The sequence below is a fragment of the Arachis hypogaea genome, chromosome 20, assembly GCF_003086295.3.
Source record: "Arachis hypogaea cultivar Tifrunner chromosome 20, arahy.Tifrunner.gnm2.J5K5, whole genome shotgun sequence".
Classification (NCBI taxonomy): Eukaryota; Viridiplantae; Streptophyta; class Magnoliopsida; order Fabales; family Fabaceae; genus Arachis; species Arachis hypogaea.
Window position 1 is genome coordinate 5,583,733 of NC_092055.1, and position 64,084 is coordinate 5,647,816.

The 64,084-nt window shown below is 32.7% G+C and overlaps 4 protein-coding genes and 1 long non-coding RNA gene across 7 annotated transcripts; 3 read left to right on the forward strand and 2 right to left on the reverse strand.

Moving 5' to 3' along the window:
- Nucleotides 1–12,998: 12,998 nt before the first annotated feature.
- Nucleotides 12,999–24,048, forward strand: LOC140182596 (uncharacterized). 2 transcript variants are annotated; one of them, XR_011878513.1, is made up of 3 exons: nt 13,016–13,166; nt 13,262–13,543; nt 23,866–24,048. It is a non-coding gene; the product is annotated as an uncharacterized lncRNA (long non-coding RNA). The 2 variants fall into 2 exon arrangements; XR_011878512.1 differs by lacking the exon at nt 23,866–24,048 and having other exon boundaries at nt 12,999–13,166; nt 13,262–13,989.
- A 3,624-nt stretch (nt 24,049–27,672) lies between these two features.
- On the forward strand, nt 27,673–29,631 carry LOC112782752 (uncharacterized). Its single transcript, XM_025825312.3, has one exon. It carries the CDS (start codon nt 27,673–27,675, stop codon nt 29,407–29,409), a length of 1,737 nt encoding a protein of 578 aa, XP_025681097.1. The 3' UTR covers nt 29,410–29,631.
- A 737-nt stretch (nt 29,632–30,368) lies between these two features.
- Nucleotides 30,369–32,824, reverse strand: LOC112782754 (vesicle-associated protein 4-2). Its single transcript, XM_025825313.3, has 8 exons — nt 32,463–32,824; nt 32,212–32,365; nt 31,619–31,689; nt 31,312–31,393; nt 31,096–31,208; nt 30,921–30,998; nt 30,679–30,798; nt 30,369–30,603 (listed from the first exon to the last, which is right to left on the reverse strand). The coding sequence occupies exons 2-8, from the start codon at nt 32,354–32,356 to the stop codon at nt 30,538–30,540; spliced, it is 675 nt and encodes a 224-aa protein (XP_025681098.1). The 5' UTR covers nt 32,357–32,365; nt 32,463–32,824; the 3' UTR covers nt 30,369–30,537.
- A 745-nt stretch (nt 32,825–33,569) lies between these two features.
- On the reverse strand, nt 33,570–34,510 carry LOC112784267 (uncharacterized). Its single transcript, XM_025827418.3, has 2 exons — nt 34,056–34,510; nt 33,570–33,964 (listed from the first exon to the last, which is right to left on the reverse strand). Exons 1-2 carry the CDS (start codon nt 34,320–34,322, stop codon nt 33,797–33,799), a joined length of 435 nt encoding a protein of 144 aa, XP_025683203.1. The 5' UTR covers nt 34,323–34,510; the 3' UTR covers nt 33,570–33,796.
- Nucleotides 34,511–53,853: 19,343 nt separating this feature from the next.
- LOC112784163 (putative 3'(2'),5'-bisphosphate nucleotidase, mitochondrial) lies at nt 53,854–56,623 on the forward strand. 2 transcript variants are annotated; one of them, XM_025827287.3, is made up of 9 exons: nt 53,854–54,019; nt 54,092–54,193; nt 54,264–54,366; nt 54,642–54,853; nt 55,069–55,128; nt 55,450–55,826; nt 55,936–56,014; nt 56,096–56,146; nt 56,338–56,623. In XM_025827287.3, exons 1-9 carry the CDS (start codon nt 53,927–53,929, stop codon nt 56,488–56,490), a joined length of 1,230 nt encoding a protein of 409 aa, XP_025683072.1. In that variant the 5' UTR covers nt 53,854–53,926; the 3' UTR covers nt 56,491–56,623. The 2 variants fall into 2 exon arrangements, with proteins under 2 accessions (XP_025683072.1, XP_025683073.1); XM_025827288.3 differs by having other exon boundaries at nt 53,862–53,999; nt 54,092–54,366.
- The last annotated feature ends 7,461 nt before the right edge of the window (nt 56,624–64,084 follow it).

Sequence of the window (64,084 nt, forward strand, 5' to 3'; positions counted from 1 at the left end):
AACCCCCAGTAGACAACAACCACGAGAAGACGACTGCCAATTCGGCGAGACCAAAGCAACCGACGGCTTGAGAGAAAAGGCGATTCAAATAATTCAAGAACTCTACCAATGGTTACAAACTTTAGAAGGCCGAGTGGCCGGAGCATGCAAGCCAAGTGACCTCTAGGAGCTTGTCGCGAAGGGAGAGATCACCCAACTGGCACGACGACAAACACCGTAATCACAGCGTTTTTCGAGAGCTCGAACGCTAGCATGACGACAACAAAAGAAGGCACCAAAGAGATTCTAAATGAAGAAAAATGAACATATGATAATGGGAGTCACCCCGTTCACCTAGAGAACCCTGAAAGCCAAGCTATAGAAAGGGTTCCACAAGCCGACCGACATGAAGTACGATGGGACGAAGGACCCACAAGAACACCTCACAACCTTCGAGACCAGGATGAACTTAGAAGGAGCTACCGACGCAGTTCAATGTCAGGCCTTTTCGATAACCCTAGTCGGCCCCGCAATTAAGTTGTTCAATGCCCTCCCGAACAGCTCGATAGCCAGTTTCAACGACGTCTCCAAAAAATTCATGGCACAATTCACCACTAGGATCACAAAGGCAAACCACCTGATGAGTCTGCTTGGAGTCAAGCAAAGACAAGACAAACCCACAAGAAAATACCTCAACAGGTTCAATGACGAGTGCTTGACGGTCGATGAGCTCACGAACTCCGTGGTCAATCTTTGCCTGACCAATGGGCTCATGAATGAAGACTTCTATAACCATCTCACCACCAAGTCGTGGCAGCCAATAAACGGTAGCACGGCAACACGGTACCTCGAGGTAACCCACCGCCCAAAGACAACCCGAAGGAGCACTTTAAATCCACTGCCCCCAACCGGCTGCCCAGGGTGGGAAGTTCACGAACTACAACCCCTACCAGCCCCAATCACGGAGATCTATCACCAGATAGTAGAGCGAGACATCCTTTTGAAAGCCCGACAATTCAAAGAACGGATGGGCTGATGCATGAGCATCTTTTAGTAGTTTTCTTAGTTAGTTATCTTAATGAAGTTAGTGATTTCTCTTTAATCTATTGTGTTTTAGTCAAGATACTTTGAGTGCTTTCCTTTCTATGTTTTGTAGAAAATTATTGAAGTTTATTGAAAATTTAGAGAGGAAGCAAACTCAGAGAAAAGGCAAAAACAAAGAGAGAAGCAAGCAGAGACATGGCGTGCCACTTTCTTACACTCCACCTACACGCCCAAGCAAGAAAGTACTCTTAGAGGTAACCAAGCTCAAAAGCGTGCCACGCCCATGCACGCCTCCATCCCCTCACCAAGGCCGTGCCATGTAACACCCTACCCTTCAAAATCTTATGCTTAAGTCATAATTTAATGAGGGTTTGGTACTAGGACTGAAGGTTGTAGAAGGCTTAGAGAATGGGGTGTTGAATCTATGACCTTCTTTTTAGATACTGAATTAGCCTTTTCAAAACAAGCTTTCAATCTGAATCTGTTTGACTCAGCAGCAAAAAATTTATGAGACAATTTATTTTTGTCTCATGAATATCAGAAAACAGAACAGAGTAGGGAAGAGAGAAGCTGACACCATCATGTATCTTGGTTCAGTTGCCTTGTGCAATGCAACCTACATCCAGTCTCCACCACAACAGTGGTGGAATTTTCACTATAGTTAAAGTATTACATACACCAATTCCACAAGATTGATACAATCCTTTTACTCTCAAATTCTAACCTAACTTGACATGGTTATGCTAATACCTAACTATTCACTCTTAGTGCTCACCCAACTAAGAAAGGGGTACCTCACAGGTACAAGATACAAGATACAGAATCAACCTAAAGAAATCTGAAATCACTCTAGGCTTTTCACTAAAGTGTTTCTCTCTGCCTCTTTTTGCTCTTAGGCTTTTTCAATGACTCTCTCATTCAGCCTTTTACCTCAAGAAATTACAGAAAAATAAATATTGAAAAGAACATTACAATCTGTAAAAAATGAAGGAGATTGATGCTTCAACAGCCTCTTTGCTATGTGATAAACCATATTTGCTTGCCTCTGATTTAGTTCCTCATTCTGGCGGAATGCTCCTTTGACTAGGAAGCACTGTCCAAGTTGATGAACTTTTTCAGAAAACTCTTCTAAGAACATGAACCTCAAAACACTGGTTATCTCTCCTTGGCTTCTGAATGATGAAAAATCTTCTTTTGTATCTCCTTGCATGTTGCTGAGTTGCTCTCTCCTAGGTCAACCCTCGAGCTGTGTGCTTCACCCATTCACCATCTCACTTTTTTCCAGTTAATCCTCAAATTAGGAACTTTGGTTCTAACCTTCTTCCTTGACCGAAAGCATCATGACAGCAAGGAAGAAAATATTTTCAATGGTAAACCCAGATCTTAGCCATTGACACACTACTTGGTCCCCAAGACACACTATTGACCATAGATTCATAGCAGTGTTAAACAGAGATCATTTTTCCCATGTAATCCAATTTGGAGTGACAGAGAGTTGAAGATGAAGAGAAGAAAATGAGATGCATGTAGAAGGAAATAAATCACATTTAGCTTCTAACTTCTCTTGATACAGTTTGATGTGGGTGATTAGACTTCAATATTTTTACTAAACCTTCTCTTTCTTACTTCTTTGGTGAATAGCTTAGGAACTAAGCTCTCTCTCACTTCTCTTATTTCTGACCAAGAGGAAAAAAGGTGAATGTTGCTTTTGGTGAAAGCAAATTGGAGGGATTTGAATAAGAGATGCAATTGGGCTTGGATCGGTTATCATTCATGCAACCCGTTTGATATCTTTGACCCATCTGAGTTTATTTGCTTTGATTCTTTTGGGCTTCTTTTGTTTGTACAATCCATTGGCATTGGTTTTATTTTCATTCTATTGGGCTGCTGCAACAATGAGTTTTGGCCTGCAACATTTAATCAGAAATAATCAACACTAATTAATTAATTTGTCCAATAAAATAATGTTTGTCATCATTAATTAATTTAGTTAATTTCTTAATTCAACAAAGACACAAGGCTGAGATATAAACACTTATGTATAAAAGAAGATATTAAACTAAAAGTTTGTAAAGGAATTTAAACCCTTTATAAAAGATAATTCGTAAATTGTTCAGGCTCGATAATGAGATCTTTTTAACAATATGTAATGGAGATTAATTTTTGCACATGTATAATTGTAATTGATTATTTTTTTGTTTCTATAAGTAAATAATAAACCATAAATTAAAGAGACTAATAAAAAAATATTCTATCAGTAAGTTACTTGAAGTCACCTATGTAAAATAAAATAATTTTTTTAAACTATTAATTTTTCTCATTGTTTTAAAAATTGTTTTCTTTAAATATTTTTTATTCCTACATTTTGCCTTTAATATATTGTAGTTGCAGGTTTGGGATCCGATCCATGTTGGTCGTGGATTGGTTTTAAAACTTTTAGTTTTCAGTTTTTTTAATTTTTGTAACTTTAATTTTTAGTTTTCATCTTACTTTAAATATTTTTTATTTCTAATTTTGTTGTTGGAAGTAAACATATTGGATTATTGGCTAATAAGGCCTATCTGTTTAAAACAGGACAATGATAAAAATATTACTTTTATTATAGGAGATTAAATAATTTAAAATTAATCAAACGGTCTTTTTCAAAATCATAAAAAACTGAACAACAAGATACTTATCCGTATCAGAAATATGAGGTGCTTCATTCTCCTTATCTTAACAGGTGTAGACTATAATTCACCGGTTTATTCATGGTGAGCATGGCAGAAGACAGAAGGAGGTTCATGGAGAGTTTGCTTTTGCAGAACTATTTGTCAGTTGGTGATTCAGTCTTGAATTGAATATCTTTATCGTTTCGTTTAATTTGCACTTTGCAGAACAAGACTGCCCACCCTTTTCATTGGTTGCATTCAATTGTCAAACTGTGAAAGTACTACCCGCTCAAAGCATGTTTAATTTTGACACCTTCTTAGTCCAATTTTTCTAAACTTCTTTTGCTGCAACCTAACACATATATTATTATTCTTTTGGGAGGGTAGCCGTCTAATTCAATGATTAACTCGCTTTGTATCCAGGAGTAGCGGAGCTTAGTTAAGATAAGGAAGTCATGGCTTTTCAAACTTTTGTTAAAAAAATTAGTAGTACTTTTTTAAAAAATAAAAAATAGTTTAGTTGGCTCAAATACTTTATTATGACTTAAAATACTAAAGTTCAATCTTCATCTTTTTTCAATAATAATACTCTCTCTTCCTTTGAGTTCAAATATAAAAAATTAGGTATTTTTTATTTATGTAATTTGATATTATTTTATATTTAATGTTTATTTAATTTAATTTTTTATATGATAAAAAACATTAGAATATTCAATAAATATTGATATTATTGTATTTGTATAAATTGATAAAAAAATTTAATAAATATTATAAATTTTAATATTTGTTTTTTTAATTTCTTGTTTACATATTTTACAGGATATATATTCAAAATTTTATATAAAATAATCGTGAAAAACTAAAGAATTGATACAATTTTTTAAGAGGAAGGCTAATATTCAAGAAGGAGAACATATAACTTTTATAATATCAACACTTGTAGATAGTTCTTTTACTTTAATAAATCATGAAGAAAGTGAGATACAACCTTTAAAAATTTAAAGAGTTGCATCTGATGAGTTTGACCTTAATTCTTTGGAACGAGACCTTAAAAAACGGCTTTAAATTTGACAATATCACCCAAATCAGATAAATGAGGTTAGATAAATTTACCTTTAATGGGATTCATATCAAAAACATCTTGACAATTATCTTCTATCTACCCTCCAAAATTTTGTTTCAAGATCCGCCGCTGGTATCACTGCAATCAATAGTATTAGCTTTTAGGATGAGCAAACTATACCTAAAGTAATTTTATAGAACATACAACACGTCTCCAATTGCAATATTAAAATTTTATTTTTCATACTTTATAATAACGTGCCAGTTTAAATATAGTGTATCATGCATGGTGAGTTCTATGGTGTTTTTATTATAGTGTCTAAATTGTCTAATTTTTTTATTAAAATAAAAAATAAAATATTTAAAATAAAAAATAAATCATATAAAATTTATTAAATATTATTTATTTATTTATTTTAATAACTTAAGTATAAAGTGATAAATATCATAGTATTCACCATCATGTATTATGCATATGCTAACCCTTAATCCCTAACTCTAACCACTATTTTAATAGTAACTCCGTTTTAGTTAATAATAAACTCATTAACTTGAAGGTAGAAGTGGTAATGAGTAAAGTAAGGTAGGATTTGGATCTAACCTTAACTCTATTTGTGAGTTGAGATTTTTATATAAACCCAACTCTATTTTATCTGTGGGTTGAGAATATTAAATAATATAAACAATGAATATATTAGATGTTCAATTCAATAGGTATGCAGATGATTATGTTCATTATTTTTAATTGGATTGTTATTTTTTTATTCGATTTACTAATGCATAATTAACAATGGCTGGATGTTCAATTCACTAGGTGTGTAGATAGTTATCCTAATGATAAAGTTTAGGAGGTAATTTAAGGGGTGAAGTATTTTTTTACTTTGTTGGGTATTCTAGAACCATTATTCATATTATTTACAAAAATTATTGTCTACCTAACAAAACTCTTTTATATAAGTATATAACATATACATATATAAGATACGAGTTGGTCGAATAGGATTCAGACTCAATCTGCATCCTACCATATTTGCTACAGATAAGATTGACAATCCTATTTCATCGAATTGGATCAGATTAAATATATGCATTTAGAATACATCTTGCCACCCCTAATTTAAAGGTGAGGTTTGTTATCTGCCACATGTTGAGTAGAATTTGATCTTGCAGCCATTAATTAATTATCCCTAAATAGTGCTATGCTCCTACCTATATATATATAGAGCAATGTATAGACTCCTAGACTATTACTATCATTATCATTCGAGAAAATAGTGGAAAGGAAAGGAGTTTTGTTGCATATAGGTAATTACCTACACTTGGCATTCAATTCATTTCATTGCTTTTCGTAGTTGAGCATCATGCTTACTTCATACATATGCCAAAAAATAAAAATAAAAAAAAGTCTTAAAATAACATAAATTGATCGTTAGATGTATTTGGACTTTGGACCTATTTCGAAAACACACAAAGTGATTAGAAATTTAGAATACAAGAATGTAACTTTGTGGGGGTAGAATGATTTCATAGCTACCTTTTTCGCTTCTTAGGTTTTTGTCAATTATTGTATAAGTCTAAAGATATGAAAGAGAATAAATTATATACAATTAAAATTTGAAAAAGTTGATGTTAATCAACCTAAGAATTGATCGCCAATGAACTGTTATTTCTTCCTTTTTAGACTTTAATAAACCCCTTTCTTTATATCACATGCATCGTGGTTGAAATTAAAATTTTTGCTAACTTTCAATTTTTGTCGTCTCTTATACTAACAATCAAATATAGATTGTTAAATAATCCATTAGGAATTGTAGTGGAATCAAAATGCAAATGTAATTAAATTTTCAATTTCTTTGTCAGGTGTTTTCATAATTATTGAAGCCACACTTGATATTGCTTCGAAACAAATTCATTGGGAAAATAAGAGGCGTATCGTTCTTATTATCCATATACATCGATCTCAAGCAATCTCCAATGGTGTCCTTTTATTAATGAACTCATCATATATATATTGTTATTTTATTTTATTTTATTTTTTGGTTTCCCACGGTATCCCCCAACCCGGCAGATTAAGGACTAATCTGTCGCGGTACTGAGCTCCATTTAAGGGTTTACCGCTGGCCAATGGGTTGCTGCATGCACAAGGCGGGATTTGAACCCCGACGACCCGACACTTGCTTAAGCGAACTAGTGAGCTAACCACTAGACTAACCCAACTTGGTTATATATTGTTATTTTATTGCATTTACATTTATCTTCAAAGCTAAGGTATTTCATAAACACTTTGTTGTGCTCTTGAATTTCACTTCTTCCCTACTCAAAGGTAGGGTTGAGAATTACGGCGTTGTTTTTGTTTGCGCATACGAAATTATGAATTGCATTTACTGTTGACAATAACTTTTAAAATATATAAAAGATATTTTAAGAATAATATAATTTTTTTACGGGTAAGTTTGACAAATTACCTTCCTCTTGATCTTAGTTGCCAAGAAAAAGATCTTTTTTTTATGGGAAACAAAAAAGCTAATAACTTTTTAAAGATTTAATTGAAACTTAATCAGCAAAATACTTGCTTCCCCCAACATTTTTTTCTCTAAATAGTAAATATTATACTCTTTCAATTTGACTTTGGAAATATTTGTATTCAAAAGGAGGGTGTATTAATTACAAATTACGAAACTCTGAATTTTCTGATTCTTCCAGTTATATTTAAGGAGTTTTCAATTTGCTTTCTTGGTAAATTCAATTCAATTTGGATTAAGAAACTTTAAAAAAAAAGATAAAATAAGAAATAAATTATATTTAGAATCTATTCAATTCTCGTTTTGTATTAGATTTATTTAGAATTAAAAAGCTTACAAAAATAATATCGAAATACGAAACAATATGCACTTAGAATTTATTTAATATTTACTCAAATAAAAATATAGAATTTTTAATGAATCTTTATCACGTCATGTATACACTAGTAGATTCATAATATAATTTATAAACGAGCAATAGTCAGACACAAGTAGAAAAATAATAAATTTTTATAATGCTTTAAAAGATAATTGTTATCTTTGTGTGGTGTGTGCCATGTATGCGTGTGAGAGAAAAATCACTGGTAGCAAATGATACTATATTTGAGGTAATTTTGGTTTTTTATGGTATTTTACAATTTGATAAGCTAATGATTAATCCGTCACAGATTAGAGCTTTATTTAAGAGTTTATGGCTGATTAATAATTTCATGCATATACAAGGAGATTCAAAAGTTTGAATCTAACACTTATTTAAGTGAAATAGTAAACTAATCACTAAACTAACACCAAGCTAACTTAATCTATTTTAAGTAATTGAGTGCTGTCTTTTCTTGTTTGGGCCCAACTTAGCGTGCTTATGAGATAAATGAAAGGCCATATATCTTGTTGCAAAAATTTAGAAGCCCAAACCCAAATATAATGATTTGGAATCTGCATGCTTGAGTGTAGAAGGTGAAAAAGCAGCGACTGTGGATGGCTTTTGGCGCTTGTTTCTTCGTTGCAGTGTGAGTATGAGAGTAAGAGACTTGGAATGTAACCCTTGTGCTTTTGGCTTTTGGCTTTTGGCGCTTATTTCTAAAAAGATTCTAACCTTTTGTGCCTTTGAGTTTTCTCTTATTTATAGAAATTTTTACCAAATCAAATTGGAATGTACATTCCATGTACATTAATTCGTGAGTAACAGTTTTCGCTTCTTTTGCTTGACACGAGTGTTGGGAATAAGATACCATTCTTCTTGAGAAAACACATTTGACTGAGAAATAAAATAAGACACCATTTCTCTTTGAGAAAACACATTTGACAGAGAAATAAAATAGACACAATCACAACACAAGAATTTAACGTGAAAACTCCAATTACCGGAGAAAAAACCACGGTCGTTGTCAAATGACAACCAGAGAATATCACTATGTGAAAATTGTTACAACACATAGACTTCTTTCTCTCTAACACCGGTACCCCAGTACACCCACACTCTCTCAAAGCAAATATCTAACTACACCTCACAACACTCTCTAATCAAAGAGTACAGAGGAAAAGAAAAATCAGATACAAGCTTAAAGTGTTTCTGACTGGTGCAAAAACAAATGGAGAACTTAGCCTCATATTTATAGCCTAGGCCACCAACTCCATTTGCTATCCTAAGCAATGTGGGACTAATTCAACCAAATCCTAACAATCTCCACCTTGATTGAAATAGTCACACATCTTCAGCTTCCATAGTCAACACCGACAATTCTTTGCTGCCATTGTCTATACCGACAATCATAGTTCAGAGAACTATCATACTCCACCATGAAAGTATATTCACTTGGAATTAGACCACTCCAAGCATTTCGCCTTGGTACAGATCGAAACCTTGCTGAAAATTCATGGTGCAACTTCCAAATTGGCTTTTCCTGGAAGTTCTTCAGCCATCGACCTAACTCCGCCACACACCTTGCATCTCAACGCCAACCAATGTCCGTGTGCAATTGTGGACCCGATTGCCACAACTTATCCTTATCCATGGCAGTGCGGCAATACCATGAGGATACTTCTTGTCTTCTAGAGAACATCATCTTCTCTCATAGAGAGAGCAACCAGAGATCTCTCCTTCAACGCCTTGTGCAAACCTGATTGTATCAACACATCCTTGACTTGTATTTGCCACAAGCCAAAATTGATTCTTCCATCAAATTTCTTTATTTCAAGCTTCACAGCACTTGAATATCCTGACATTGTTGCAACCGTATACTGGAATAGTATAACTCAACTGTGCACTAAGAAGGGTCCCCCGGAAAGAGAGGTGAGTCACAATGGACACACTTAAATACCAAGTCTTTCCTTAGCCAGAACCTTTCCAAACTGCACTCTCACAGTGTCACACTGCCTTCCAACAACAACAACAGCAACCAAAGATCAACCTCAAGCCACAGGATAAAATTCTTTTCTAATGTGGAAGGTCAGACTAGGCTACAACCACAGAGCATACTAAGAATAAATCCCACCAAACCGAAGCTCTGATATCACTTGTTGGGAATAAGACATCATTCCCCCTTGAGAAAACACCTTTGACAGAGAAATAAAATAGACACAATCACAACACAAGAATTTAACGTGGAAACTCCAATTATCGGAGAAAAAACCATGGCCGTTGTCAAATGACAACCAGAGAATATCACTATGTGAAAATTGTTACAACACATAGACTTCTTTCTCTCTAACACCGGCACCCCAGTACACCCACACTCTCTCAAAGCAAATATCTAACTACACCTCACAATGAGTAACGTCTAGAAACCACCTTCGATACTTGGATTCTCCGATTAGTTAAATCGAACAGCTTGTTGATTCTTTCTCTCGATGTCGGTTTTTTTCGAAAATACATGCTTCCTAACCCTCGGATACATCTTTTTCTCGAAATAAATTATTTTTGACCAACAAAATATTACCATTAGATAGTTTAGAAATAGCCTTCTAGAGCAAAACCAATAAGAAGGCTACTGCTAACGGTGTGCTATCTGCTAATGCAAATATGTAGGATATGAACAACACAGAAGCATCTGGGATAGGAAGTGGAAAGAAGGTAAAGAAAGAAAAAAAGGTTAGCCCTGCAGTTTTTTGGGATTTAATGTTGTAAGTAATAGGACTATGATGGGTGAGATCCAAACAGTAGAAGATTAAGAGATTAATGGAGGAGGATCCCCTAGTTTTATGCTAGATGTAAATACATTTTGTTCGAACTTTGTAATTTCATTTTCTGAGTTAGGATTCACTTTCTTTTCTTTCTTTCTAACACAAATGGTTGCAGCATTTATTTGATCTACTTTAACCAGTTTTGCCATTTTGTAAAAATTGGTTTGACTTTTGATCATGCCTAAGATGATATACTATTTAAGTATTTCTGTTCACTTTAATTCAATTAATTTTGCTTCCTTAACTTCTATAAGATATGTTGGCATGTTGCTTGCCGAATTGGGTAGTGCTGACTTGTGACCTAAGTGGGGGCATGAAGGTGATGGAACCAGTCCTACGGTTAATTGGGTTGGGTTTGACCTCCTACTCCTAACGGTGAGCCTTCTTACTTGAACCATCATATTTTTTCCATTTATTTTAAAATTGTTAGCGTTTTCCCAATTATTTTAAAATTTTCCTCTTTGCCAAGTTCGAGTTGCTCGCGGCGACCATCGTTGGCACCTCCTCGGCTTCCCTCGGCGTCGTCGTTCCGCTCGCCAAAGGTTAGTGACTATTACCTAGATTTTTTTTATAATAAAGAAAACGAATTTTACTAAAAAAATGTATTTTACTACAAAAATCTCATGCCTTAAACTGTTCAAACTGTGATGTTAATGGTTTGATGAACCAGAAGAGATTAAGAGAGGAAGAAAAATAAGTTATTCTCATTGTTGAAGAGAATAAAAAATTTCCTCTATTGAGTTATTACCCTTTATATAATGGGAGTCACTTAGATAAAGCCGCTTAAAACGTTTTTTTAAAATATTTTTAAGTAATTAAAATTCAATACATATAATTGATTAAACTAGTTTATTTTTTTAAACATTTTTATCAGAGTGTCTCCCTTATATAATATGTACTCCTTATGTACTCCCACTAAAAAAATTATAACAAATAAACTTACCTCTACTATTAATAAAAAAATAATCTAAATAACAATGATAGTTAGATTCTTTATTTTAATTTCTTGGTTTTAGTTTACTTTATTCACCTCTAGAATCTTCTCCATTGAATTCAAAACCACAAATGGCCGAAAAATGTATACTTAAAGAGTTGACCTAAATGAAGCTTTCTATGTGGTATTTTCCAATATTGTTCTGTCGCATGTGAGATTCATCATATAAGAAGCAATGGTGGCTCGGGTGCGGAATGTAGCAGGTAATCTTCTCCTAATGTATTATGCGTTGTGGGGTTGATGCTGTATTCAAGCATTAACTACATTTCTAACATCTTAACTCCCACCCCACCTGATCAGTGATGGCGGTATCTTCCCCTTTCAGTTTAATTCTGTTGGTATCCTTTCAATTTAATATTGACAATTTTTAAAAAAAATCTCATGTCTTAAACTGTTTAAGTTGTGATGTTGATAGTTTGATGAATCAAAAAAGATTAAGAGAAGGAGAAAAATAAGTTATTCTCATTGTTGAAGAGAACGAAAAATTTCTTTAAAAATATTTGAGTTATTACACTTTATATATGATGTACTCTTTATGTACTCACAAAAAAAATTATAATAAATAAATCTACATCTATTAATAATAAAAAAATAATTTAAATAACATAGACAGTCATAATTATATTTAACACACTTCTTTTCTACTAAAATTGGGAAAGATTAGATTTATATTGTAATTCTTTTTTGGTATATTATTTTAATTTAATTTAAAATCTACTTATGATTAATTGTCATGATTACTAAAATCCTCTACTAAACAAAGTCCACTCACAAGTGGAAAAAGCCATAATAAGCATCTCTAAAACTTTATGAGGAGTGGTTTTAATTATTTGAACATCATGTCGTAGTAGATCCAGATTTCAACATCAACAATATTTAAGAGAAAATAAAATAGAGATATGGATTTAAAATACAGTGAATTAAATGTTCAAAAAATATTTTTTTGAAGCTGAATTATAACTTGTAAGGTACATAGATTCTTTTAGCATGATGTAGTAAGCAACTTAAGTGCTTGGACCAAAAGCCCCGGCCCACTTAGGTTCTACATGTTAGAAATACATAAATTGTTACCATTTAGATTAAGTTTAAGGTTTTATAGCCTTTTAGACTTTTAGTTGATTTATTTAGCTTTAGAATTATGTTTAGATTTATGTTTATTATTTTGTTATTTAAATTAAGAGGAGTATTAGAGGGTCAGCAACTTTTGTGATTTGTAACCATTAAATAGTCATTAATGATGATTTTAATGGTGTGAGATTTCATCCAATGGCTCACTTTTCTTTGCTGGTTACATGCTGGTCAGAATTTAATAAAGTTGCTGTAAATTCTGTGAAATTAACGAATAATTAGTCAATAAATTAAATTTTAATATGAAAAGTTAAAAATGTAAATCTAATATTAAAATAAGATAGAGCTCGTTAAAACGAGAATTTCGACACTAATTTCAAAGAATTTGGCTCAAGATTGGGTCGAACGGACCGAGCCGGTTGAACCAGACCCAAAATAGGTCCAAGGCCCAACTGAACCCAACCCATTAAAGAGACACAGCCTCTTATTCCCTTCTTCATCATTTACGCTGGGAAACTTTCATGGAAGGAGAAGAATAAAAATAAAAACCTAACCCTCACTTCAACTTCAAATCCGCGTAACTTTTGATTCGGAGTTCCGATTGACGATCCGTTTGTGGCTACGCGACCGCGGCGTCGAACTCTACAAAGCCCATAACATTGTAAGGTAAGGAAGCCACATTTTTTTTCTCAATTTCTTCATTTCCAGTTCTGAATTTATTGGGCTTTGGTGTTAAAATTTTGTATAATTTCGGTGTTTAGGATCGAATTAACTTGGTGGACTTGCCGAGTCTTGTCCTAATTTTTCATTGGTAAGGTGAGAATCCTAAAAATCTAACTAATTCATTGATTAAGTATTTTTGGGTATTGAATTTTAGGTATATATGTATTATATATATGTGTGTGTGTGTGTATGATATGAGGTCCTTGGAGCCATTGGAAGCTTGATTGAGTTCTCGGTTGGTGATAGAGCTGATTTTTGGTGTTGAAGGTTTGCCTTTGCCTAAGTGGGTTATTTCGAAAAATACGTGAAAATCGGTCAAGGTATGGCTTAGGTTTCGCGCGTTTAACATATAAGGTTTTGTGAAAACTTAAACTAGGGAACTATAGGTTAAGTTGAAATGATTGAATGTATGAAATGATTAGTTGTGTGATGATGTTGGATAAATTTATGATTGAACTTGTATTCGAAGTCATGAGTATGAGTTGTTGGTGTTGTTGAATATGTGTACTTGTAATCATTAATGATGGGTTGATGATGATGTTGATATAAGTTGATGGAATTTGATGGTTATGGCTTGTTTAATTAGTTGAAAGTGAATTATGATTTGTTATTAATGGATGAAGGTAATGGGTTGATGAATTCTAAAATAGAAGCTTATGATTGGAAAGGGTGGACTTATGATTAATGTATGTGCTTGATGTAATGGTGTGAGTATTAATGTATTTAGTGGTTAGTATTAATGAAATGAGGCTTGAGATGTTATGAATATGCAGGTTTATGGGTAAAGAATATGAATTTGGTGAAAATGAGGTTTAGGCATTATTTGGTAAAAAGTGTGATGGTTTCAGTGGCTAAGAGAAATGGGGGTTGAATCTTAGCCCCCTTTTTGCTTGCTAACACTTGCTGGACTTAGAGGAGACTTTTTTGTTTTTAGCTCGTCCCTAGCCACAAGACTTTTTCATTTTGTCTCGTCACTTGGCACGAGACATTTTTTTGTTTTTGCTCCTGTGCAGTAGAAAACATAAATGGAGTAGGAGAGAAGGAAGATTACACCCAGATATATCCTGGTTCAGCTGCTAAGTGCATTGCAGCCTACATCCAGTCTCCATCACAACAATGATGGAATTTCACTATAATCAACCTGATTACAAACTGTAAAGTGCTAACCCAACTTACAAGGGGATTCCCACAGAATCATGAAACACAACATAGATGAACAAAGGAACTCTAAGACATCTATAGCTTTTTCTTTTAATTTTGCACTCTCTGCCTTTTTCCGCTCTATGGCTTTTTCATACAAACCTCACTGTTTGCCTTTTTTCCATGAGACTCAAGACATGACAAAATTAAACAGAAAAATACTAAACAGAATACATTGAAGGAGAAGAAAATATGTAAGCTTAGGTATCTCTGAGAATCCTGTGCCTTGCACTCTCACTGCTTACTTCTAACTCCTTGCTCCAAACAGTGGCTGTTCTCTCTTTTTATAGAAGAGATAAATCTTCACACTTGAAGCCAAAAACCCAAGCCAACTTCTTCTTCCTTCAAGAAACCGGTTCGGCCACACAGAGAGAGAAGAGATAACCATGCAATAACCAACATGCAATTACCTCTAGTCCTTCCTTGGTCATCACTCTTCATCAATCCGAGCTCTCCATCATTGGCTTGCTCTCCAAGATGGATTTCTGGCCCTTGATGCTTCATGATGATGATGACTTCATCTGCTTCAATCTCTGCCTCTACCATCACTTCGCCACTCTAGCTACTTCCTGTGGTGGTTGAGCAGAATCAAAGACAAGCCATGCCTCCAAGAATCTCACCTTGCTGGCCGAATCTTCTTCTTCCTTTTTGAGCATGAAGAGCCCAAGATTACTTCACCAAATCTATCCATATTTGGTGACAATCTCAGCCACAGCTCATTTTTATTTTAGTATGTTTTCTTGCCATCATTAGCTTGATGGTCTTGTTGCATGCAGCTCCTTCTTTCTTTTGGTAGCTAAACATAGCTTCCATTATTTCCTGGACAATGACCGAAGAAAAGAAAGAGATGATAGAGAGGAAAGAGAAATTGTGAACAATAATTAATGAAACAAAGATAGAGAATAAAGTAAATCAATTTCCCTTTCTCTTTGCTGACAAGCGTGTAGCTTTAGTGCTTGTAGTCAAATCAATGACACTTTCTCTCTCACTTATATTTCCAACGCTAGCAAATTAAATTTGGAATCCATTCAAATAAGAGAAATGGGATCCGTTGGAAAGCATGAGGCAAATGTTAACATTTGCTTTCCTGATGGATTTGAAATCAAGCATTGGATCTTAAGCATATAACACAATTAGGCTTGGAGCAACCAAAATCATTCTGGCCCAATTGGTAACATTTGCTTTCCTGATGAATTTTTGGATCATGCATAAAACACATAGGAAAGCATTTTCAGTTTGATTAAGTTGGCCCAAGTAACATAACAAAATCAATTCAGCCATATTCATCATATATCATCAAAACTAAAGGCTGAATGTGATTGGGCTTGCACTAGAATTATTTTTTGGCCCAAGTAAATCCTGCACAGCAAAATTAATTTAATTAACATATATAGATTAGATTAATAATTTTGCTGTTAATAATGTTTGATCATCATCAATTTAATTTAGAGTTTTCCAAACTCATCAATCTCTCCCTTGATGACAAACATTATTAAAATTGAAATGGAAAGAAATTTTTTAAAAGAATTGAGCATGAGTACTCCCTTTGAAGGTTGAATTTCTCCCCCTTTCTAAATGTCACATGGCTCCCCCTTGATGTATGCTTATTTTACCAAGGGAAGCACTAACCTGTAACATTTTAATCAAGCTTCAAGAACAATGTTATTTAGCATATTATATGATGCTAAATGCTTGATTTATGAGCAGTTTTAAATTGATAATCAAAACTCATTTGATATCATAAACTGATTTACTGCTCAAACTTTACACACATCAACTAATTCCAAAACAATGTAGTTCAAAAAAAATTTTCAAATATTTTCAGTCAAGATATCAGAGCAATATTATTCAAGAAAATATTTTTGAATCACTCATGATCACATCAAAAACATTGCAGCTGTTAGATATCACAGTTTAAAGGAACTGTTAAAAATAAATTTTCAAACCAACATGTTTACCAAGATGAATAAGAATATTCCTATTTCAATACAAGCATGTTCATCAAGATAAATCAACAACTAGACATTCATATGATCAACAACCAAATGCCAAATGCATTTCCAACAGCAGTAACCATAGTGAAACAAATGCAATAACAACATGCATTCTTTGAACAAGGGTGATCATGAATTTTCAATTGAAAATTTCATCCCCTGTTTCAGCAAATCCTCCCCTGTTTCATTAGTTTCAATTTCCTCCTCCTTTTGTCATCAAGGGGCACCTGCACAAAATATGAACAACACAACAAAATATCCATAATAAAGTAACAAGAGTGTATCAAAGTATCATAGAGCAGTGAGTATCAAGTCATGCTCCTACAAAAAACAGATTGAGCCTAATGGAGCCAATATCAAATAAAAATAAAGAAACAGTCATTAATCATCAGAAAGATTGAACTCTGAACCGAAATTATCTTCGTAATCTCCTGTCCCCATTTCATCATCAAAGCTCTTAATCATGAGGCCAACCCTTTCGTGACACTTCTTCCAAGCCCTTTCCTGTTCATATTCCAATTTCCGGGCAGTCTTGTGGGATTTGAACATCAACTTGGACATGTTGCGGAACTCACTGAGCACCTCCCGGATTGATGCAGTGACATTTGAGGGTTCAGGACGGCTCTCCAGATCGCTGAGAGATGGTTCAGAGTGAACAGACCGCTTGCCTTTCTTGCCCAAAACTCCTCCTCCTTTAATCATTGAAACCTTGTTCTCAACAGATTCATTAGACAAATCAACCTTAAAATACTCAAATATACATGTGAGGAACATGCCATATGGAAGATTAGCCTTTTTAGTACTTTTAACTGCTTCCCACATATGACGTATCATAATATAAGCAAATGAAATTGGAGTAGAAGTGATAAGAGCAAAGAGAATGATAGAATCAGAAACTGTTACTCTATGATGAGAGCCACTTTGTGGAGTGAGGATGTGAGTGACGATACGGTGCAATAGAGAGTTTTCAGGGCCGAGTGCTCGATGAGTTGGGATTAGTCCATCTAAACCTGAAAGATTTGCACAGATGTGTTGCAAGACTGTTTGCTGTGAAACGCCAACTTGATCATCCCACTTATCAATCATGTAAACTTTTGGTCCATCATCTTCATACCCAAGAGCAGCACCTATGGTTTGAGGGGTGAGGGTCATATAAACACGCTTGACGTAAGAATGGATCGAGCCATCAATCAAACGCATGCTTGCATAGAACTCCCGGACCAGCCCCGGGTAAACAAGTTTCTGAATCTGAACCAAGGGGGTCCATTTCAGAGCATCAAACAGAGAAGAAAAGTTGATTCATTTGTTGGCCAGATTTTCAAGGTTCACCAAGTAAGAGGGACAGAGATGACGTTTCATCAAAACATCTTTGTGAAACTCATAGAAAGCACATGAGTAGAACCGAGAAGGATCAAAATGTGAGTGATTTTTGTGATGCTTGTTCTTGAATTCAAGTGACTCCAAATTCGCAGGTTCCTTAGTATCATGTAACACAAAGCTTTTTTGCTTCTTTTGAGAGCTTCTTGCATGTGGGGTGGATCTTTTCGGTGGTGATTGAGGGGGCGAAGTATGTGACTCGTCTTCATCCTCTTCAACACTAGGTTCCTTGGTCTTTCCAGTTTTGCCTCTCCCTAAAGTTTTCTGAGCAACTACCTTACGGCGCATGGTTTCGGTCTTTTTGGAAGGAGGGGAATGAGTAGAAGAGGAGGTAGAATGGAGATGGATATGCGTATGGGTTGGAGGTGATGAAAAAGGTGGGTTTTTTGGAATGGGGGTTCGGCTAATTCTCCTAAGTGCAGTTTTCTTTTTCATGATAGGATGAATGGAGGAGTTGAATATGAAAGGGTGAATGCCGAAAGAGAGTGAGGGTGGAAGGAGGTTAGTGGTGCAATAAATGTGGATTGGAGAGAGATGATGGGGAAGTTAATGACCATAATGGCGCGGTTATTAACCAAATGAGAGTTTCAAAAAATGATAAAAAGGGAGTTTCCTTGAATCAAGGGATTAGTTGGAAGGAAACGATATGATTTGACAACATGCTTCTTCCAACAAGATATGAAAAGACAATCCAAGGGATTTTGTGATTTTATTTTTCAAAGAAAGAATAACTAACTAAACTGACATGGTGGAATCAGGAATTATTAGGTGGGGCCCATGAAAATTTAAATCTGCGTTGCCTCCCCCTTGATCATAACTCCTCCATCAAGCCTGCATTTTTATCTCGTCCTAACCAACTTTTCCAACAGCCACTATTTTTCCTTTTGCATCATCACCAAAAGTGACAAGTCCTCCATCATATTCATCAAGCTTTATGAAGAAGGTTGTCTTTCCGGTCATATGCCTAGAGCATCCGCTGTCCATATACCACATATTTTCTTTCCGTTTGGATGCTAGGCACACCTGATCTATGTGATCTGCCATGAGACATGGTTGTGACTTGGTCTCGATTTCTTCATCATCATCATCTGAGTCATTCTCCAAGTCTTCCTATGAGGCCATCAGTCCCTTCTTCTTTACTCTTTTCGGCTTCTCTTCCTTCTTTAACTTGGGACAATCAGATCTGAAATGTCCCATTTCCTTGCAATTGTAACAGGTTACTTTGCTAAGGTCTTTCTTCATCTTCCTTGAGCTGCTGCCTTTGCCTTTGAGCTTCACCATTTTCCTGAATTTTTTTGCAAACAACACAAACTCATTTTCAGAAGAGTTATCACTGGATTCATCATCCAGAGGGTTAGTCACAGAAGAAAAAGCAATTCCTTTCTTTTTTGAATCTTTTTTCAAATAGGTGTTTTCAAAAGCAAGAAGGTTTCCTCTCAAATCATCACATGTCATGGAATCTAAACTACTGCTCTCAGAAATAATTAAAGCTTTTGTTTCCCACTCTTTTGTGAGACATCTCAGCACTCTTCTCACAAGCACAGAATCAGGATATGTAATTTCCAGAGCATCTAAGCCAACAACAATGATGTTGAATCGTTCAAACAATTCATCAATGGACTCTCCTTCCTTCATTGCAAACATTTCATATTCTCTGTTCAACATATCTGTCCGAGTCTTCTTTACAATGGTGGTTCCTTCATGAGTGATTTGCAATTTGTCCCAGATTTTCTTTGCCGTTGTGCATCGTGATACCCGCCAGTATTCCTCGAAACTGATAGCACAGTTGAGCAAGTTAACAGCCTTGGCATTTAGCTCCACCTTCTTCCTATCTTCCTCGGTCCACCTTGCTTCTGGTTTAAGAGAGACTATTCCTTCGGCACTGGTGATAGTTGGAAATTGAGGACCATCCAGAATGATCTTCCAGAGTCTGTAGTCTACTGCTTGCACAAAGATCTTCATTCTCTCTTTCCAATAGGTATAGTTTTTCCCATTGAAAAGAGGCGGTCTGTCGCTTGACTGTCCTTCAGTAAGGTTGTAGGATACCAGATTAGAGTAACTGCTTTCTGCCATCTGGATCTTTTCTCCAAGCCGCAAAGCTTGATCTCTTTGAGACCAAGCTCTGATACCAATTGATGGTTTCAGTGGCTAAGAGAAGGGGGGTTGAATCTTAGCCCCCTTTTTGCTTGCTAACACTTGCTGGACTTAGAGGAGACTTTTTTGTTTTTATCTCGTCCCTAGCCACGAGACTTTTTCATTTTGTCTCGTCACTTGGCACGAGACATTTTTTGTTTTTGCTCCTGTGCAGTAGAAAACATAAATGGAGTAGGAGAGAAGGAAGATTACACCCAGATATATCCTGGTTCAGCTGCTAAGTGCATTGCAGCCTACATCCAGTCTCCATCACAACAATGATGGAATTTTACTATAATCAATCTGATTACAAACTGTAAAGTGCTAACCCAACTTACAAGGAGATTCTCACAGAATTATGAAACACAACATAGATGAACAAAGGAACTCTAAGACATCTATGGCTTTTTCTTTTAATTTTGCACTCTCTGCCTTTTTCCGCTCTATGGCTTTTTCATACAAACCTCACTGTTTGCCTTTTTTCCATGAGACTCAAGACATGACAAAATTAAACAGAAAAATACTAAACAGAATACATTGAAGGAGAAGAAAATCTGTAAGCTTAGGTAGCTCTGAGAATCCTGTGCCTTGCACTCTCACTGCTTACTTCTAACTCCTTGCTCCAAACAGTGGCTGTTCTCTCTTTTTATAGAAGAGATAAATCTTCACACTTGAAGCCAAAAACCCAAGCCAACTTCTTCTTCCTTCAAGAAACCGGTTCGGCCACACAGAGAGAGAAGAGATAACCATGCAATAACCAACATGCAATTACCTCTAGTCCTTCCTTGGTCATCACTCTTCATCAATCCGAGCTCTCCATCCTTGGCTTGCTCTCCAAGATGGATTTCTGGCCCTTGATGCTTCATGATGATGATGACTTCATCTGCTTCAATCTCTGCCTCTACCATCACTTCGCCACTCTAGCTACTTCCTGTGGTGGTTGAGCAGAATCAAAGACAAGCCATGCCTCCAAGAATCTCACCTTGCTGGCCGAATCTTCTTCTTCCTTTTTGAGCATGAAGAGCCCAAGATTACTTCACCAAATCTATCCATATTTGGTGACAATCTCAGCCATAGCTCATTTTTATTTTAGTATGTTTTCTTGCCATCATTAGCTTGATGGTCTTGTTGCATGCAGCTCCTTCTTTCTTTTGGTAGCTGAACATAGCTTCCATTATTTCCTGGACAATGACCGAAGAAAAGAAAGAGATGAGAGAGAGGAAAGAGAAATTGTGAACAATAATTAATGAAACAAAGATAGAGAATAAAGTAAATCAATTTCCCTTTCTCTTTGCTGACAAGCGTGTAGCTTTAGTGCTTGTAGTCAAATCAATGACACTTTCTCTCTCACTTATATTTCCAACGCTAGCAAATTAAATTTAGAATCCATTCAAAGAAGAGAAATGGGATCCGTTGGAAAGCATGAGGCAAATGTTAACATTTGCTTTCCTGATGGATTTGAAATCAAGCATTAGATCTTAAGCATATAACACAATTAGGCTTGGAGCAACCAAAATCATTCTGGCTCAATTGGTAACATTTGCTTTCCTGATGAATTTTTGGATCATGCATAAAACACATAGGAAAGCATTTTCAGTTTGATTAAGTTGGCCCAAGTAGCATAACAAAATCAATTCAGCCATATTCATCATATATCATCAAAACTAAAGGCTGAATGTGATTGGGCTTGCACCAGAATTATTTTTCGGCCCAAGTAAACCCTGCACAGAAAAATTAATTTAATTAACATATATAGATTAGATTAATAATTTTGCTATTAATAATATTTGATCATCATCAATTTAATTTAGAGTTTTCCAAACTCATCAAAGTGAATTTTGGTATACTTTGGAAGTCCATAACTTGCTCCTCAAATTTTGGATGGAATTGTGGTTTATTTCAAATGAAAGATGATTTTATAAGCTTTTGAATGATATCAATTTTGTGAAAAACAGAATTTTGTAGAAAAAGTTATGGACGACGGAAGTTTGGTGTATAAAACTGTGTTATACATGTGCTAAAAACTGGTTGTAGCAACTTTCTGGGCATTTTGCCAATTTTTGGAAAACGTCAATCCACGCGTACACGTGGCATGGCATTTTAACAACGCATGCGCGAGAATCCATGCGTGCGCGTGAGAAGCCAATGCGCATGATCACGCGTACACATGACTCACGCGTGACCACTGCTTGCTGTAAAACTGGATTTTGGGTGTTTTAAACCAAATTTTCACTTCTAAACCTCCATTTTCATCCTTTTAAACATAAGGTATAGTACTAAGTACAGTAGCTAGTTGAAGTTAGGATATTAAGGCAACTTGAGGGTGAAGTAAAGGTTAAAATGATGGATTATGAATAAGAAGGGTGAAAATGTTATGAAAAATGATGAACATTTGTGATAGTGATATGTTGATGGATGATTGAACTCATTTGGAATAAACGAATATATGCTTGAGATACCTGGGTAGTAGCAAGGATGGTGGTTCGTCCCGCTTGCTCTAGATTAATGTTTGAGAATTGATAATGATAATGCTTGATTTAAATCGAATAAATGTATGTTTGTAATGCCTGGATAGTAGTAGCAGTAGTGGACCTCCCACTTGCTCCAGGTTGAGCTTTTAAACACCTACCTGGGTAGTAGCTGCAGTAGTGGTTATTCCACTAGCTCTGGGTTAAGCGGGTAGTAGCAAGGGGGTTGTAGCTCAAACCCACTTGCTCTGCATGGGTATTTCAGTCCATGGTTAGCTACTAGGACATGTCGGGTTGGCTATATAACCGACAGATGATATCATCAGCCATAGGACAGGCATGCATCATGTGCATTTGTTTGTTTTGATTGCTATGCATTATCTGAGATTGTCTAATTGAAAATATATATATTCTGCTACTTGCTATACTTGCTATTTGCACTATCTGCTTCTTACTTGTGTGTGAACTTGTTTGGATGCTTGTCTCTGCATGATTTATGGGTGACGGATAGGGGTGGCAAACAGGCCTAAACCTGCCGGGCCGGCCCGCGTAACCCGCCAAAAAAAGGCGGGTCAGGCTGAAAAATTGAGACCACTAAATAGCAAAATCCCGCTTAACCCGCACCGCTTAAACCGAGGGTTTTGGCGGACTTTGGTGGGGCGGGGCAGACTTTCCCGCCGGGCTTAGTATTTTTTTAGCAAGGGATATTTTTACAATTTTTTTTACCAAAACTCAACTTCCCGCAACCCAACTTTCAAGAGAATGAAGATGAAAATTGAGTGTTTTAGATTGTGTTTGTTTTGTTTTAGAGACAATATTGTTAATTATGTTTTGGATTATGTTTATTTTGCTTTGGAAACAATATTTATAATTATGTTTTGAATGAAAACTTGATTTATAATTATGTTTATTAGATATTTATAATTACAAAGACTTTAATGTTTGTGAATACAAAAATTATAATTTGTTTATACTTTTAGAAATTATAATAGTTAAAAGTAAAAAACAAAAGAGATTTTTTTTATATCTTTATATATATTATTTAATAGTTAAAAGTAAAAAAAAAAAGAGGATATTTGGCGGGTTTAGCCCGCCAGCCCGCCGTTAGGCGGGGCGGGCTGGGATTCTGGAACCGCCTCACTAGGCGGGGCAGGGCGGACCAGCCCGCCAAATGGCGGGCTTCTGGCGGGACGGGGCGGGCTTCCCCGCTTGCCACCCCTAGTGACGGAGGAACGGAGAAAGGGTGAAAAGGGTTGGTGGTTATGTTAGGTTTGAAGTTGAATAAGCTTAGGAATGCTTAGATTACCTACCCCTAATTATGGCTTTTGCTTAGAAACTAAGTTTTATATTTGTATGACGGAGTTCTAGGATTGCTTCTGGCATTTCCAGGACCTTATTTATTATACGCGTGGCACCTTTACCATGCTGAGAACATCTAGTTCTCATCCCATACTGTGTTGTTATTTTCAGATGCAGGTCGAGAGACTCCTCGCTAGGCGTCTGGATCCTTGAAGCAGAGCAGTCCATGGGTTATTTTGGGATTTTTCTGTTTATATGTACCTATGTACTTAGCTTGCTCTCCAAGAAACTTGTTTATTTTGTTCCTCATAGAGGTTGAGGGAGAGCTAGGATATTATTTTATATTTTGAGTATTTTGGGATATATATATATATATATATATATATATATATATATATATATATATATATATATATTCTCCGGCCAGCCTTGTCTTCGCAGACTGAGTCAGGAGCTAGTTATGCTGTATTCTTGGCCTTCTTTTATTCTGTCGCTCATTCTTATCCTTATCTTCTAAGTCTCTTAGCACGCAAGTAACCACATTTTCTGAGGGTTGCGCTTTTTGATTTTTTGTGATTTTGTTTTACCTATTTTTCAAGACTCCTAGCATACTATCTCTTTTCATTATTATTATATATATATTTTTTTACTTTTAGAGGTCGTAATACATTGCCACCTCAACTTTATGACTTAAGCATAAGACTCTGTGTGGTAGGGTATTACAGTTGCTGGCCCTCTAGACTTTTCCTTAAATTAATCTATCATAGTTTAATCTTATATGATATATCGGAAATGTTTACTAACAAAAAATAATTAGTCAAAAAAATCAAAACTTGCTTTATTTAACATTTATTAAGTTCTGTTTTTTTTTTTTTTGTGTTTTTAGCATTATCATATTGATATATATTGATCATGTATAAATTTATAACGATAATACTATAGAGATAGAAAAAAAAATAAAAATTTATTTTATTTAATATTCATTAATCATTATAACAATTAATAGATGTTAAATAAGATAAATTCTGACATTTTTTTAATAATTCTTCTTTGTTACTAAACATTTTTGAATTCTTAATTGCATTTCTTCTCGTCATCTCTGCTCTGAATCCACCATAACAGATTACTCAATGATGAGTTGCCACAATCAAAACCCTTCAAGCTTCTAATTAATCTTCTTCAATGCAATATCATTCTCATAAATTCATTCAAGTACATAGACAACCCCCTTCCACCCATCTCTAGCACCATATTTATATTGTATTCATTCCGCAGGCTCCTTAAGATCTTAACAAAGCCAACATTGGAGAACAAACACTAGTCCTCTTTTTGTTATTCAAAATATATATGTACCGTTGCTAATAATAACTAAAACGAGCATTTTTAGAAGAGTATAAGTGCTAATCAATCAGAAACTTAAACTTTTTTTTTTTTTTGGTAAGATTTAAACTCTAACTATATGCTTAAGTAACTCTTGATATTTTAGTTTAGAATTTAAGTAGGAACTAATTTTTTCAACTAAAATCAGTTAATTTTTAAAATTAAAAAATAAAATTGCAATAAAAAATTAACTATTATTATTAACTAAATGTTAGTTTTACATATACATTTCCTTGAATGAGCGCCATAACTTGTTGAAAAGTTGATGCATAGTGTTATATATGTTAAGGGTGGTGGGGGAATGGGGATGAGACTGGTCAATAGGGTGATAGATGCTGCTTTTTTTGGGCAGCTTTATTAGCCTTTTGCTTTGAGCATATTGCTCTCTCTATCTATCTGGATTGTACCCTTTTGGAGCTTTCTTTTCCACTTCGTGAACCACAATTTGTCTCTTGAAAAACATGCACACTTTTTGAAGATGTATGCATCATTTTATTGAGAGATTTTGTACCAAACTTAATCGAACTTTTTTATTTTTAATATTGGAGTGGTAGTGGTATTTTTTTTTAAATGTAGATTGTTAGGGTGTTACACTCAAATGTGGAATCGTTTAACTAGAGAAGCAAGAAATTGGACCGTCCGATTTATTAGAGGTACAGAAATCGAACCGTCCGATTTCTAGAGGTACACGAATCGGACCGTCCGATTTCTGAGAGGTACACAAATCGGACGTACACAAATCGGACCGTCCGATTTGTGTTAAAAAAATAAAAAATTTTAAGTACAGAAATCGGACCTAGGGATTTGTGTACTTCCACAGTTTTAAAAACACCAAAAATTACAATGATAAAGTATATCACCACTTTTACTTCCATAACAAAAAAAAATTAGCCAACTTAATCATATACTTGTTAGAATAATATATAGTGAATAAAAGGGGATGTTTGTAGTGTATTGTATTGTATACGTTAGTTTACATTTACAACTTAATCAACAAATTAAAAAAGGGTAAGGAAAAGATTGCAACTTTTTTTTTTTTTTTTTGTGAATAGAAAAGGTGAGTGGTGGCTGAAGGCGAATAGAAAGATAATTCACATGGGTGGGGTTTGTGTCTTTCTTGCCTGAATTGAAAGCTGCATGCTGCATGCCCTTTTCTTAGCTTCTTTCTATTCTATGCAAGGTTGCATTGGTGTGGTCCATTTATCTATCTACTACTCTCTGATCATCAAGGTACGTATATTACTACTCATTCACACAGTTCTGTCTCTCTTTTTTGTTCTTACTTCGCTTTCATAGCTAAATACCACTCTCATGATCATATCCTTTATTTATTGTAACCTCTAATTCATCTCATTTCACCAGTTTTGCTTCCTTGCATTAAAAGCACAGCAAAATAACTACTTCAACGAATTAATGCAACAAGGTACTTTTAACATGCATACATATTTATTACTTGTACTATTATTACTCTGCATCCTTATTGATTATTTAATTATCATCACCCAAAATATTGTAAATTAAAAGAAAAACACCAAATCATTTAATTTGCTTACTTCCATACAAGATGAAATAAAGCTAAATGCTTTTTATTACCATTGTTTTAGAAAAATCAACAATCATAAACTCAAACAGAGCTAGCTCATTGGACAAGACAAAAATGCAACATTTTCTTTGTCATTATATACCAAAATTAAAATTGCAGGGGAAAAAAAATCATCTTGAGTTGGATCCAGTCAACTGATTTAATTTCAGATTTGACATAGTATGTAACTATGTATGGAACTTAGTAAATGGCAGCATATATATGCTGCTCATATACGGCAAAATTGTATGTATGTAAATGTAACTATGCAGCATATATATTACTGTTACTTTTCCTTGGTATTCTTTTTTACTTGTAATGAATCAACGTTGTCACCACATTATTAGGACGGCCAGATTAATTTAACCTTACACATACTTAAAAAGTTGCTGAAGTTAACAAGAGTGAGAGTAAGGTTAACTAGGTAGCTGACAGCTTGGTGTAATGTAATGGGATTAACCGCAGAGTATGACCCTGCTATTTAATATTTTAAACAAAAAGCAACCCTTAACAAATCTAATTTTCCTTTGAAATAAGTCAATAACTGTTAACTGCCATCAGTATCACATTAAAAAATTTCCATAAAGTCACATTTTGCAACAATACATGCATTGCTTGCCAGTTGCTTATTTAGCTGACTTTTCCTTTTTGTTACAAGATTCATAATTCACTTCCCCTAAATTAAGTTGTGTTTAAAATAATCACTCATATTATATAAACATAAAAATTAGTGACTAATAACTCACTATAAAAAAATCATCCTCTAAATGGGGCCGGTGTCTTCACTGAGTTGCCCTATTCATATGACAATGACCAAACTGTCCTCACCAGACGAAGTAGGAAGTCAATGCGAGTGAGGGTAAATAAGTAAATGGGGAGAGTAGAATCCAACTGCAATGTAAGGATAAGTATAGATCTGCTCTCACAAACTACGTTCTCTCTCAGATTCCACAACCACCGTCGTTTCGCCGGAAAATGGCTTTGTTGCACCACAACCACTGACAACTCCAGCTATTATGGGCTACGATGAACAACTCAAACCGTGCCGGAATAACTTGCCGGAATCCTCCAATCCCCGGCGAGTTGTCAACCTTATTTCATCCCTAATCTCCATCTCCCTCTCGATTAGGGTCTTCGCCGGAAAATGGCAACTGATTCGCAACAAGCTCGAGGAGCTCTACTCCGGTCTAGTCGGAGCCGACGACGACCCTTCACTCTCCGGCGTTCTCCCTGCGATCCTCTCCACCGCGGAGGAGTGTTCCGACCTAGCTCGCCGCTGCACCGATCTGACATACAGCGGGAAGCTTCTTATGCAGAGCGACTTAGAGGTGGTTTTCGCGAAGCTCCATTGCCATGTGAAGAAGCTGTCTGAGATGTACACGAAGGGTGTTCTCACACACAGCTACGCTCTGGTGGTCTCAAAGCCTGGACTTGGAGCTTCCAAAGAGGACATGAGGTTCTTCGTGAGGGACCTACTCACCAGAATGAAGGTTGGCGATGTTGCTATGAAGAAGCAGGCATTGATCAACCTCCACGAAGTTGCTTCCGAAGACGACAAGTACGTGAAGGTGATTGTTGAAGTCGGTGACGTTGTTCATGTTCTAGTTGATTTTCTAGGGTCCTCTGAGTTGGAGATTCAACAAGAGTCTGCAAAGGTAGTTTCTTTGATTGCGGGGTTTGATTCTTATAAAGGAGTTCTTGTTGGCGCTGGTGTTGTTGCGCCTTTGGTTAAGGTTTTGGAGTGTTCAAGTGAGACTGGCAAAGTTGCTGCTGCCTTGTGTCTGCTGAGTTTGACTGAGAATTCCGATAATGCTTGGTCGGTTTCCGCTCACGGCGGCGTCACGGCGTTGTTGAAGATTTGTGGCGGTGTAGATTGCAGAGCAGAATTGGTTTGTCCTGCTTGTGGAGTTCTGAGGAATCTGGTTGGTGTTGAAGAGATTAAGAGGTTCATGGTTGATGAAGGTGCCGTTTCAAGCTTCATTAGGCTTATGAGGTCAAGGGACGAAGCGATTCAGGTGAGTTCCATTGAGTTTCTTCAGAGTATTGCATCGGGAGATGAGTCATTGGTTAAGCAGATTGTTGTTAGAGAAGGCGGGGTTCGTGTTTTGCTGCGACTTTTGGATCCTAAATGGCCTTGTTCTTCCAAAACAAGAGAGGTAGTGATGAGGGCTATTGAGAATTTGTTCTTCTCTTGGTCTAGTTGTGTCACTATTTTGATGAGCTATGGTTTTGTGGATCAATTGATGTACTATATTCGAAACGGCGACGTTTCTGTTCAAGAATTGGCTCTCAAAGTTGCGTTTAGATTGTGTGGAACATGTGAAGATGCTAAGAAAGCTCTAGGTGATGCTGGATTCATGGCAGAGCTTGTTAAGTTTCTAAATGTGAAATCATTCGAGGTTCGAGAAATGGCGGCGGAGGCACTCTCCGGGATGGTTATGGTTGCCAAGAACAGGAAGAGGTTTGTGCAAGATGATGAAAGCATTGCTCTTCTTCTGCAGTTGTTGGATCCAGAGGAAGGGAATTCAGGTAACAACAAGTTCTTGATCTCTGTATTGATGTCATTGACGCATTGCAACAGTGGGAGGAAGAAGATTGTGAGTTCTGGGTATGCAAAGAACATAGAGAGGCTTGCATCAGAATCTCAAGTTTCTTCTGCTGACGCAAAGAGACTTGTCAGGAAGCTATCCACCAATACATTCCGCACCATGCTCAGTGGAATCTGGCACCACCACCACCACCACCACTCTTGAATGTAATTCTTTTGAATCTTTAACTGATTATTTTTTACATCATGTCATTCTAAGCTGTGCTAATTTTCTGTTTCCACTTTTTTTCAAATTTTATTTGCCTGGCACATGACAAGAGTAGTACAGGCTCTCTGTTGAGATTGTAACAAGAATTAGTGAAGAAAAAAAAGAAGTTATATTGTTAATTATATGATGATATAAAAGAATGTAATTACTATTTACTAATGGCAGTTATACATACAGATTAGTTGTGTTTTGGAAGTGTTCCAGATATATTATTTGGTTGTTTGTGTATGCATACGTGTGTGATCACATGGAGAAGACATGAATGCTTCAGGGGCATGTGAGAAGTGTCAATCTTACTTTTTCTCTATCCAACATCTAATCCAACGTTATATACAAAGAAGATAGCGATGGATGAGTTTTCCTTGTCTATATTGCTTTGTCTCTTAGCTAGGTTTGCCTAATCTTTTACAATATCAAATTTCTTTTTTGTCAATTCAATCAATAAATGTACAATACGACCAAGCAAGCATGCTTGTTGCCCGGCAAACTTCAGATAAGACAAGAAAATTGAACCAAAACAATTCAATATTGATTAAATGGTTTAAGTAATAAAAGTTGTATTTGGATTAAGATATGTTTTTTATCTAGTAATAAGCGCTTGTTCTAACAATCTGTGTGATAATGTTTGGTTGTTATGGGGCATGTATGGAACCAATGAATGGGAAACATGTGATGGAGTAAAGTAGGTTGGGAATGGGAGCTGAGTTGTTAATGGAACGAGGAGGAAGGCACAGTGAATTCGTGTCGTGCAATTTCCAACCTCTCATCTCAAATAGATGATTTCATTCATTGTGTTCATTGAAGTCATGAAGGAAGCACTTTCTTGTCCTATAGTATACTATTACTAACCATATATGCTAGCTCCAAGGGTCTTGAATTTGATGGAAAAAAATAAATACATGGAAAAGAGATGTATATATTTATTTATTAAAAAAATTCCTAACAACCCATGAATGGAGAATTGTGCATTGTGGGGTAGGTCTCAACGAACTTGAATAGTAGTAATTAGTAGATGCATTAAAATGCAACCAAGTTGAGTGTGCATGTTGAGGCTAATGTTCAATTCTAACATTCGCTATACAGAGTCCCCTGCTGCTCCTGTTTTGCCAGGTACCTTTCCCTTCTCTCTTTCTACAAAGCCAATCAGAATGAATATGAATAAATACATGTATAGCTCAGTTGAAACTTGAAAGTAAGCATACTCACCCATTCATCTATGACAAGCCCTTCACCCATAATCCTAGGACCAGCATCTTCTGGAGGCTTCCTACGCGCCTCCATAGCAGCGTCGGCCTCAGCTAGCTGCCGATTCAGTTTCGCCAGAGCCTTCTCAATGACATAATTACAACCTCAATTAGTAGACTGAGATAATAACAGTGTGTCTCAATTACATTAAGCAAGATATGCTTAAATGAACAAGTGCAGTGTAAGAGTAATGATCAGCTTACAGAACTAGGACGCTCTGGATCCAGAAAAACAACCTGCAAAATCTGCTCTACGGTCACTTTGTCTATCTGTTCATCGAACTGTGTACAGAGAGAATCAAAGCCATTGATTCAGAGTCAGAACAACACTCAGGAATTCGCAAAAATATAAGCTCGTATACAAGATTAATTAACTAACCAGCTCAGGAATGTAGTCCATTGGTCCTTTGACCTTCAAGCTCATGATTTTAAATTTGGGTGCAGGTTTTTGTGGTTTTTCATTGTTTTCTGGAGGCTCTACAAACTTGAACACTAGCAAACCAATAACAAATTGGTGTTTATGACAATGTCAAGTTCTGCACAAAAAGTGCAAAGAAATATAGATAAATGAAGACAGAAATTCATTGATTATTACCGGTTGCAATTAGACTCTCGCCTGGCGAAAGAATAGCCCCAGGTGGACGCATGAAACAACTTTTAGGTGCAGTAGTTTGAAACTAAATAAGAAGAACAAATAAATCATTGTTAAAATATAGTACATGTTTGAGGGTATAGAGCAAAAAAATCATTAATTCATATAGTAATAAATAGAGTACAACATTTTGTAGAGCTGTGACAATTTTAAGACTTTCTGAAAGTTCGTTGTAACTCAAGATTGCAAATCAGGAATACAAGATTTAAAAACCAGGTGCATAGATAAACAGACACATGTTTCATTATACCTTGAAAGCTACATGGAATTTGCTGGTGTTTTTAATTTTGATGGCACTTTTAACCTGCTTTCCCGGCGTATCTACACATAATACGAAAATTAGAAAGATGAACGGCATAACATAAATCATATGAAGCACTAGAATAGAGTTAAATCCGTGCATGAATAGGAGAATAGCGAACACAAACAAGAAATCATGCACATAGTTAAAAGTGCATACACACAGAAATTCCAAGAGAATCCAAGAAATAAGCAACTATAGAATGACTCATCACCAACACTAAGAAACCAATATATCTTTTTACAATTTTTTCACAATTCAACGCAACCCCATTTTTATCTCAGATTTATTATGGCCATCATTCAAAATTAACTACTCATCAGATGGGGATAGAAACTACCAATTGGAATTGAAAAGGGGAGGTTGTGTAGGAAAATTGAGTAAATAAAATAACCCCCTATTTCTTTGAGTGGATACGAAAACAGGGGAATTGAATTAACCGATAGAAATGGAAGAAATCCTTTCATGAAAAGTGCTTATCAAGCATCTACATAAAGCGGGTAAAGTCAGAATTAAGTGATCAGTCATGGTATGATGCATACAAAGTAAGAAGAGCTTGTTGGAAGGATCAAGCTTGAGACGACGAGGGGTTGGGAGAAGCAACTTGGCAAGTGAGGAAAGTGAACTGAACTTGGTGAAGAAGTTGCAGGTGCTGCTGCCTTGTACAGATTCTTGAGGTGTGGCCATGATGATATACTGAACCCAACACAGTCACAACATACATACATAAAATTAAAGCAGAGGAATGCTACATGGAAGCAAGAAAGCAAGGAAGAGAATATAATAAGAATACGGTGGTAAACGTCGTCGTTGACCCTTATCTGTCTTTCTCTCTCTCTCTCTCAAGTGTGAACTAGTTAAGAGAGAAAGAGGGGGTTAATGGGTTATGCTTATGGGTCCCATTTCTCATTTCCCATTTCTTAGACCCACTTAGCTTGCTGAAGGAGGGAGAAGAAGATTGCCATGCATGCATCAAAAGTAGTAATTTAGAACGAGATTTCAACTATCTATAAAAAGAGAGAGAAAATTAATAGACTCTAGTTATTAGCGAGGTTGGTAACGTGATTGGGACGACGGACATCATCCTATACTTTGTGTGGGAAACCGTGTTTTTCCTCCTCAGTCCAAGAACAGAATCAGAATGGCACAAGGTGCTATCTAACTTTGTGAATTTTATGGTAACTTTAATTTTAGTTTGTGTCTAATTTTTGCTTCACTTATTTTTTATGATAAATTTTAGCATAAAGTATATTTTTTGTTTTTGAAGTTTGACAAAAATTTTAAAAATACTCCTAAATTTTATTTTGTTTTAATTTTGTGTCAAAAGTTTTCGATTTGCATCAAATATACCTTTGATGACTAATTTTTCAAAAATTTTAAGACTAATTCAACAACAATTATATAAGAACAATCCTCAACACAAGCAAATCAAATATAATTTTTATGTATTATTGTTAAATTGGTCTTAAATTTTTTGAACATTTAACCGTTGAGGATATATTTGATGAAAATAAAAAACTTTTGAAACAAAATCGAAACAAAATAAAATTTAGGGATATTTTTGAAATTTTTACTAAATTTCAGTGACAAAAAGTATACTTTACCTTAAATTTTAAATATTTAACAATTATTTATTTTTAAATTAAATATTAATTTTAAATTTGTTAATTTTAATTTTATATATATAACATATATTAATTGAGATCAATGGATAAAATTAAAACTTGATCAATTTTCATGTCTTTTGGTAGATGAGTCAAAATTCTTATCTATGAAGTTAGAATTTAAAAGATTCCTGAGTGACGAAGGAATAATGGTGAACCAATATATTCCAATAACATGTAAAATTATACGAATCATTTCCATATGAGTTAAGCAATGATACTGCTAGCAGCAACACTTGAAAGACAAAGGAGAAGCATTCCATACCAGAAAACGTGTAATCGCGAATCCGAAAATATTGAGTAACAAAGAAGCGACACTCTTGGCACATTTTACCAGGCCACTAGAATCCAATGCCAAAAAAAAAAGAGTGACACTGTTACCACACACACACTCTCTCTCTCTAACATAATAATAATTAGGGTAATAATTATCCCTTAAAAAAGCAAAAGAAAATGAAGGGGGTTACAACATGAACTCGGAATCATCCCACTGAAGAACTGCAGAGGCAACGTTCTGCTCCCTTTTGAGTTTGTCTTTAAGGAACCAATCACACACTTTCCCAGCATTCAGCTCTTCAATTGTACACCCTTCTTGCTCTGATATCACTCTCAATAAATTTAGAGACGATATCTATCACCATATAACAACATGAAACAATAAGAGTCAAATTTAGTATATATTGATAGGTGAAATTGTGCAAGGTGTGATAGCTAATAGGTACCGTTAAACGGCATAGAAAACGCTCATGTGAGCTCAAACCAGACATCTCCACCAAACCAGCTTCCTCGAGTGTCAAGAAGGTTCTCTTGTCGGGGTTTTTGTCTCCTTGGTGTCCGCCACTACTGCTGCATTTAACTTGTCTTGTATTTGGTGTTGGTGATGATACCTTCCTTGGCCTTGCTTTGTAACTCCTAATAACCTTTGAAGGGTTTACGAGACATGTTGATTGAATTTGAACACAGGCTTTATAGGGATGTAGTGAAATCATTAGCTTTACTTCTTGAGAACAGAGACACAGTGGTATTCACCTTCTTCAGATTGTGGATGTTGCATGAGTCGTTAGGGACTTATCTTTTTCGAGGATTATCCATTTTTCTTATTTTTAGTGGAGGAGAGAGATGCAAATATTTCGCATTGGGCCACTCTTTTTGGTCCAATAATAGTGGGCCTAATGTTCAAACACTTGAAGAAAATGAGAAAGTCTACCCTTGTATTTGTGTGTTTGAAACAGAAAAAAAAAAAGCAGAAATCCATAGAAAGGGCCGGATATAATAATATGTCTAATTTTTCATCCATATAAGATTTACAAGCTTGCATAGAGAGAAAATAGAAATTAAAAATAGGTACAGATTTAATTGGGACCCCAGCAGCTCAAGTACATGACGGTACGTAGAGACTCTTCAGCCTGTTTGATCTTGTGGGAGTCGGAAGATTTGATAGCAGATGAGTTAAAAGATGAAGATGAGAATCGCCTGGCCTGCTTTGAGGAAGGAGAGCATGCAGAGTCCTTGAGAGACTTTAAGGTTGAGTAGTCACACTTGCTTCTTTGATCCTTCATTCCTTGAACCACTCTTACCCCTGCCTGGTACATCACCCTACTCATGTACCTCAAGCTCATAATAATTACAATGACCTTCGGAAGTTGAGAATGATGGGTATTCAAGATAGGATTATTGCCTTATTCGCTAAGGTTAGGTCGAGATTTATAAGAAAACAGAAAGCGGGTCAAGCAACCGGATGACAAGGTGGAAAGTGGAAACAACCGGCTCAAACAGTCAAGACGTGGCCACCCATTTTGCCCAGTTTCCTAAGAACCATGGGCTCTATTGGCCTATTCTATGGTTACCGGACACGTGTCGGTTTCAGCCATCATATAAGATTATCACACAAATCTTACCACGTAGGATGCTGGAACTTTAACGTGGCTAGTCTTAATCAAAATGTACTTATCTTCAAATTTACCAACTAGGCAACTTTTATGTACATTCTGTGGAAGATATTCTGGAAGCGCCGTGGATTGTGGACCCACAGATTCTCTTTCGTTTCCATGATCGCCGGTATGCATAGTTATCTGAATCGAACCGGTAATCAACCTAATAAGACTATTAGGTTATTAGATTATTGGTTCAATCATTGGATCACAAATTGAATCGGTTGATTCGATTATAATTAAATAATTATATAAAATTTAATTTTTTTTATAATAAAATTTTTTATACAAAATTAAGTTATTTTAATATTTTAATAATTTATTAATTAATTATATTAATCAAATATATGTTAAAAAAGAGTTAATATTAATAAATATTATATAATTATCAATAAAAAAATATGGTATGATAACTGAATATATTTTTGTTTATTTTTTTAATTTAAAGAATATTTAACAACATTTAATATTTGTAATAATTATGTAAAATTAAAAAATAATTAATTTAAGTGAGTAAATATAAAATAAAAAATTAATTAAATTAAATATAAAATTACTCATTAGATTAAAAGGACAAAAGTATAAGGAGATTTTAAATTTTACATGAGTAAAAGAGTTAATAAGATATAGTTATTAATTAGGATATATATAATAAATTATAATATATTTATAAAAAGGCATTTATAGTATCCAAAAGCATGTTAGCCTAGTGGGTTACAAACTCCTTTATTTTCCAGGAGCGCCAGGTTCGAACCCCAGCAGGTAATGCCGTGCATGTGCTGACATCATCTGGCGGGTTGACCGGTCCGGTTTGGTCTGCAATTCAGTCCGGTTTTTACCGGATTTTTCGAGTTTGACCAGTTTCTTTGCTTGTGTGGTTTAATTGTTAATCCGAACCGATTAAGAGTTCGGTTCACTGGTTTTTCAGTCGAACCGGTCGGTCCAGTCCGGATTTGATAACTATGCCTAGATGATAGATATATCATAAAAAAAAATAGATAATAATCGATTAATGATTCGGTGGTCCTCACTTGTTTTTTCACCAATTGTGGTAAAAACTTAAATCAACGGTTAGATCATTATTAATTTTGATCCAACGGTGGGTTATATTTTGTCAATTATAATCAAATTTTTTTTTGCAATTAATGGTATATGAACTACGGCCCAATAGAATTTGTTATTTCCATAAAAAAATTTGCTGAATCTTAAATTTCACCCACACACAAAATTGAATTTCATAATTTCCAACTAGTTAAACACACAATTGTCTCCCTTCGTCAACATCAACATCTTCTTCTTCACTCTAATATTAATTCTATTGATGTTCAACTATACATCTCCTAAGTTTCATATTTTACACCCTTACAAGCTTATTTGTTTATCAAATTTACGGCGTATATCTTATCTCTCAATCTCTGCGAGGAAGCAATCTGAATCCCAATGTCTAATGAGATAGGTTTTTCATCAATCTGAAACCCTAAGTCACACTCTTAGGATTAATTTTGATAGATTTTTTGCATCATGTCATCAAATACCTAGCCTAAAATTAGGTTATTTCTAGTATTATTTACTTATTTAATTAGATTATTATTCATCAACTGCAAACAATGTTAAATTATTAACGACTTTAGATAAGGAGAAAACTGTCGAAACTGTATTCTTGTTGGGTGCATAGCATCGGTGGAAGACAGTCACCTATATGGGGACGATAGTGGCAACGAATATTGTTGACTCATCGGTTGTTCTAGAAATGTTCTCTTTTGCACTACCCGTTCCCATTATCTGAATTGTCCCCTGTTCGGTTTTGGCACAAAATTTTTTAATTTTGTAGTTTTTGTTGTGGTGGACGAGAAGATAGTTTTTCTACATTGCAGTGGTGGACCAAATCTAGCAAACTCCTCTATCTCCATGACTTAGCAGTAGACCAAAAAAAGCTTCACCTTCATGAGATAACACTAACCCTGTTCTTTGTATTTTTCATTTTGTCACTTCATGTTTAACTTATGATTTTTATTGATTATTCTATTTGTAATTGTGACTTCAACTGAAACTGATTTTGATTTTAAAGTAATTACTGCAACTTAACTTCCTGCAATAATGTGTTGAAAAGGATAAAGATTGTGTGTTGCTTATTATGCTGCAAATTGAAAATTAGTTCCACTTTATCGAAAAACCTAACTAAGAATACATTATGCATTCATATATATCTTCAATTGTTTTTGCACTTATACAAATCTTGAGGAGGGGTTGGCTTCAAATCTCCTTGTGTATATAATTATCAACTTTGCTGAAGTACTTTACATTAATTAATGCATTCTTCTTTGAAGGTAAATGATTTTGAGTTTTTAGTGAGTTGATGAAGTAAATTTCGCTCATAATACTTATCATTCATTGTGTTAAAGACAAATTGAAGGGCTTTGGTATAATTCTTCTGAATTGCATAATATGTAAAGTTTAAATGAGCTTCCTTTTAATATAAATAAATCAATTTAAATAAATATTATCTTTTTCTTAATGCTATAATATAGATTATCAAAACTGAAGTTATATAACATCTGATTTGAAACTGTTACATTGTTCTTTGTGACTTAGATTTATGTTTCTAAAATATTTTTCTTTATCTTCTTTCCTAGGTTGCACAGTTTGGAATTTTGGATCACTAATGTAGATAATATCCATTTCTTCTACTAGTTATGAGTCTCAAAACAAAGGACCATTAATTAGAGCTTGATTAGTTATGTTATGCTATTTAATTTAATTTCATAATTCTGTGTAACTGACATTGTTATGCAGCCAATTAAGACTCAATAATTAGTATCTTTCACTTTATGTCCAACTTAAGGCCACAATTTCATGTTGCTAATACTCTTGGATTGTGATGTAATGTCATGTTATGTACTATTGTGCATAAATTAATACTTAATGCTTTTATAATTATATGATTGTGTCACGGAGTAACATAAATAGTTGGCAATCAATACATGTTTAGTTTTTGTAAAAGTATGTTCATGAACTCTAAAAATAAATAGTGTCATGACTTCAAATACAAGTCTTTCAGTCAGTAAATAGATATAAATTTGAAGAAATTTCATATAATAAAATTACAAAATTAAAAGCATGCATTTAATAACATTTTTATGAAAGAACTCCTAAGAATAATGAATGCTGACCAGCCAATATTTTGATTACCATAAAATAAAAGAGAAAGATAAATAAGTGATTCATCCATAATATATAACAATTAAAGTTAAAGCCTTTGTAAGTACACCCATAATATCCAAACTGGCACAACTAAAATAAAATTAGATGATAATTAAAGCTTGAAAATAAAACTAGTTTATAATTAAAGCAAACTACATAATACGGGCTACATATGCCACAAAGAAAATTCTTAGGTATTGGTCCTTCATGCTCCCACCTGGTGCTTCTCTCACTCAATTGCATCTTTAAAAATCTCATTCTTCAACTGATTGAAGGGACTAGTAACCAAGTCCACCGCTAACTTAGCACGAAGCAAGTTGTGTTTCAACTGTTTCATGAAATTTATATTTTGTTAGAGTTTGGTTATCTATTAGAAATAGAAAAAATACCTCTCTTGTATATAAATTAGCTGCAGACTTTTCCAATAACAATAAATGAGTTTGCATCATAGGTACTCCATGTGCACATTCAAAGTCTGCTAGACTATCTTTGAAATGAATGTAGGCAACACATCTATCAAAGTGCTCTACAAAATCTCTTAAATTATACCTGGACTTAACATACTTTGCAATAACTGAGTGCAACCCCTCACATCGAGAAGTGGTCCTAAACCCAGCAAAGAACTTCCCACGGATATGTGCTGTTGCCCAACTATGACGGTTATCATACATATCAATTATCCATTGCTTGTCTTGCACATCAAACTCTTCAACCATCCGATCCCACTTACTACGAAATACACCAACATCGTAATCACCCAGCATGCACTTCTTAAACTGCGATGTGAACCTAGGATTACCTACATTACTCGTGGCATTGCCAAGCACATAGGCGATGATGTGCATTAGGAAAAACTTTTTCGATTGCATTTTTCATTGAAAGGGCACCATCTGTGATAACTGAAATTGGGGCCTTCCCCTTCATTGCTTCCAGCAAACTTTTTAACAACCAAATATATGTTTGCTCCGACTCATCACACACAAGGGCGGCCGCAAAGACAACTGTGCGGTTATGGTTATTAACACCCGAAAAAACGACAAGCGGACAATGATATTTGTTCTTCTTGTAAGTAGCGTCAAAAGCCAATACATCACCAAACAATTGATAATTCATTTAGCTTATTCCATCACACCAAAATAAATTCTTTATCGAGTGAAACCTATCAACCTCATATCTTATAACCATGACAGAATCAATGGACTTCATCTTCCTCAAAAATTGAAGAGTTGCACTAGCATCACCCTTCAACCATCGACGTTGCTGTGCGACTTGATTGTACAAGTCCCTGGGCAAAAAGGGAACATTGTGGTGACCACCAGATTGGCTTGAGAGTGCTGCAAAAATATGTGCAGTGCCTAATCCACCCTTCCTCATTATATTTATTTGCTCAATGTCTGCAGCAGGTATTTTTCTGTGACCAGGAAGCTTTGCAGTAAAAATTGGAGGAAGAAGGTCGTGATTATGCAAATCAAAAAATTTTGAAATAATCCAGCGACCACTAACAACGTCAAATGACACCTGAACCTTTGCCTTACAGTCACATCTTGTTTTCTGGTATGCATATTATCTGCTGTCGGAAGCCCTTGCGACAACAAACAAAATTCTGTCGATTGATTATCCCATTGTGCTTTCGCATCTTACTTTTCCGACCACTAAATCCCCTTGACTTGGCAAATGCATTGTAGAAATCAAAAGTCACTCCTAGATCACTGAAATGATATCTTTTTATATCAACATCTACAATATTCAAGAACTCAGTCTTTCCTATGTCCTCCCACCCGTCAATCTTATAAGATTCATCCAATTGATCAAAATGGGCACCTTCATTGGGTTCAGAAGCATCAACTTCTGCATTTGCCAAGTTAGCATCCATGAAGATATCGTCGTCCAGGAGCTCATCACCGTTTCTCAAGGGATTCTCCAAATTCCCGTGAAACCCGTCAACATTATTGGTGTCATCTACATAATACTACATGAACAAATTAATTTAGACTAAGTATTTGATGGCATGATGCAAGAAATCTATCAAAATTAATCCTAAGAGTCTGACTTAGGGTTTCAGATTGATAAAAAACCTACCTCATTAGACATTGGAATTCAGATTGCTTCCTCGCAGAGATTGAGAGATAAGATATACGCCGTAAATTTGATAAAGAAATAAGCTTGTAAGGGTGTAAAATATGAAACTTAGGAGATGTATAGTTGAACATCAACAGAATTAATATTAGAGTGAAGAAGAAGATGTTGATGTTGATGTTGATGTTGACGTTGACGAAGGGAGACAATTGTGTGTTTAACTAGTTGGAAATTATGAAATTCAATTTTGTGTGTGGGTGAAATTTAGGATTCAGCAAATTTTTTTGTAGAAATAACAAATTCTATTGGCCCTAGTTCATATACCATTAATTGCAAAAAAAAAAATTGATTATAATTGACAAAATATAACCCACCGTTGGATCAAAATTAATAATGATCTAACCGTTGATTTAAGTTTTCACCACAATTGGTGAAAAAACAAGTGAGGACCACCGAATCATTAACCATGATACTTGATAGGTACATATAGTTTTTTTTAGTTAATAGTCAAAATAGTCCCTGAAAGATACCCTGATCTCCATTTTAGTCCTCGAAAGACAAAATTAATCGAAATCGTTCTCGAAAGATACACGACTTGGTCACGTTAGTCCTTCCGTCAGTTGGATGATGACGTGTCACGTTATGTGCCACGTGGCATGATGACGTGGTGGGTTAATGCCACGTGTCACAAGATGATTGGTTGATGTGTCAGATCAGTGACACTCACTTGACATGTAAAAAGGTTATTTATAATCAAAATAGTCCTTGAAAGTTCAGATGTAAGTCATTTTCATCCCTAAAATTTTAAAAATTAATCAAATTAGTCCTTATATAATTTTTTTAAATTTTTTCTTGATAATATTAAATTTAAAATATTTTTTGATACTACTAATTTTAATAGAAATGTAATTGACAAACAAAAAATTAGTAATTATATCTTTTCTTCTTAAAATTTTTTTCAATAAAATTATCTCTCTCATTTAATTCTTCTCAAAATTTCTCTTATTCTTTTCTATTCTAAAACCTTTTTCTTACAGTATTACATTTTGCTGGAATATATATATACTCAAAATTAAAATGTATGTATTTGTTAACCTAAACAAAGTTATATGCTCAAAATCAAAATTTATGTATGTTAACCTAAACAAAGTTATACCACTATTTTTTTTCTACTACATCTTTTTTTTTTCTTTTTCATTACGGTATTACTTATATATAGGATGTAATGGTAGTGATATTAAAAGTCAAAATTCAAGAAGATCCACAAATTTTGCTTCAATTTCAAATTTTACAAAATATTGAAAATTTGTTGCTTAATTATTATTATTATTATTATTAGGTGATTTCTTCGATACCCAACTAATTTGAGGGTATTACATACCCTTTTTACATGTTCCAATTAATTTGTGACAAGTGTATTCATTAATTCCAATAAGCAAATAAATTTTTAATTTTTAAAAATAAAAAATAATGAATTTAATACATGTATTAAATATTTTATATATACATATCTTAATATAATATACATACATTTAACTTTGGTTAAATCAAATCACCATATGTGGCAAACCTTGACTAAATTATTTAAAAGAAAAAAAAAAGAATTAGAATTGGGACGTTGTATATGCCGCTAGAAAAAGAGGGAAGAATATAGAACCCTAATCATTTTCATTTAATTTCGTCTTCTTCTCTCCTCTATATTCACAGAAAAAATTCGTTTTCATCTTCTTCCCTCTCCTTCAGGATATACTTCTTTTTCGTCCTTCTAATCTTCGAAAGTCGTCGATCTTGTTGCTGTAACTCAGAACAATCCATCATCTTTTTACTGTTCTTCAATTCAAAGTCGCCGATTTTGTTGTTGGAACCCATAACAATCGATTGTTATGTTTACCGTTCTTCCATTCAAAGTTGCTAACATAACAAATCTCTCTGTCTCTAAACCAGATACCGTCACACTCTCAGCGTTTGCAAATTGTTACAAGTCATTCTTTGTTATCTTTTTTTCTCTTGTTTCATTCTTTTCCTTGATTAAAATTAGTACTGTTTGCCTGCGACTAATAATTGGTACAAGTGTGTTTATTCTTTGTTACTGTTTATCATTTACATAGTCTATTTTGAAGCTTATTATCTTTGATTTTTTTCTCCTTCAATAGCAATACTATTTCATTAATTTAGAATCACCAAAACAAAGAGTACTTCAAAGAGTACTAGGAAATAAAAAAATTAATAGTAGCAATTCTTAATAATCCTACAACATAGATACAGGTTATAACTCACATAAAATTTCAGGTATTGATGATTATAATCCCTGTTTATAATTTATTAGTTTATACTTGATTATATAGATGTGATGTTCATTTTGAGCGGCTGAACAAATCAATAAAAAATTTGCTTTAAACATACGAGTTTAAATTAGTTATGTAACAGTGATCATTATTGAGTTAAAATTATTGTATATGTGGTCTTTTCTAATTACTTGTAATACAAAATTATATTTTTAAGGTTTATTGATTTTTATTTAATGATAGTTTCGTGACATGCAAGTAATGAAGAAGTTATAAATTTGATTTGTTAAAAATCAGCCACTCCTTCAATTAGTTGTATAAGAAAAGGATGCATTATTTTAATATATTTAAAAAGCCAACTTCGATTGAAATTCTCTTTGTAAATAATATAATTAGGGATTACTTTTCTATATGTATTTAAAGTGATATATACATTAAAAATTTGTAAACATACCCTTTTTTGTTGTTGATTTTTATATGGTCTTTAATCAATAGAAAATTTTTTGAATGATAAAAATTGTTGACACATTCTATAAAAAAATCTGTCATAACAAAATCCTACAAAAGAAAGAAAATTCAATATTTCAAAATATAAATATATAAGATTGTTATAGATTTTAATTTATATATAGAAAGATTCTAAACAATAAATAGCTACCACAAAAAAGTCGCATTACAAAGTATTAGCACCAAAATGACTTATTTATATCATTTATAGTTAACATAATTTATTTAGAATTTTTCGAACTGATGCATTAAGAAGTAACATATATTCTTATTTTTTAACTAAATTCTTGTTCTTTTCCTCAAATTTTACGTAGTTCTTCTTAGCAGCCTTGATAATGGTGTTTTTTTTTCAGATTGTATGACTTCATGATCAAATCTATAGCAATGCGCATCCTAGTTGCATCATCAACCTTCAAATGATAAAACCAGCAGTAAGTCACACTTATGTAATTAGAAATTTATCATGAAATGTAACTTACATAAATGTTATAATCATCAATTCAAATGCAATTTTTCATCCAAGTTGCTACACAAATACCACAATCAAAGCTATGTTAAATTTTATATGAAAAAAAAAAGTACTAGTTAGACAATGTGACAAAAAAAAAGATTGCTTGACAAACTAAATAAAGAGCTCGAAAATTACGAGTCATTTCTTTGTCTTCCTATTCCGAGAGCTTCCAAAATAGGAAACTCAGACACCTTAGGCCCCTTCAAGGTACAAGGCCTAATAAGTGGTTAAGATTAAATTAGTATTTTTCTAAATGGTAAAAATAGTATAAATGAAGATGTAAAATTGATGCTATAAATGTTTGAATACAGAAATGATATACCAGTTGTTTAATGCTGAATATTTTACGTATTTTCTTCTTAAGATCTGGGTTGGAATCCAACAAAATTACTTGACACTGATTCATGTCAAAGATAACAAGATACCAATAAAGAATATCTTCATTAACAGGTACATAAATATGTACATATATACAAGAATTAATTGTTTTTTATTTGTGATAGTTAAAAAATATAATTCTATTTATGAAGAGTATTAAAATTTCTATCACGGGAGTGACTTCAATATGAAGTCTCATATAGTCATAAGAAATTGTATCATATGATTTTACCTTTCCAAGGACTTTAACTTTGTCCATGAATGTCTCTTTATTCTTGAGCTTGACTACTTGGGATAGTTCCCGACAATACCATTTGCTATACAATGTGAAGAATATAATTTTGTCAATATTAAATTACCAAACTAATGTTACATATAAATATTGCACCCAATGAGGATGAAAATTATATATTTCTTTTGGTGCAAAAGATTTCAATTTATTTATAAGTTACACGTAACTTACCGAAAAGATTGTGGGCATATACCAATGTCTTAAAACTCCGGAAGTAGTCTTTTCCTCATCATTTAGCATATGAGCATATACGTCCAATATCTAAATGAATATTAGACATGGTTAGATAATGATAATAATCATGAGATTAGATTGGTATTCAAAATTAAATCAACTAAAATAACTTACATTTTGGTCAATCCAACCCTTTGGAATTAAGTTAAAAAAAAATCTCTGGTTGCATCGTTTTACTAATATCTCTTGCCTACAATTGATTAAATATAAAAAGAATAATCTATCATTGTTCTTCTCATACGATCGTAAGATGACAAAGTATAAAGATAATATTTTTTCAAAAATAAGTTACCTTCCAAACTCATTATCTTTATTTGTTCCAAATATGTAGGTTGCAACTATAATTTTAATGTTATCTAATTCCATGGTAGTTGACGGTGCAAACAATACTGATAGCTACTATTAAGAAAAAATAAAAGATAACAAAAATTAAGTCTCCAAATTTAAAATAACTCGAGAATTAGAAAATCTTCAAAAGTGTTTGGACGAATAAAACTTAAGCAATTGACACTTACAAATGGAGCTTCTACTCCAAGATTTTTCGGTTGGAGTTTTGTAAACCCTGGAATCCTCTGGTTTATATGATAACCAGTAGGAGATGCATTACTCAGCAATGATTTGACAATATCAGTTGATGGAGTATCTGCTATACAAAATTGTTTATCATGTATTTTTTTGGATGACTGGACTCTAGAAATTTTAGGATTAGTCTTCTTCACACTGAGAATAGATTTTTTTCTGTCAAAAGAAGCTTTTTTAACCGGGGGAGTGACCAACTTTTCATTATTGTGTCTGTCATGACTTACTCAGACGAAAGGTTTTCAAAGGGACTTGCATATAGAGACATGGTCATTGGCATTGAAAGTGATGGATAAGAAGGTGAGTTTGGGTTAAATCCTCCCAAATGATTATAAAATTGTGACGGCATGAGGTTAAAGTAAGGCATCATTGGCATCATGGATTGGTTGACAGAGGCCATGTTTTGCAAGTTAGTGACAACTTCTTGCATCTTTATGATTTGTGAGTTGAGCGCATCATATTTTTCACCTTTATTCTCCTAAAAAATATTTCGAAAATGATAAGAAAATGATTACATTACTATTCCTTCAATGCTATAGACGTTTAATCAATTATTTGTCAAATGAATTAATTGAATACTGACCAATACTTAGTAAATTCAACATAACAATTCGAGAAGAGAAAATAGATCACCTTGTTAAGAATGGTTTCAGCTGGCACATCCAATTATTAGTATACTAATTTTTATTGATTTGTTCAACCGCTTAAAATGAACATCACATATATATAATCAAGTATAAACTAATAAATCATAAATAGGATTATAATCATCAATACCCAAAATTTTATGTTATTAAGAATTGCTACTATTAATTTTTTTTTCTAGTACTCTTTGAAATACTCTTTGTTTTGGGATTCTAAATTAATGAAATAGTATTACTAAGAAAAAAAATCAAAGATAATAGGCTTCAAAATAGATTATGTAAATGATAAATAGTAACAAAGAATAAACACACTTGTACCAATTATTAGTCGCAGGCAAACAGTACTAATTTTAATCAATGGAAAGAATGAAAGAAGAGAAAAAAAAAAAAGAGAACAAACAGTGTGACTTACTTGTAACGATTTGCAAATACTGAGAGTGTGACGGTATCTGGTTTAGAGACCGAGAGATTTGTTATGTTGACGACTTTGAATGGAAGAACGGTAAACAGAACGATCGATTGTTCTGGGTTGCAACAACAAAATCGGCGACTTTAAATTGAAGAACAATAAAAAGACGATGGATTGTTCTGGGTTACAGCAACAAGATCGACGACTTTCGAAGATTAGAAGAAGGAAAAAGAAGGTATATCCTGAGAGTGAAGGAGAGGGAAGAAGACGAAACGAATTTTTCCTGTAAATATAGAAAAGAGAAGAAGACGAAATTAGATGAAAAGAATTAGGGTTCTATGTTCTTCCCTCTTTTTCCAGCAGCATATACAACGGCCCAATTCTAATTCTTTTTCTTTTTTTTTCTTTTAAATAATTTAGTTAAGGTTTTTCACATATGGTGATTTGATTTAACCAGAGTTAAATGTATATACAGTATATTAAGATATGTATATATAAAGTATTTAATACATGTATTAAATTCATTATTTTTTATTTTTAAAATTAAAAATGTATTTGCTGATTGAAATTAATGAATACACTTATCACCAATTAATTGGAACATGTAAGAAGGGTATGTAATACCCTCAAATTAGTTAGGTATCGAAGAAATCACCTTATTATTGTCATGCACGTGATAAAACTGAAATTATAATTTTAAATTATTCTATTAAAATTAATTTGAATTGTAATAATTTAATAAATAAATAAATAATATGATGTGCATTGTTCGTGTTTTTTTAAATATAGTATTAAATGTATTAACTCGAATGTAGCTATTAAGTGTATAAAAATTATGTTTGAATTATGAATTCTCTAAATGAAATTATCCGTTTAAAATATTTAAATTATGATTTCAATCATAAATTACAATTATGATTTAAAAATTTTTTTTGATATAATATTACATTTTTTCTTCATTTTACTATTAATATGTTGATATTGCAAGTCTAATTTACAGTATTTTACTTAATCTTGACTGAAAAAGAAAATAGTTACGTATTTCTATCATTTAATATATTTAATACACAATGTGCTAACACTAACGATATTTTTAAAAAAAATATATTGATAAAAATAGATATAATATAATTACAAATATAACATAAATAAATAAAATATATAAATAAATGCGAAACCAATATGTTTACCAATGTCTTTGTTAAATTTTATAAATTAGAGAATAAATTATGTATTCGGTTGCTTGATGATCACATAGATGATCAAGTAATTGAATTGTAAATTGATCTCATAGTGTACATCTTATTTTTTTCTCATTTTTGAATGAAAGCGAGAATTAAGGGAGTAAGTAGTAATATATAAAGAAAAAAAAATTTGCACCACAACATATAATTATAACCTAAAGAAATATTCATATTAAAATTTTACATACTGCAAATCATGAAGATCAATCACAATGTACTGGTCACTTCTCTCTATTTTTGACCATGATATGAGTTTTTCTTTTCTAGTCAAGAATCTAATAACATCTAATTGAACAAAAAAATTGAATTAAAAGTACCAAATTAAGGACAAATGAGTGAATAATATAAAAAATTATAACTTCGAATGTGTATAAAATAAAAAGAATTTACTGATTTATTTTATATTAAACGATAAAACTAACAATAGTATATTAATAAAAGGATATACCTTTAAGAAAAGTCACAATACAATTTCAAATATTTTCATAAATAAACTGTTAAAATTTTTGTTATCGATAAAATGATGTTATTATACAATTTTTTGGCAAAACTTAAAATCAAAAGGAAAATAATTTTATGTGGGTTAATATAAATTAATTACGTACCAAATAAGTAGAATCGTTCATTTGTTTGTTTCAATATAGCAGCATGAGCAAGCAAATTAAAATGATTATCCAGAATTTTATGATCATCGACCAAATGTACTATACCTGACTCCATCTTAAAAGATATTTTGCACGTGTGTCACTCAGAAGAAATATTCTGCTTGATTTCTCGATCTCAAAATTTGTCAAATATTTTTGTCAAATAATTCTTGATTGAACAATGAATTTTATCCTATTACAAAACAAATTAAATATAAAAGCTATTAGCATTTACAAAGCTATTAAAAAGAATTGTCTTTGACTTGATTGAACAATGAATTTTATCGTATTGCAAAATAAATTAAATATAAAAGCTATTAACATTTACAAAGCTATTAAAAAGAATTGTCTTTGACTTGTGAAATGGTAACTTATAAAATTAACTTAAAATATGAACTACAAATATTTATAAGAATTTAATTTTGATACACTGACAGTGTAAAGTAGTTTTACACGTGTATCCAATTACGTAATGACATATCAATAAAAATAAATACATTTCACATTGACCGCGTGAATGGTCATCCAAAAGAACGGATGTGATTGCACGACTATGTAAAATGCTTTACACTGTTAGTGCATCAAAATTAAACTCTATTTATAAATTGAACTTAGCATTACTTGAAAAAATTTAGTAAATGAATCAATTAATCTTATCATCTATTAGAACTATTTCTATGTAAACCGTCTCATTCTTGTCAAACTTGAATGAAACTTTTTATAGCCTTATAATTCTTGTCTTTATTTTTCATACTTTCTCTTCGTATAATCTACTATAGGTGATACTATTAATAGGATCGTAGTCAATAGTCATTAGGTATAGAAAAAAAATAGAATAAAGACTATGTAAAAATTATAAATTTTTTAAATAATAAACATGAAAGAAAATTTACTGCTTATTATATATACTAATAATATGTCAATAATTTTAAAAATTTACTAATAATACTAATATTTTAAAGATAATTTTACTATAGTTATAATAAATTTAGTTATTACTCTAAATAAATAAAATAAATAATATATTTGAAAACTAAAGAAAAAAATTAGCGATAATCATATTTAGAATGTTCCCATTTTTTTTTATTTTTGTTTGCTTATTATTCTTTCACTGCAATGTTAGATCAAAGAAACTCTAAATTTAAAATATAATAATAAATATATCATGTAATGAAAAAATAACAATATATATATAGAGAGAGAGAGAGAGAGAGAGTCAATGCTCAAAGATATGTTATCGTAATAAAATATGACACTATGAATAATTATATTTGTCAAGTAAATTTATTTATACTCTATATCTATTATATTATTTTATGTAAAATTAAAATCTACTCTTCTAATTTAATATTATATATATATTTGCTTCTTACATTGTCTAAAATTAAATTGAAATTATGTTTAAAGGCTTAACATGGTAAATAGAATATAATTAATATATAATATTTTAATAATTAAAAACCTAAAATAAATTAATAGATAATAATAATTAATACCTAAAATATCATATATATATATGTTTTTGATATTGTCCAAAATTAAATTGAAATTATGTTCAAAGTCTTAATACCGTAATTGAGGTATAATTAATACCTAAAATTTTAATAAGTAAATACCTAAAATAAGTTAATTAAATAACAACAATGAACAATTAATACCTAAATTATTGAAAAGGAATTTTTAATAAATGTGAGGAATAAAAATAAAAAAATTAATAAATAATATTAGTGTTTAAATGAAAGAGTTGATAAAGAATAATAATTATAAGTAAAAATAGTATTTTTATTTTGGAAAAAAAAAACACATGAGAAATTGTTTAATAATCTGTGCCATGTACATGATAATAAATTGTTCAATAATTCGTACTATGCACGTGATAAGTTTGAAATTATAATTTTAAATTATTTTATTAAAATTAATTTAAATTATAGTAATTGCGTTTATTTTTTCTTAATCTAGTGTTATGTGTATCAACTCTAATATAGTTATTAATCGTTTTTGTTAATCTACTTTTTTTTTCTCTAAATTTATGATTTAAAATAACAATTATAAATATTAATAATTAAACAAATTATTATATTATAATTATTTACGTTTTATTCCCAAAATTGAAAACATACTATTTCTTTTTTATTTATACTACCAGTATATATTAATCGATTAGTCAATGATTTTTTTATTCGTAAGATATATTTATTTATTTTGTTTAAATAATTTTAAATCTTTCCTTATTTAAGTACACATATATTAATTATTTTTTTATTTTTTATTATAAATAATTTTTTTAACCTACAATAATTATACTGATTTTGTTATTCCATTAATACCATCACATGCGTAATAATATTCATAAATCATACTAATTTTCGTATATATATATATATATATCAATTGTTTAGTTAATAATTTTTTTACTTTTAGAATATATTTATGGTTTTAAATAATTCTAAATATTTATATATATATATATATATATATATATATAAATTATATATAAATATATTTAAATCGTATATATTAATTAATTTTTTTATCATAATTAATTTTTTTGAATCTACAATCATTCAATAATTTTTTTATTTTTTATTATTAAGGTCATCGTTTGTGTAATTTTTATAAATTATAATAATTTCTTTATTTATCTATACATATATATTAATTTTGTTAAATAATTCTAAATATTTGTTTATATATATATATATATTAATTATACATATAAAAAATTAAGTCACATATGCTAGTTTTTTTTGTTATGATTATTTTTTTATATATATATGATTATTTTTTATTCTACAATCGAGTAATAATTTTTTATTTTTTATATTCATGTATATTCTCCGATCCCTTTTCATATGTATGATTAATAATTTTTTTTCACATATTTTTATATATTAGCAAGAAAGCAAAACCACATATTGTGACACTTTTTTCTTTTTCACACCTTAATCTTAATTAATCAAACTTGTGTCCAAAACAGATGTTAGTTAATCTTAATTAAATTTTTAATCATTCTAATTTATTGATGAATTACATTTCTCTTAATAATTGCATTACTAATCTGAAATACAAAAAAAGGTGATACATATATCAAAAAAGAAAACAAACTTAAAAAAATCATATTAAGAAGTTTAAAAATAACATATCCATAAAGAATAGTCATAATATATAAATTGAGACAACAATTTAAATTTCTCTAAAACTAATTTAATCAACTACCAATATTAGAACTAAATTATTTAAATAATATTTAATCTATTCTAATCCTTAGATACGTATAGATTAGAGTCATTATCGTAACAACCAACCGAAATAACATCATAAGATCGAATACTTAGAATCGGTATAAATTCAGACTATCTTCTTATTAAAATTGTCAAATTAAATTGACTTTTATTCTCTTCAATGGCATTGCATTAATGCACCAAAAGACCGGTAGTTTCTGAAAAAATACAATATGTTATAAAATTATTTTTAATACAAAAAGTTTAAGAGAAACAAAATTTAAATATAGTATCAATATTTGAATCGCATCTTCAAGGTTGGCACGAATTTTTCAAAATTGAACCTAAATTGAGGAAATTCGATCTCATTATATGCTCAATTGCCCAATCAAAAAAGAATAACAGATTAGAAAAAAAATGCTTTGATTCTTAGATTTAGACTTACTAACCACAAAAAAACACTATATATAGCCTTTAGTAGTTCAAAAAAAATTATAGAAATTAATTATTGCAATATCAATTTACCACTATGAACGTTAGTATCATATTTATAACAATTAGAATTATAAATTTATGTTTAACTTTTTATATAATTATAATTAAGATATTTTTTAAATCAGTATAATTATGCATTATTCATTAAATGCTAATTGTAATATAATTCTAGTAAAGATATTTTTTAAAATAAATTTAGAAGAGAGAATAGTGCCTTTATTTTCAAAAAAAAATAAATTCATGAGAAATTGACACCTTACTTTCATTAGTTTGGGGAAAATTCAATTTTAGTATATTAAGTAGATTATTTTATATAATTATTATAAAGATATTTTTCTAAATTGATATAATCATGCATTATTCATTAAATGCTAATTGTAATATAATTATAATAAAGATATTTTAAAAAAAATAATTTTAAAAGAGAGAATAATGCTTTCATTACATGAGAATAGTACTTTCTAAAAATAAAGATATTTTCTTAAATTAGTATAATCATGCATTATTCATTAAATACTAATTGTAATATAATTATAATAAAGATATTTTTCTAAAAATAATTTTAGAAGAGAGAAGAGTGCTTTAATTATATTTACTTTCTAAAAATAAAGATATGTTTCTAAATTAGTATAATTATGTATTATTTATTAAATATTAATTATAATATAATTATAATAAATATATTTTTTATAAAATAATTTAGAATAGGGAATAGGAAAGTTCATTTTGGAGGAAAACAGAGTCAGGAGAGATCGACACGTCACTTTCGTTAGTTGGGAAAAAACCCAGTTTTAATAGATAAGTAGATTATATATGCTAAACGAATTGCTTCTTAAGCGTACTACATGCAAAGATCGTAATAAATTTTTGTGTGTTTCACATGTTTGAGATAGATTATATAATTTTACTTTTAATATCACTACCCTTACATCCTATATGTAAGTAATACCGCAATCGAAAAAAAAGATGTAATAGAAAAAAAAGTGGTATAACTTTGTTTAGGTTAACAAATACATACATTTCAATTTTGAGTATAATATATATATATATATATATATATATATATATATATATGTAATAATGTAAGAAAAATGTTTTAGAACAGAAAAGGATAAGAGAGATTTTGAGAAGAATTAAAGGAGAGAGATAATTTTATAGAAAAAATTTTTAAGAAGAAAAGATACAATTATTAATTTTTTGTTTGTCAATTACATTTCTATTAAAATTAGTAGTATCAAAAAATATTTTAAATTTAATATTATCAAGAAAAAATAAAAAAAATTATATAAGGATGAATTTGATTAATTTTTAAAATTTTAAGAATGAAAATGACTTATGTCTGAATTTTCAAAGACTATTTTGATTATAAATAACTTTTTTACGATACGTCAACCAATCATCTCGTGACACATGGTATTAACTCACCACGTCATCATGCCACGTGGCATTTAACGTGACACGTCATCATCCAACTGATGAAAATGACTAATGTGACTAAGTCGTGTATCTTTTGTGGACAATTTCGATTAATTTTATCTTTCGATGACCAAAATAAAAATCGAAATATCTTTTAGGACGATTTTTACTGTTAACTTTTTTTTTTAATTATGACTATGTCATCCGAAAATTATCCTTTTACTCGTTTGGTGAGTCCATCAAAAATCGAATATATTAATATTTATTTATTTATTTATTTTTTTGGTCTGGGATATTAATATTTATTTAACTACTGAGTTGTCACCTACTCACCTGATCCATCCCCGTAATTTTTTTTATTATCATTGAATTGAGTGCCTAATGCAACCCGATTAAAGAATCAAACTTAACACATTTATAAAAAGGAATAAAGCCCAACCCAATAAAAATAGATGGGCCAAGTGGGCCCAATAGTGGCCGCCGTTTCCTCGTCAGAGAAGAGTGAGTGAGCAATAGTAATCGGGTAATGGATATGGTGCCGGTGGTGGTGCGTTCCGCCTCTCACGTCTCCGCCTACCGATACTTGGACTACCGCCGCGGTACCTCCCCACGCTTCCGAGTAAGGTCTCTTCCATATTCCACTCTTGTTCCCTGTATCTTTCACTCATTTCATTCGATTGCATTGCATTAGGTTAGGGCCAAGCTCCCATTTGAGCAGCAAGATGCCAAGTATTACCAACACCTGGAGGCTGCTGTCCACGTTGTTCAGAGGGCTTGCCGTCTCTGCCTCCATGTATTACATCAATTATATTCTTTTCCTTTCCTTCAGGCATTCCAAATATTATGTGTCATGCACTTTGCAGGTGAAATCATCTCTCTTTTCAACCGACGCCAATGTTCATCAAAAGAATGACCAGACTCCCGTCACCGTCGCAGATTTCGGAGTTCAGGCTCTCATCAGTTTCGGTATTAACATTATTCCATTTCCATGTCTATCTCGTCTCTATAATTGTGGAGAGGAACACACTGAAAAACTTTGAAGATGCGATGCGATTCATCAATAGCTTCTTGTATAGTGAGAGAGGCGAATTAGTCACTCTATATCTTAACAATAGTTATAACAATACAGTTATATTTATATAACCAACCTGGTATTTCTGAGCAGCACTTGCATTTGAAATCATTTATCAGAAATTAATCAGAAAACCTTGGTGATATATCTTGTGTTATTACAAACATAGAGTTAAACAAGCTGTTCCCTTCAATACCTCTGGTGGCTGAGGAGGACTCTGCCTACTTGCGATCAAGAAACTTAGCAGGTTCCGTGCTTGATGCAATCACTGCTATAGATAGTCCCACTTCCAAACCCTTGACACAAGATGATGTGCTGGAAGCAATTGATAGAGGTGGCGAAGATGCTTTTTTATTTGGATCAGAACCGGCCACGTATTGGGTGTGTATGTCTAACCAATTCAATCAAATACTATAGCATGAGATGGTTGTTCACATTGCATATCTATACATCAGTAAATGATGATGAGTTCCCGGTTTTCTGTATGGATTCCTAGGATCTATATATACTAAGTTTTAATGTTGGAAATTCATAAAGTTACATCTTATTGTGATGTTCCTCACAGAACTTATTCCGAGTCCATTGAATAATTATAGGTGCTTGATCCAATTGATGGCACACGTGGATTTGTAAAAGCTGGCAAAGCCTTATATGTGGTAAGTGTCAAAGAAGGTTGACTTGAGTCTCCATAGATACTGTGTGAAATTTTTTCATATGATAGCATACAATATAGACAATTCCCTGAAGCTTCCATTTGCAAGATCTCCTGTGTAAACCTTTGCTTGTGATAGTGCTTATAATGTATATTCTGCCTATGGTATAGTTCATAACACAACGGTGTATCTATATCAGAAGATAAGGTATACTTGCGTTGATTTTATTTTCTTTGTAGTATGTCATAGGTTTATCTGACTTTGCCACTATCTTCATCATAGTCTGAGGGAATTAAAAAAAAAAAAACAAAACAAAACATACAGGTTGGTTTGGCTCTTGTGGTTGAGGGAGAGATTGTAGCTGGTGTTATGGGCTGCCCCAACTGGCAGGAAGATTTTTCCAAGAAATCCCCAGCTGAACTTGAGGAGGTTGCAGACATGCTTTCTGCATCAGGAACTATAATGATTGCTCACATAGGCTGTGGAACGTGGACAAAAAGGTTGAATAGTATGCCGAAATTACCTAGTGTTTGGACCAGATGTTTTGTGGATGGGTCTAACTTAGTACAGAAGGCACACTTCTGTATTCCAGATAGCCAAACTTGGGAATCTTTGCCACTATCGTCATCATTTAATGCAACAAACAATGTCGATGATGTGGGGGACAACCAAGTTCTTCTTTTGGCAACATGTTGTGGAAGGTCCAATATATGATCTATATTTGTTTCCAACTTTAATAAATTCTAGCAAAACTTAGAGGATTCTAGCAAAGTGCTGTGAGAGTTGACATTATTGTGAACCAATGCACAGTTTATGCAAGTATTTGATGGTGGCCTCGGGTAGGGCATCTGTTTTCATTCTCCGAGCAAAAGAGAAGACCATTATAAAGGTAGCCTATCAATTTTTCGTCTATCATTTGGTTCTTAATTTATTCAGTGAAATTGTATTTATTCTGCTTGGTCTTGTGTAGGCTTGGGACCATGCTGTTGGCATGATATGCGTTCATGAAGCTGGTGGAAAGGTATCGTTTCCTATGTTGTTTGAATGTTATGATTTTAACGCAATTGGTAGCAAGATGGATGATGTGCACTGTGCACAACGGATGGAAACTCTTACTTGTACTACTTTCTTCCATCTTGGGTTTTTGAATTGCTTGATATATAATTGTACTTATGTCTAGTATATTACAGTTTAGTTTCTACGCTTTGTTAGATAACTGACTGGAGCGGGAGTGAAATAGATCTTGCTGCAGATCAAGCTGGTCGGCGGGTTATATTTCCGTTCGGGGGAGTCCTTGTCACCAACGGCTGTTTACATCATCAGATTCTGGAAATTATCTCTCACTCTACAACTTCATCACTTTGATGTTGTGGATTGATCATTTATTCATTTTTAAATATTTTAATTTGGCTATAATTCCCTCCGGTCAAACTATCCTCGCCAAATGAGGAGGTTGATAAAGTGAAAAAATAAAAATTATAAATTCAATGGTGCTAAACTCTCATTTTCTCACTCTATTAATCTTCCCATTGTAAAGAATCTTTTCCCACAACCCCCCTCCCTCTCTCTCAAGTGTCTACACAATTGCCATTTCAATTAATTACCCAACATATTCTTAACTGTAATCACATAAATGAATTGAACCCCTATTTTATCATCATGTAACTGGTTACAAAACAATTTTTTGTAGGTGCTTACTTTGATGCACATTGGAAATATACAGATATAGAGGAGAGAGTAAAAATCATGTTTTTTTTTTAGATATTTTTGTTTCTTTTTTTTCTTTTTCTTTGTACCTACTCTGTATTTCATGTATTTTTTCACTATGTGTGCGAGTGTGAACCATTTTTGTATACTATATTATTTACTTTACCAAAAATAATGTGAATTCATGGTGCATATATTATTCCTGCATGCTGCATTTTTTGATATACCACTTTTTTTTATTGAGAAATATATTATTTTTGTAATAATTTACTGGGCTTGGAGTTGAGGTTCTAATCTATCACTCTATCAGTACAGGACCAAAAAGATCAACAGTAAACATGTAGAGGCATGTGAGACTCAGAACAAAAGTAAAAAATAAATAACGTTCCAAAAAGGAGGAAACTACGCAAATTCTAAAGCACCCATATAGGCAATGGAAATCCTAGGCAATGACATAAAACAACAATGACAAAAAAATCTATAAATCAGGTCTAATAGATAATTAAAGAAAGATCTATATATATATCACACCTCTGAAAATATATCAGCTCGAACTTCTAATGACAAATACGACAATGCCTCCCTTAAATGAAACTAGGTAGACAAAAGGGGTGGGGATTAGTTGATTCTTTATGTGCACATCCAATCCAATTAATAAATGATAAATATGTATCATACTTTTTTGGTTCAACCAAGTATTGATGTCTATTAAAATTGCACCAATACAAGATGGACACGATTAGATTTCGTCTCCGGATTAATATGATTACCACTTAAGAAATCACCCTATTTTTTCTTGCATGCACTTACTTGTCCCCTATATGCGTAATTTAATTATTCATAATTCATATTCGCATATAAACATGTGGTCCATTTCTTCCCTATTTCATTATTTTTATATATAGGATAAGAAGACTCTTATAAACCCTGATTTATGCAGGAAACTGAGGAGAGTTCTCGAGCTCCATTATTTTTATTTCACAAGCAGCAAATCAGCTTTGCTCATCGTTGTTAAATTATATATATGTTTGTATTATCATCAATCCATTTTTGGACCAGACTAAGTTCTTACCAATGGAATTAACAGAAGATGATGATGGAATTAAAAAAAGTACGTGTTAACATAGTAGTGCTACCTACCTCTCTAGTGGCGTAAGCTTCGGATCTCGTATCTGTAAATAATGCTAAAAAATGTTAAGGAAAGTGTCCTCTAAACAAATTAAATAACATTAACTACTGTTCTTACTACTTATTATCAAAGTTTGTTGGAACTAAAAAAACCTATATACGGGAGAAATAAATAATTATTATTGTAGTGCTACAAAACGTTCTTTATTTGGGGGACAAAATCTAGCCAATAATCCAGGCACTAAGCTATAAAATAATTTGTTACCTGACACATGACACAGTGGCCTCTAGATTATCAAGCAAGGGGAACATTATCTAGCGTGTGATGTTTTCTTTAATTAATTAGTTTTAATTGTAGATGAGATCAAGTCTGGTTTCAATTATCTAAAAAAAAAACAAGAAAATAAAAAGAAGGTTAAGACATTTTTAGTTTAACTTTTAACATCAATAATGGTTGTATTATTATTTAATGGTGGCTATCTTCCAGGAGAAATAATGTAAATATATGAATTATTAGGGAAACAAATCCAGTATAGTCCCGAGACATGATTAAATTAATGTTTGACTTTATACCTTTTTGTATATTAGGAAAGATTGGGTTAGAACCTTTAAGACATTATTTCCACGTTAACCAATAGTAAGTTAACAGCTTATCATTTTTGTTTTCAATGAATGAATACAAAAGCAGTGATAAAAACAAAAGCATCAGCATCATCCAATTGGAATGCATTTGACCATTATAATAATGAACTAACCAATACTACCAAGGAATCAAGAGAATAATTTTGCATTATTTTTAATTAAAAAAAATTGTCTTTCTTTTCTTATGAAGTAATTCAGGTAAATATAGGTCATAGAAGCCAGCTTCACCGTAATAGGCAGTTAGGCACTAAGCAATGAGTCATACCCTTTCAAATTAAAAAGGAAAAAAAAATAAAAAATGAAAATACAAGATCCTTTCCTATATAGGAAGATCAGATATAACTTATAATCGTCATATTTGGTTCCGTGGCAGTTTGTGAAACGTATGATGAAGGATGAGATAAACTTTGATAACTCAATGACGTTCTCTCTACTTTTAGATGGAGTGGAGGAGTGATCAAACATTATAAAACGACATATGTATGTTTCTGGAATTTTCCAAGTAATCTTCTCATTAATGATCTTCAACTGAGCTTACTTTCCAGTTAGTAGAATTCCAAAACTCTTTCATCATTAAGATTCATTAAGGATTTAGTTAATATGATTCTTAAAGATATATATTAATAAACTTATCTCTTGAAGAGAAAATATAAATTTAAATTTTGAAATACTTATTTGTTATATATTTATTAAAGTAAGAAATAAAAAATTTATATTAATAGTAATTTTAGCATATATCTTTAAATTAGATATTAATTAAACCCTTTAGTTATTCTTACTTCTTGAATTGAATTGAATTGACCTCATAATTCTTCTAACTTCTGATTATATATTCACTTAGAAAAATGGGAGGGAAACTGTGAATTAGAAAAATGGATCTCAAAATTCAAGAAAGGGAAAATTTTCCCCAATGACAATATATTAGAGGAAAAAGTATAAGGTACCAATATATTATCTACTAACTTATTGTCAATAATAATTAAGTATTATATTTTAAATACGTATATAAAGAGACATATCCAGAAAATATATTTATAAAGACACTTCTATTAAACACAGCTATAAAAAAATATTTTTGTTAGACACATCTACAAAGACACTTCTATTAAATACAATTATAAATAAAAGTTGGCAAAAATTGGCAAAAATGCTATTGATAACGTAACAGGATTAATATTAGAGATAAAAGTCTCCCCACCATCCATTCATGTCAAAATGTTCGGAAATTGGATAATCTCTCCAAGTTGTAGAACTTTAGAACATAATTATATATTGGTGGAAACTCATGTGTAGTCGACTTCACGTGAAATTTATATTTGACAGTCTGTTAAATGATTTGACTAATTTGACTAAATCTTCATCTAACGACTCTCAAGTATCAACTTCACGTGAAGTCGACTTCACCTGAGTTTTTACCCCATATATTATACATAATATACTATTTCTTATAAATCAAAATACACCAACATATATAGGGGAATAATGCATTTCTAAAGTTAAGTTTTATATATATATATCTATATATATATATATATATATATATATATATATATATATATATTCTCAATTTTAAAAATCTAAAAAATCTGGTCCTAATCCGTGAGCCACAATTTCAAAAAAAAATGATGAAAGGTACAGGAGTTAGAAAGCATCCAGTAAAATTAAGATGTCGGTCTCAACGTGGACTAAAAATGAAATCATCTCTACAATGGGGGGTTCTTACGAGTTGGAACCTTAATTTAATTATTGAATCCCTTTGTTTGATCCCTTCTCTCGTGCTCAATTTTCTATGAATCAATAATAATCTCACATATTTCTTCTGCTTTCGTTTTCTAGCTATATACACTGCTTTCATTAATCAACAATATACGTTGAGAGTGAGTATTACATTGTTGACTTGTAAATTGTTTCTATAGCTGCCAATAATAATAGTACCTCTGTATTCCGAGACAAAGTTTTCCTTGCTTAGTCACCAATTACTTGTTACCAAGTGTTAGATGCTCTAAGGTACTATATACACCCTAAGTCTCACAAAGGTTAGCATGTGATTTAACTAGCTACCATATATATAGGATCAAACTATGCTAAAAAAAAAAAAAGTAACATTATCCGTAATGTTGGAGAGTATTAAATCAGTTTTTAATTATTATTTAATATTTGAACAAATAAAAATTTAAATATATATTATTTTGTAAACATTAAAAAGTAAAAATATTTTTTTATTAAAAAATATCTAGAAAGATAATTAAAGAGATGTGTCAAGACTCTTGTCTCCTAATTATTTTTTTTGAAAAAAAAAACTCCTGTATCAAATAAATAAATATCACACTAATATATATAATAAAGTCACCAAAAAAAAAAACACTAATATATATAATATTCCCATCATTCATAATAAATGTGCGTATAAATTTTCATGCTTCGACAATACGCCGAACTCTATTATTGCTTCGGTGTATTAAATGCTCATCCCCAATCTTCTTTGCATTTATTATACACATATTTCACATATATCACTAAAGTACTTAGCTTGGTCATGAGATAATAATAGAAGAGATGCCAGACTAAATTTTGGGATTGGATCCTCTCGGTAAAAAAAAAAACTGGATAGTATTTAGTAGAAAATCTTACCCTTCATTACATTCTCTCTCTTATTTATTTTTGGTCTCACTTGTAAAATTAAAGGTGGGAAATTACACTTTATTCTCTCCAGTGACAAAAAAAAATAGAGAGGATCTATTTCTCTAAATTTTCGTTTTTAGGAAATTATAATATTATTGAATAAACATATATAAAGTGCACTTCAGATCTGAGCTAGCTAGCAAGCCATGCAAGATAAAATGAAAAGTGAGGCAAAAGTAATAAGAAATTAAAGAAAAGGGAAGAGGCCCATGCAATAATAATGCATTTATATATAAAAGAAGAAAATGATTATCAACGCCGTGGAGTCCCTGTAACACATCGATATTAATACATAGAGGGGGGCACGTGGCATTTCCATGTCGATTACAGCTTGTATGTGAAAGAGCCTAGCAGCGGAAACGACAACAATGTCCAACACAAGAACAATATGGAAGCACTCACAACACAATATGGCAGCAACTATAACAAGCAAATATAGCAAGTAAAGCAATAACAAGAACACACCGAGATTTTAACGTGGAAAACCCCCTCAACGTGAGAGGTAAAAACCACGGGTCGTCCAGACCAATGAAATAACTCCACTATAATCAAATGAGGTACAAGAGAGTCTCAAACAAAGCACAAAAATGTGCATATAACCAGCCAAAACATCAAAGCACCAAAGCTCACAAATGAAAAGCAAGAAGATGAAATATACCCAAAAAACAGAGCTGCTGTCGAAGCCAATTTCTCCCTCTGTAGACCTCCAATTAAAATCTCCACCGTCCAGAATGAAGAACAAGATGTGAAGAATCTACAGTTCAAATTTCACGTCGATCCAACGGTGAAAGAATGAGAAACTGCCGTTCCAAAATTGCTGCTCTGTGTAAAACCGGGAAACCTAATTTCTCTCTTGCGAAGCCAATTTCTCTCACTGCAAATCTCCAATCAACATCTCCACCGACCAGAATGAAGAACAAGATGATAAGAACATGCAGTTTAAATTTCAAGCCGATCCAACGGTGAACAACTGAGAAACTGATATTTGAAATTTACTGCTTTGGGCAAAAACGGGAATTTTGTTTTTCCCCTTCTCTCTCACTTGGTGGCTACTCTCACTCACTCTCAATGACCCCAAAAATCTAAATTAGGGTTGTGACACTAGGGTGAAAGAATACACCCCCAAAATGTTGGGCTTGGGCCTCACAAAGGAGAGAAAAACCCAACAAATCTCCCCCTTCTCGACTAGGTGGAGGCCTTCGCCATTCCGGCGATCAAACAACATGTTTCAAACTTTTCTCTTGACAATGCTTTTGTCATCATATCAGCACCATTGTCATCAGTGTGAACTTTCTCAAGTTCCAACAACTTAGAATCTAACACATCCCGTATCCAGTGATACCTAACATCGATATGTTTAGATCTTGGATGAAAAGTAGAATTCTTGGCAAGATGAATAGCACTTTGGCTATCACACAACAAGACATAACGGTCTTGCTTAAAACCAAGTGCTGCAAGAAACTTCTTCATCCACAACAACTCTTTACATGCTTCAGTTGCTGCAATAAACTCTGCCTCTGTGGTAGAAAGTGCAACACACTTTTGTAGCCTTGACTGCCATGAAATAGCTCCCCCTGCAAACTTGACCAAATAACCTGAAGTAGACTTTCGAGAATCAATATCTCCTGCCATGTCTGCATCAGTAAAGCCAACTAGCAAAGGTTTCTCACCACCAAAACTCAAACTCAAGTTAGTTGTACCTTTGAGATATCTCATAATCCATTTAACAGCATTCCAATGTTCTTTACCTGGATTAGAGAGAAAACGACTCACTGTACCAACCGCATGAGCAATGTCTGGTCTAGTACACACCATAGCATACATCAAGCTTCCAACAGCTGAGGCATAAGGAATTTCATCCATTGCTTGTTTTTCCTCATCAGTGGTTGGACACTGCTTGGTACTCAACTTAAAATGAGGAGCAAAAGAACTAGCAACACATTTGGCATCATTCATGCCAAACCTTTGAAGCACCTTCTTTATGTACTTCTCCTGTGACAAATAAAGCTTCTTGGAATCTCTATAACGAGTAATAGTCATGCCCAAAATCTGTTTGGCAGGACCCAAGTCCTTCATAGCAAAGAACCTGCTCAACTGTTTCTTCAACTCATTAATCCTCAAAGCATTCTTGCCCACAATCAAAATATCATCCACATAAAGCAAAAGAATGATAAAATCATCATCAGAAAATTTTTGCACAAATACACAATGATCTGAAGTTGTCTTACGGTAACCATGCTTTCCCATAACAGATTCAAACTTCTTGTACCACTGTCTTGGAGCTTGCTTCAACCCATAAAGACTCTTCTTAAGCTTGCACACAAAATCTTCCTTTCCTTTAACAAGAAAGCCCTCCGGTTGCTCCATGTAGATCTCCTTATCTAAATCACCATGAAGAAAAGCTGTCTTCACATCCATTTGCTCAATCTCCAAATCAAGAGATGCTGCTAATCCAAGCACAGCACGAATGGATGACATCCTCACAACAGGAGAAAAGATCTCCTCATAATCAACACCTTTTCTCTGGCTAAAACCTCTAACAACCAATCTAGCCTTATACCGAGGCATAGAATTGTGTTCTTCATTCTTGATTCTGAATACCCATTTGTTCTTCAAAACTCGCATACCCTTCGGTAGCTTCACCAACTCATAGGTATCATTCTCAAGCAAGGACTTCATTTCTTCTTGCATAGCTTTAAGCCATTGAGCTTTGCTTTCATCTTCAACAGCCTCTTCAAAGCATTCAGGTTCTCCCCCATCAGTCAACAAAACAAACTCATGTGGAGAATACCTTGATGAA

Bases quoted from the DNA above. Each gene is read 5' to 3' on its own strand.
- LOC112784163 (XM_025827287.3), top strand. From the start codon at position 53,927: ATGGATATGGTGCCGGTGGTGGTGCGTTCCGCCTCTCACGTCTCCGCC. The intron at 54,194-54,263 runs GTATTACATCAA...TGCACTTTGCAG, and splicing joins CTTGCCGTCTCTGCCTCCAT to GTGAAATCATCTCTCTTTTC. The intron at 56,147-56,337 runs GTATCGTTTCCT...ACGCTTTGTTAG, and splicing joins TTCATGAAGCTGGTGGAAAG to ATAACTGACTGGAGCGGGAG.
- LOC112782754 (XM_025825313.3), bottom strand. From the start codon at position 32,356: ATGGCCACACCTCAAGAATCTGTACAAGGCAGCAGCACCTGCAACTTC. The intron at 31,690-32,211 runs GTATGCATCATA...TATTATGTGTAG, and splicing joins CAACAAGCTCTTCTTACTTT to ATACGCCGGGAAAGCAGGTT. The intron at 30,999-31,095 runs GTTAGTTAATTA...CTCTGTACACAG, and splicing joins TGGACTACATTCCTGAGCTG to TTCGATGAACAGATAGACAA.
- LOC112782752 (XM_025825312.3), top strand. From the start codon at position 27,673: ATGGGCTACGATGAACAACTCAAACCGTGCCGGAATAACTTGCCGGAA.
- LOC112784267 (XM_025827418.3), bottom strand. From the start codon at position 34,322: ATGATTTCACTACATCCCTATAAAGCCTGTGTTCAAATTCAATCAACA. The intron at 33,965-34,055 runs GTACCTATTAGC...ATATGGTGATAG, and splicing joins GTTTTCTATGCCGTTTAACG to ATATCGTCTCTAAATTTATT.